The sequence below is a fragment of the Phodopus roborovskii genome, unplaced genomic scaffold (genome assembly GCF_943737965.1).
Source record: "Phodopus roborovskii unplaced genomic scaffold, PHOROB, whole genome shotgun sequence".
Classification (NCBI taxonomy): domain Eukaryota; kingdom Metazoa; phylum Chordata; class Mammalia; order Rodentia; family Cricetidae; genus Phodopus; species Phodopus roborovskii.
The window spans coordinates 26,631,878-26,703,966 of NW_026126447.1; positions in this window are offsets into that span (position 1 = coordinate 26,631,878).

Consider the following 72,089-nt stretch of genomic DNA (forward strand, 5'->3'; position numbering starts at 1 on the left):
AAAGGAATGTAGGTCATTTGGAGAACAACCCGGGGGCTTATGGCTTTGCTACAATTCTCTTGCCCCTCTGGGTTCATTTCTCTATTTATGATCCACCAAGAAGTCTCATCCTGTTTCCATATTTGGAGCCAGAAAACCATAAGCTAGAACAAGCCTTTCTTTCTTATTCTTAAGTCAACTTCTGTCAGATATTTTGTCATGATAATAAGAAAAAGACTCATAGAAGCCCAAATATGACCTGCATCTTATGGATATAGACTATATATCCATTTCTGTGGATCACTAGTTCTCGACAGCCCGGAGAGCCCCAAGATCCAGGACAGTGAACTCAAATATAATGCCCATTACTTCCATCTCCAGGTCACAATCCAAGCTCTAGGTATCTAGGCATTGGGCTGGCTCATCTGAATAGCGCATATGAGAAGGTTTCAAGGAATCATAGACCCAGGTTACATGACTTTCTCAGCACCAAACAGTTCCTAGGTTCCAAACTAATCCTTATACCACTGCCTACAGTGTACAGGGCCAAGCCTGTTGCAAGAGACTCAAGAACTCACATATGGGTCCACTCTTACTATGTAAGTTAAGGACATATCCAGTGCCTTGACATATCTATGAATCCAGGAGCCTGCAGGATTATTTATCCTAGTGGACACATATGCCAAGCCTATGACATGACTAGAATAATTGCAGGTAGCATGAGCACAGTGGCATTCACTCTCATGAATTTTAAAGAAAACAATCCAGTGAGACTATATTATTTTTATCTAGCCCCAGTCAACTTTAAAGGATACCATTCAGTATAATTAGAGAAATGAATTTCTTTGAGACTGGCCTTAAATTTCTAGTGATGCATCTACCTCTGTATTCAGTGTGTTTGAAGAACCAGGGTATGCCACCCTGCCTGGAGGAGAAAGAGAATTAAAAATATAATGTTAGTTTTACTAAGAGTATTCAAAGGAAACAAAGTAAGAGAGATAACTTCAGAGTTGATAGAACATTCATGGAAATAATAATTATGGATCTTAAGCTGGAAGGGGTTAAGATAGTTGTATTATACAGATAAACTGGTAAATCTGAGGAAACTTGGGTAGCAGAGAACTGGTTCAGAAGGAAAGAATCTGGACAGATGAGAAGCTTCAAATCTATCCTTTGTAAATAATGGTAAATATCTGTAACATTTACTACCAAAACCACATCCCACATGGTAAAAGTAGAATGGGTTTCTCATGTAGGAATTGTGTCAAGATCACTGAGGACAAGAATTCAATGATTGACAGGGAAGAGCGTTAGAGAAGAAAATTGTAATGTATTCAGGGAATACCTGTACTAAAGAGCCACAGAAGTAATATTCTTTGGAAATTGAAAATGTTTGAATTATTGGTCAAAAACACTACAATTTCCAAGGCTATTAGTTATCCTCCACAACTTGACAATGAGACCTTATTGTTGAAGGTATTAGAAACGTATATCACATAACATGGAAAAATCTAGACTTTCAACTGGAAACCTGTACTAGCTAGTGTTCATAGTACAAAATGGTACTATGAATGCTACTAGAGGAGGAACAGCAATCATCAATCTATGAATCATTCAAGTTACAATAGAAACTTGCCTGCAAGGCATGCCTACTAGTGCAATGATGGCTCAGATTGTATGAGAATAACTAACCAATTTTGGTTAATTTAGGGCCTGCTCCACAAGATGGAACTTACGCCTGACACTGTCAAGGAGACCAAGAACTGCTCCAAAAGGAAAAACAATGACTATTATTTGCTAAATGGACATAGAAAGAAGCAAACTAATAATGACATGTTACTATGCCCACAGATCAGTACAACACTCAGTCCTCATCAGAGACTCCTGTTCTTGCAGTAAATAATAATTAACTGTAGAAACTTGCAACCAGTCAGCATGCAGAGAATAAAAGACTTTGGAATTCTCATCCCTAAATGGGATGAATTTATCACAACCTTCTTCTCAAGGCTCAGGGATCTACCCTGAAAAAGAGGCAGAAAGATCATAAGAGCTAAAGTTGGTGGGTGGCTTCACGAAAGGAGTATTTTAAAGGAACAACAGAGAGAATGCACGTATGAACTCGCAAAGACTGGCAACATACATAAGATCTGCAAAGTGTTAAGCCAGAAAAAAGTCCCAGCATGGAAATGGGGAAGTAGCCACAAATTCCTCTCAAAGGCCAAGGAGTTATTTGCAATTACTAGCTGGGAAAGGGAAAAATTAGTTTTCTTCAATGGAGTGACACTGCTAAAATTGTCAGCTAACACAAAGTACATCCCCTTTTTGTGTTTTGTTTTGTTTTGTTTTTTGTTTTGTGTGTGTGTGTGTGTGTGTGTGTGTGTGTTTCTCTCTCTGTTGTTTGAAAGAGAACAAGAAAAAGCATGATGTTAGTTAGGTAAGGAAGTGGGAAAGGATCTGTGAGAAATTGTGGGAGCAGAAAGACTAAAATCAAAATATGTAGTATGGAATTCTCAAATAATAAATAAAAATGCATGTAAAAGAATAAGAGGAAATGTAGGCTCATCAAGAAATTTAAATTCTTAAGTTGTTTGTTAGAACTTGGAGAATGTGTCTATCTATGTAAATATTGATTAGTTGTGTACAGAGTAATATTTTATTAATATAAAATAGTTTAAAATAAATCCTTAAGCTTACTCAAGCAAAAACAATATAAATAAATTTTATGAGCTGAATGACTATGTCTCCCCAAATTCCTATGTTGCTGTCCTAATCCATAATGTGAAAGTATTTGATTGGTAACTAGTCCATGAGGGCAGTATTTTTATCCATACTATTTGTGACTATGAAACAAGAGCTAATCTGTTGACTTTAATGTATATTCGGCATGAAATTTCTTTTAATACAGAAATATGTGAAGACCAATGACCAAGGATTTCCTTTCAAACTTACTGATAAGAAGCTACATGTCTTCTTCCAAAGAATGGAAACTCCTTGGGAATTCACCACTTTATTACATGTACAGATGGTTCCAATTTTTCAAAGTTCTTACACTAAACTAAAATCTGCCTCCCTATAACTTTGATCAGTTGGTTCACATTCTTGCTTGGGGCTCTTTAATTGGTAGTAGAGATTTTAGCTGCTTCCCTAAAGGCAGAAGACTTAATGTTTTGTAACTATTATTGATCTTTGGCCTGCTTTGGCCTGTAGCTGGGCAGCTAGATAATTTATTTCTCTTTGAGGTACTCTGATACTATTTCAGGGCAACAAATTCTATTTTGCTTCTAGAAGCTTTCATTTCTTTATGCAAAAAAATTTGAACACATGATGGTTTTTGGTATTTGAGATAAACTTTCTTTTTTGTGTAGATACCAATTAACTTAATTATTAAGAGTGTAAATGAGAGGGCACTGATATTAATAGTCAAATGAAAGCTTGAGGTAATTTATATTAAATATTATGAAACTGTCTATAACAGAAATAGTAGAAAATTAAGTAAAGGAAGAAGCAGCCAAGAAGGGTTGCATGATGACTGTCCCTAAAGGTATTCAATGCAGATATAGCCACCTGTTGAGAAATGATGTTTTTTGAGATAATTCCATCTTTTTATTATCTTGTGTAGATGTATATATGTATAGACTATCCTCTTCAAGTTATTTAAAGTTTAGTTATATTAGAAATCTCAATTTGAACATATTTATATAAACACATGCCTAAACTATTCTATAAATAAGACTTTAAAATTGCTGTATAGTATATATTCATCACTCTTCTGAATCCTCAGAAAATAAACAAAAATGCAAATGGTAACTAATATATATGGTTTTTGCTATACCATATATATGTATATGTATATGTATATGTATATGTATATATATATATATATACATATATATGGGTGCATACCTTCTAAAAACCTTAAGTGTCAAGATAATAAAATAGTTACATAATGTATGAATCAATCAAACAAGGAAATATTAGTCACTAAGGTTGTAGCTAGTTTGTAATAAAATAAAACTGACTTTTTTACCTTGCTTATAAAATATGAATTAATTATATATATATGCATATATATATATATTTATAAGTAAAATATTATTTAATATAGATTTGGCATTATGTCTGAATTGTATGCTTCCAAGAAGCATAATGCCAAATCTAGAATTTAAGTGTTTGAAAAATGATAAATAAGGAATGATGCAAATGGCATTGCCAGGTGATACAGGGAGATATAGCATTATTATTTAAAGAATATAAAAGCATAGACTGCTGAATTTGTTATATGTTATTATAATCTTATTTATATTTTATTATAAATCATCTTATTTTACATATCAATCCCAGTTCCCTCTCCTTCCTATCCTCCCATGTCCCCTTCCAACTCCCCTGCCATCCTCCATCCAATCCCAGGGAGGGTGAGGCTTTCCATGAGGGATCATTACAATATGTCAAGTTATATGGGGTAGAGGCTAGGCCCTCCCCAGTGTATCTAGGCTGAAAGAGTATCCCTGTATAATGAAAAGACTCCTGAAGTTCATTCTTGCACTAGGGATATATCCTAGTTCCACTGCCAGAGGTCCCATAGACTTCCTAGTCCTTCTTGTTGACACCCACATTCATGAGGTCTGGTTTGGTCCTATGTTGGTTCCCCAACTATCAGACTGGGACCCATGAATTCCCACTTGCTCAGGTCAGTTGAACGTGTGGGTTTTCCCAGTGTGGTCTTGAACCTTTGTTCACCACTCCTCCCTCTCTGAAACTGGCTTCCAGGAGTTTGACTCCATGCTTAGCTGTGGATCTCTGTTTCTGTTTTCATCAGCTACTGGATGAAGGCTCTAGGATGGCTGTGAATCTCTGTTTCTGTTTTATCAGCTACTGGATGAAGGCTCTAGAATGGCATTTAAGGTAGTCATCATTCTCATTGTAGGGGAAGAGCATTTAAGATAGACTCTCCACTATTGCTTAGATTCCTAGTAGGGGGTCATCCTTGTGGATCTTTGTATAATTTTATAATGGCAGATTTCCCTTTAACCTATAATGACTCCCTCTATTGGTGTGTCTCTTTTCTTGCTCTCCTCTATTAATCTCCTCCACTCAATCTGCCTGATCCCTCATGTTCTCCTCCCCTTCCTCTGCCTCCCTCCTCTTTCTCCTACCTACCTCCCTAAATGGGAGTTTCTCCAGAAAATGGGAACCAGTCTACCTCAAGATCCAGCAACTCCACTCTTAGGCATATACCCAAAGGATATACATTCGTACAACAAGGACATCTGTTCAACTATGTTCATAGCAGCATTATTTGTAATAGCCAGGACCTGGAAGCAACTTAGATGTCTCGCAATGGAAGAGTGGATACAGAAAATACAGTACATTTACACAATGGAGTACTACTCATTGAAAAGAAAAGGAATCTTGAAATTTGAAGGCAAATGGATGGAATTAGAAGAAACCATTCGAGGTGAGGTAACCCAGACACAGAAAGACAAACATGGTATGTTCACTCATAAGTTACTACTCTCATACTTAATCAGAGAATCTTCTCTTTGCATGAACTGTGGTGAATTCAGAGATTCAAGACTGTTCAAGGTGCTTAGAATAAAATCCCCATTGCATTATTAACCCTAAACATAAAATTTATAAAATCCAGGAACAAATGAGAACAGGAAGCAGCAGAAAGAAAGTAAGAGCCTGAGGACAGGTAGAAGGGCTGTGAAGTATTCTCTTCAGGTCTGACACAGCCATTGCAAATGATCTCACAGCAGCTATGTGTGCTTGTGTGGGGCCTGAACAAGCCTCAATCATGATCATCATGGATCTCAAAAGGACTTCTGGATCAAAATATTCCTTAGTGAACTATTGACAACTTTTGACCCAAGAAAACTGGTAAATAACCAGAGACACATCTACCCACCTGAAAAACAACCCAGTGGAACTGTCTTGGAGCTCTGGAACTTTTTAAAGGTGACAACTCCAAGAAGGAAGGCTTAAATGTTAAACTGATTGATTCAGCTCAATTACTTTTCCTAGTCCTCTGTGTAGCTTCACTTACCCATGTTATGTCATATTTCCCCATGACAGGAAGATCGATCTATTACCTGTCTGTCTGTCTATATCTATCTATATACCTGTGGTCCTCCCAGGAGTGTGCCAAGACAGTCATGTGAGGTGCACATATGAAGTCAATACCCCTTGTTTATTCTGTGCTTTAAGTGTTCTAACTGTAATATGTTGGGAATTTCTTTTCTGGTCCTAATTTATTTGGCATTCTGTAATCCTCTTGTACCTAAAAAGAGATCTTTCCATTTTCTCTCTTTCTTTATTTATTTAAATTTGAAACAAGATTGTTTTACATGTTAATCCCAGTTCCCTCACCCTCCCATACCCCCATATTAACCCACCAATTCCAGTTCATCCCCTTTCTGCTCCCCGGGGAGGGTGAGGCCTTCCATGGGGAGTCTTCAAAATCTGTCATATCATTTGTGGCAGGGCCTAGGCCCTCCCCCGTGTGTTTAGGCTGAGAAAGTATCCCTCTATGTGGGATGGGCTTCCAAAGTCCATTTGAATACTAAGGATAAATATTGATCCATTACTAGAGGCCCCATAGACTACCCAGTCCTCCTAACTAACACCTACTTTCAGGGGATCTGGGTCAGTCCTATGCTGGTTTCCCAGCTATCAGACTGGGGTGCATGTACTCCCCCTTGTTCAGGTCAGGTGATTCTGTGGGTTTCTCCAGCCTGGTCTTCTGCCTTTATTTACATTCTTTTTTAGGATCCAATTGTTAAAAACAACAACATTGAAAACTGTTCAAAAGCCAATGCACACAAAGGGCAAACTGGAACATCACCAAGCATACCCACGGGAAAGTTAGGCTCTCAAAAGATTTGGAAGACATTAGGTTTATACTGAATAAGACATGTTTTCAAAACAAAAACAGAAAAAGCCCCATGGCACATAAAGAAAGAAAAAACTGGAATCTAGTCAAGGGAAAAATAACAACAATAAAAATAAAACAAATAGGAGCCAACCTGAAAAGAGCTGATGGTGAATCCACTACAAAGAGATTTTCAATGAGCTATTTTATAATAGTCAAGTAAGTAAAGGAATTTTTAAAAAGGACAGGAAATCCAGCTACAAATGCAATTTATATATCCATGAGATAAAAAGAAGAAAATAGAAGGGATCTAAAAAAGAAAAGAAAAAATGACAAAAATAAACAACACCTTATACTGAAAAGATTTAAAAGCAGATTTGAGGAGAAAGATGAATCAGAAAATTAAATATATAAGCTAGGACAATGAAACCTATCATATGTGAAGGAAAAGGTTTGAAAGACTTGGAATAAGCAGACAGACCCTCCAAAGACTGTGGAACATCATTCACCAGATGCAATGGGTCATTGATAAAGAAGAGAGTTCAGAGAAGCAACTGAAACAGTAATGTCTGAAATCTTCCAAATACCATGAAAAACATGAATATAAATGCCCAAAAACTCAAGAACTACAAGAAAATAAAACTCTAAAATATACCAGGACACATTAAAATCAAACTGTTTATTAAGACAAGAAAAATGTTAAAGCTAAGAGAAGAATGACCTGATGCACAAAAAACATCATCAATAGCATTATCAGGTCAAGTCGATCAACAGTAAATTTGGAGGAAAGGAAGAAGTAAGATGCTGTATTCAAAGTAAAGATTGCAGAGTATCTATCAAGCCAAACTTTACATCAGGCAAAACTGTCAACAGTGATGGGAAAACCTCAACATTCCAAGGTAAACAAAAATTGAGGATACTTGTAATTATTAGTCCAATCCTGAAAGAAATATTAAAGTTTTCAGGTAGATAAGAAATGATAATACAAAGCAATTTAAAAGCATGTAAAGAAATAAAATCTCTCCAACTGAAAAGACATGGGAGATTAATAAAGGCAGTGTTTTTGTAACAGAAGTGTGTAGCTGTATTTTCTGTTTTCTATATCACCTTAGAAGCTAACATTTATTAGTGAAAGACAGAAATGTGTGAAGTGTTTAGAGGTTCTAATCCATTATCTGAATTCTAAAATTTTTTGGTTGTCTCTATAGATGGAAGAATGTTGGAGATGCATTGATGTTCCATTAAGGAAAAGCTGTTGTCTCACAGCCAGAATGGACTCAGCTTCTGGGTGGGAGCATGCTGTTGTCTCTTCCAAACACAGGAAGGAAGCTTGGCCACTGCAAGCCACACTGAGTGAAAAAAGTTAGTCATAAAAGGACAAGTATGATGGGAAATGTCATTCTATAAATATGTTTCTCATACTGGTTAATGAATGAAGCACTGTTGGCCAACAGGTAAACAAGATAGGTGGGGCTAGGAGACAAGGAGGATTCGAGGAAGTAGTAGGGAGGAGTCAGCATGTAGAGCCTGGAGAGAAACAGATGCCGGCCCCACTCTCCAGTAAGATGAGACCACGTGGAAATACTTAGATTAAAAGAAATGGGTTACTATTTAAGACAGAGCTAGCCGATAAGAAACAAGTAACTGGCCAACAGCATTATATGAAATACAGAATCTCTGTATGTTAATTGGGGCTGGTGCTGCAGTGGTTCTAGGCTGGCAGGAAAAACCTACTTGTAACACAAGTATAACATAAACAAAACATAAATAAGCTCTACTCTACTTACATAAATTCTCTAAAGTACTTAAAACAGCCAAGGTTGCTATGACAAGAGTAAAATGGTAACTGTCATAGCTAGGAGTATAGAGGAATGGGATTTATTGCTTAATGGATGGAGACTTCAACTTTTACAAGATGAACAAAGTTTTCAAAAAAAAAAAAAGAAACATGGTTGTGAAGATTGGGTAACATTCTGAATGTATTTACCATCATTAGGCTGTAAACCAAAGACAGTTAAGATAATAAAGTATGGATTCCTTTTATCACAATAGAAAAAAGTAAAAAACTAATCAATAAAATGTTGTTGTAGGAGTAATCATATTAGTCCTTTTAATTGTGCCAGGTGCTCCCACTTCATTCTGGAACTAGTTCATATTTGATCTTAGGTATTTAGAAGCTTGCTATGTACAGTACTAAACATGAGAGTGAATTTGTAGAAGGAATAGTTATTATTTATGCTGGTATGCTTTATTAAATACACACACAATGGGATTGCTATATGACGACTGAAAATGGGAGGTCTTTACTCTGAACTAAGTAAAGATATACAAACAGGATTGGTCCTTAATTGGCAGCTCCTAAGCTTCAGAAGACTGACTCTAGATGACAGAATTGTGTATCGGAGTTTTGGATGACTTTCCCAGCATCTGCCACCTGCAGCTCTCCTCAGCTGGCTTGTGATTACTCCACACAATCTAAGACCAGTGAAATCTCCTGTCTTCACTCTACTACTCCAATGATCTGGCCTGTTTTTGTGATAAGGGTTATATTTAGTGATATTTATATTATTTTAGTTACCTTGAGTATACATCTCCTTCCAATTTCTCAATGTGTTAGACAAGCCTTCTGAGAGGAAGTAGTGGTACTTCTTCTTATTGCGAGGGCATAATATTGGGTCAGTGTTACTATTCTCCAGTGTACTTCTAAAAGGAGTGGAATGTGTTCTTTTGTGTATACGTAACATTTTCATTTGGTCATTGTATATGGATGTATTTTGTGACTGCTGTGTGTATTTTGACAACAATGCATCTATTATTATATCCTTATTCAGCTTTATCATACTAATATGCAAAGGTCTAAACTTTCACAATTGTTATCTGCTACTTCTTTTAGCCATTAGGAAGTAGTTATCAAAATGAACATAGAGTGGGTTGATAGAGTCAAATTTTTATAGACTATGAAGCTGGAAGTATAGGTATATATGGAAACAACTCATTAGGAGTGTTTTATTGTTTCAAAGTATAAAGATCCAAGTCACATTCCTTCAAAATGAGCATGAAACATGGCATATGGTATTCACAAAACAGAAGAATAACTGGCTACAGGTTTATTTCTTTATGGTAGTGTCATAAGTTAACAACCAAAACCCAAGAAGAAGAAAAAGCCCTTCAGAAACAAAGTTAAAAAAAAAAAGAAAAGAAAAAAAAAAGAAACAAAATCAAAACATAATAGTGGTCTTGTCCAGAGGAAGTAATTTTGAGCATATTTAATTATTCTTTTCTCTAAATTCAAACATTTCTAATTTTCTAGTCCTGTTATGAGAAAAAAGAAAAAAAGTCACTTAAACATTTTATTTAACAACTGTCTGTGGAGATTACCTCTGGGCATTTCTTCTGAATTTGAGCTGCTACTATACTGAAGGGGATAAAACTTGAGAAGCTTTCCATTCTTTAATCATTGTCATTGTGAGGTTTGCCTTAACCATACTAGTTATACACAGTGATGCACAAGCTGTTATCATAAGCATCAGAGGGGCAGAAGGAGTTCTGGGTTCTGAAGTTACCACCTTAGGGCAAAACACTGGAAGATACAAATGTTCAAATTAAGCACATGTTTTCCTTTCCAAAGACTACTTCAAATGTATAATTTTGACAGTTTAGCAGGCTCCATATCAAGTCAATTTGTCCTGCCTGGTTTGACTGATGCTAGCTGAGAGAGCATTTAGCCTTTTATAAGTGTTGCTTATAAATTCAGGCCCATGGATTGATAGGTTCTGATTTTTATAAGGATGCAAAAACATTTATATTAAGGAAAATAGCTCAACATGGCACAGGAGAAAATGAATTTCAGATTTACAGAAAGCATAGCTGTCCCTCCCTATCTGCTCTAGTACCCAGTCATGCTTATTTGACACAATTTATACCTAAATCAGTTATATTTCAGGAATTTTTTTTGCAATAGTTATACAAAAAATTGCATTTGCTCCATAAGCATTCCATACACCACTGAATAGTTACTGATTGTTTTCAAAGTCTCTCTTGACAATTTTAGGAGTGATTGTCACCCTCAGCATCTCATTCCTTAGACTGGAAAATACGATTTTATCATGTGCAAAGGATTTAGGCCACAGGCAAACCCTTTCAGCTGCTTGTACATTCTCAAGGTACTTTGGGATAGTTAAAAATGGGCAACATAAGAGAGGGTGGGAGGGAGGGAGGGAGGGAGGGAGGGAGAGGGAATTGGGATCGACATGTAAAATAATAAATTAAATTAAAAAAAAATGCTTTGACTCCAAAATTTAAGTTCAAGGACAAGTTACTGGGGAAAAGGATTTCTATTTTTGTTTCCACAGAAAATGAAAAGATGTGGATTCCTTCCAGACTAATGTGGTTTGATCAAGCCAGACAGCCTGAAACAGAGTACCAGGTGATTCTACATTCAAAACAGCTGGACAAAGCAGTCTTACAGACTACAGCCAGGATTTTTGCGTCTTCTTAGAATCCCCCATGACAGTGCCCCTTACCAGCAGGAAGTAGTTTGGAAAGAACAACGCCCAAATTCCCAAATATTGTCTATAAATGTTTGTTTTCATTTAAATGGACTTGGTTATATATAATATATATATATATATATATATATATATATATATTATATAAGAGTTTTGTGTTCCAAGGATAGAAGGGAAAGAAACAATAAATTTCCCAGGTTTTTTGTTCTTTTCATAAGTGTCTTTTGGCTGTTCTTTGAAGGTTGTGTGACCTTTTGTTCCCTGAAGTCTACAATCTTAACAGGATTCTTGATTTTCTTTAAAAAGAAAAATGAACAAACAAACAAAAGGATTGTTCTGCTTCTGTACCACTTTTCTAGCGAGTGACTATGTGTGTGTGTGTATGTGTGTGTGTGTGTGTGTGTGTGTGTGTGTGTGTGTACACATGCATACTCATGTGTGTGACTCAGCATGGGAGCAGGCACAGAGGATCTGAATGATACTCTACTGACATGTTTTGGAAGGATGAGAAAATAAGCTATGCATTTTGAGATTCAAAGCCAACTGATGGGAGATGTCATTCTGTATATGTTTCTCATACTGGTTAATGAATAAAGCACTGTTGGCCAATAGGAAAGGGAGATAGGAGGGACTAGGAGACAAGGAGGAAATAGGAAGTAGTAAGGGAGCCAAGATGGAGAGTCTGGAGAGAGCAGTACGCGGCAGCCGGCTCCCGGTAAGAAGACCACGTGGAAATACATAGATTAACACAAATGGGTTAATACTTAAGACAGAGCTAGCCGATAAGAAAGTAGTAACTGGCCAACAGTATAATATCAAATACAGAGTCTCTGTGTGTTATTTGGGGCTGGCACGGTGGCGGGACAAGACTGGCGGCAAGAGGAAAAACTATACATCTTACAGTCAACTGTTTTGAGGTTTCTGGTCGTTGCAAACCTGATGCTCTAAATCATGAACCATCCCTTCTGGCTCACCATACAAATACATTTCCATATATTACTGTGTGATATATCAGAAGAGATAAGAATTAAAATTCACTTTTCATTCATTTATTTCTCTCCAAATTCCCTAAAAGGGTCACCTAATACCCACATTCCATGTATTTTTAAACTGTTCTTAATCTGCCAGAAATGTCTGTGCCAAAGTAATTTATTTGACTAAACTTATGGTTTTTATTATCATAGTTATATATATATTTGAATAAAATCAGAGTTCCATTTGATTCTGATTAAGTAGGGGAAAACAGACTTGATGACGACACTGAAAACCCAGCTTAACATGAAGAAAGACTCTGTGTTTATCATTTCACTAAACAGACCAGAAAATATTGTTGTTGTCTCTCATTCTAACTTATTCCCAAAGCTTATTCCATGTCATTGAGAAATATGTAAATAAACATAGATTTTCTTACGTGAAGATTTAAGTTCTCTCCATGAGTTTTTTCCTGTGTCTCATAGATAGATAGATTGATAGATTGATTGATAGATGAAAGCTAAAATTAAAAATATATATCTACTCAAGTCTTGAATAACATTTAAAACAAAGCAGACATTATTTTCCCAACAATGGGTCAAGTGTGTTAAATGAACATCATAGGAACCAGGTTACATGGATCTTAGCAGAATTAGTAAGAAATGCTATGTTATATATTGTTGATATAACCAAAACTTAACGTATGCCTGCCATAGAACAGATTTTCCATAATTCTTTGTTGAAAATAACTGGAATAAATAAATTAACAGAAAATTAAAGCAGCAAACTATAATCAATTTCAAAATTTCACTAAATCCTGAAGCCATTTTATCACATATTCCAGCAGCTATCCTTTTATCAGGGGCTTCAGGAACCAAGATCTAGTGCAGTGAGAATGCTAATGCCCAGAGCTGCCACATAACGATTTCAGTGATCTGGTAATGGGACATAACCATCTACATCTTAAAAGTAATTATTACAAGTTATTTAGATCATTTAGTGGATCTTCAATACAGGTTGGATGAATACAACTTAGCAAATATTAGCCCTGGCTGGACCTCACTTCTTCAGCCATTTGCTGTATGCTTCCATTGCTCTTAGTACACTAATCAAAGAACTTACTGTTTATCAGTGTTATTCAAAACCTTTTGTCCTAGAAAATGAACCACACAAGTCACTAATGGTCATCAGTTCTATAGTGCACTATCCTTGAAACTTGAATTTTCTTTAACCTCCACAGCTTTGCTAAATATCTGTTTATTAAGCCCTTGAAGGAAGAGCTGAGTCATTGAGAGAAGACACTATACCATTCCTGAGATGCTAGCTAAGCCATGTTTCCTCCTTAGCTTTCCACTGAAAAGCAAACAAATTGAAACCAGACAGTAAAATTAGCTCATTACCTACCTTATGTAAGGAGTAAGGTTTTTCCACCCGCTACTGGTCTTGTCCCGCCGCCATGCCAGCCCCAATTAACACCGAGATTTTGTATTTGATATAATTCTGTTGGCCAGTTACTATTTTTTTTTATCGGCTAGCTCTTTCTTAATTATTAACCCATTCTTATTAATCTAAGTATTTCCATATTCACTTTGTCTCCTTCTGTGGCGCTGACCATGCCCATTGGGGGGTGGAGACAGGGGCAGAAGTGACCTGTGGAAGCAGGTCTGAGGAGGAGCCAGGGAATGCTCTCTTGCTGGCAGGTTGTGGACAGGAGAGCATCCAGTGGAACTTGCTGGTGTTCATCTGTCTAGATTGTAAGTTATTTCCCCCTGAATAAACATCTATTCGGCTTGTTTGTTCATCCTGATCCTTATTTAACCGCAATAACCTGACCCCAAAATGATTGTTTTAACAACAATAAAATAATTTAAGACGTGAAATTTTTTTCTGTACCCCTAGTTTAACTCTTCAGGCCACCCAAAATAATGAAGATTGCTACCTGGGACTCAAAGTTCCTTTCACCACCCACAAAAGCCTGTAATTCTTATCTTTAAGAAAACTTCTCAAATACAAATCACTTATAGCATATTTTTTTCTTCAAATCAACTGTACGCTGAAACAGAATCGAGTCTGGATTCTCATCATGCTGTTATTACCAGCCAATTTGTGTCAGCATCCCCCAGGTATGTATTGCATGGCCATTTCCAAGGGTAAAAGAGGCATGTGCCACTTCACAATGTGCAGGCAATTGCACATGAAATACATCTGTAGGGTGTTGCAGAAAAGGCACACCTCTAATCTTCAGATAGGCTTCATTTAACCACTCTTCACCATGTTAATTCATTCCTCTGTTTTAAATTCCTGCTTAGTGAAAAGTTTCCCCATTGAGTATCTGATTTAATTTTGTCTGCTTGGATGCCCTTTAGGTAAAGGACACCATTCAATATGAGAATTAGAAGCATTCTATTCATTTCTCCCCCTGCAGCCAGGCAAAGAGAAAGGAGAGAGCAGAGAGGCAGAGGCTCACACAACACTAGATACAGCAATTCTCTAGCCGCTGAGCAATGAGGCTTCATAGGCTACTGGAGGAGCCATTCATCTTAATCCATCTGGAACGAGGGCTACATGCAATATTTCACAATCTAAGTACTTTCTGACAAATCTATTAATTATGCACTCAAACAAATTATTTGCTGCCTGTGGAGAATTGCTACTGGATTTTCTCTTGTGCCAGAATTCGTGTTCCTTTAAAAAAAAAAAAAAAAAAAGGAACCTTTAAGCCATGGCCATCTCTGACAATGTCATATTTGACCCCATTTTTAATTATCCTCTAAATTTTACACATGGTTACTATTACCGAGAAGGTATTAACAGGATTAAAGTGGTATGACACTTAATAGGCAAGGGACTTTTCCCAATCACTTTCTTCAACCATGATGTTCTCTCTCCTTCACCAAAGCACAGAGATGTTGTCTTTCTACCAAGGATGATATAAAACATTAGCATAACCACTCTCTATGTTTCCTCCAGCTTCTCATTTCTTTCCTTGGTTCTGAAGACAAGGCTTCCTCAGTTTTCATATCCAAACAGGTAAAAGACACAGGAAATGTAGAAGACTAAAAATGTTAGAGAGTATCACTGGAAAGGTTTATACTTTTTTCTTTTAAAATGTTTTCTCATCTTTGAAGTACTATGTGCAGTTATATAAAAACAAAAACAATTTTAAATGAGATAATAAATATTTCTAATAAATAACTTCAGAGGTTCTGGGCATAGATCCTTGAAGTATTTTTATATATCATAAAAAATGTGAGTGCTATACATTACAATGAATGCTTATTTAATTTGACAGGTATTTTCCCTGATTTTTCATACCCATTTTCCAGTTACTAAGATTTTACTTTTGCTGTGTGAAGGTTAATGTGAGCTATCAACTTTATAGGACTCAGAATTATCTAACAGACAAGGCACTGGGAAATTCTATAACAGATTTGCTTGTTTATGTCAACTGGGGTAGGGGACCTTCACTGAACATGGACAACACTATTCACTGGGCTAAGACCACATAAGAAGGATAGAGTGGGCAGAACTCCAGCACCCCTCTCTATCTCTTTCCTTGATGTTGGTTCCACAGGACTGCCTGCTTCAAGCTCCTGCCACTCCACTGACATCTCCTCCGTGACCAACTGCACCCTGGAACAGTGAGACAAACATTTTCTTCCTTCCTTATGTGCTTCTGCCAGGGAATTTTGTCACAGCTAAAAGGAAATGCATTTATTTATTTATTAAAATTTACTTATTTTCTTAACTACATGAAGAAAATAAAAATTCTTCTCACCAAGAAAATTCCTTTACAAAAAGTAGAAGGGAAAGATAACTAACTTATTTTTGAGTAATATCATATTGGGGTATCACAATGTAGCCAAGGCTGCCCCTGAGCTCTTTGGATCTCCTGACATCCCCAGTCAAGCCTCTGGGAGTAACTTGAACTACAAACAGGCACTAGTGTGCTCAGTTCTACTCATATTTTTTAAACTCTGACATTGCCTGTCTTAAAAAAAATTGTGTAGCTATCCCCCATTTTCAGACATTAATATTTTAAATGATTCTATATTTATTCTTGTATAACACACATTCCTACAAATAAAGCTACCAACAACTTCATTTTTACCAAATGAAATCTGAAAATAGTCTCTTTGTAACAATGTTAGGAGGAAAATATATATTGCCTTCAAGAATCTATATATACACCCTTGCCTTATATTCACAAACACACATAGTTAATTTCTGGTAGTTTAAGTGAATATTAACCTTCCCTTCTCTCTCTCTCTCTCTATCTCTATCTCTATCTCTATCTATCTGTCTATCTCACACCCTCTCTGTATAAAAAGATAGCCATCTGCATGCAACCACAAATCAAATGCTTGGGCAAAAGTGATTCTCAGATCCAAATCTGATTCCAACTGTTCGTCTTACAGAAATATGAAATATTTATGCTCCATCTTCTTACTATCCAGGCATCTTTTCTATGAAAGAGCCAAGTGATGCAGATATGAATGGCCAATAGATATTTTTTCTGTTATTAGGAAAGAAATATCTCCAAATGGCAGTAGGGTGGCTTGGAAAAGTTAGTGTGCATCCAAGATGAAAATGGATTTTCTTGCCTTACAGGAAAGGCATGCCCAGACTTCTTTTTAATTTCCCTAAAAACCTTTGGAGTTAGCGAGACAGTTTGCCATTTTACATCCAAGGAAACGGAAGTACACACAAGGGGTCATAAAACAAGCAATTGGCAAATTCAGGATTTGAATTCATCACTGTCAGACTTCAACATTCCTGTCATTTTCATCCCAGTAGGGTGACAAAGACAGTCAGTAACTATCAGCTATTGTCTATCACTTGCTCTGTAAAGCATCTATATCAAATGAATATGATTTCATAATTATTCCTAGAAAAGGATGCAGCAGAAATTCAAGAACTTGTAAATGAATGAAGAGATCGCAGCAGGCTTCAAAAAACAATTCAGCATTTTCAGAATGGAGACAGAATGAATACAGAAAGGAAGCCATATGAAAGCACATGGGATGGGGGTGATCAGCTTAATTTGCCAAAACTTCCTTTTCTAATATTAGAATAAAAAGCAAGCTGCTTCCCATCCAGGACCATTGATTTTATTGAAAAACTTTAATGGATTTACAACATCACACAGATTATTTCATTATGCTTGCCTGAAATTTATCAATGATCAAATGTTGTCTCAAATTCACCAAATTACAAGAAAGGAAATGCCAAAGTGTATCATAATTTTTTTAATAATTGTAGGGAGTTAGAAGCTTTTTATTTATTGACTTATTCATTCATTTATTTTTATTTAATGTGTCTGTATGTTTGTGGTTTATGTATGTGTGTATATGTGTGTGTATGTGTGTAGTGTGTGTATCTGTGTCTGAGTGTGTTTTTATGTGTATATTTGCATATATATTATGTTGTGTTTTTATTGTATGTGTGTATATGGTGTGTATGAGTATGTATGGTGTGCTTGTATATGTATGTGGTGTATGTATCTGTGTCTGAGTGTGTCTTTCTGTGTTGTGCGTTTGTATATGTATGTGGTGTGTATTTGTATGATGTGTATGTGTATGAGTGCGTATATGTGTGAGGTGTGTATATATGATACATGTGTGGTATTTTTATGTGTGGTGTGTATGTGGTGTGTGTGTGAGATCATGTTATGTGTTTGTTTATCTGTGTGTGGTGTGTTGATATGTAACTGGTATGTCTGTATGAGTGTGTTGTGTGCAGTGTGTGTATGTGTGTGCGTGTGTGTGTGTGTAGTATGTATGTGTGGTCTGTGTGTGTGGTGTGTGTATGTGTGTGTGGTGTGTGTATGTGTGTATGATACATATGGTATGTGTGTATGTATGTGGTATGTATGTGTGTGTGTGATATATGCTTGGCGTGGTGTGTATGTGTGTGTGTGTGTGTTTGTGTGTGTGTGCATGTGTGTGTGTGTGTGTGTGTGTGTGTGTGTGTGTGTGTGTGTGCCTGGGTATGAGAACCAGAGGATAACTTTTGAAGGTTGGCTCTGTTTTTTCTGTTGAGGCAGGGTCTCTCTTGTTTCTGCCACTGTGCAGCTTACTTCCAGGCCAGCAGGCAGGGGGACATCGGGACAACTCACCTGTCTTCCTTTCTGTCTTGAGTAGGAGAGCTGCCACATCAGATTTTAGGTGAGTTCTGGTAATTAATCTCAGGTTACCAGGCTAGCAGGGCTTTACCAGTTGAGCCATCTCCCTGGTATTTAGCCCTTATTTTATATACAGAAATTACACTGTGATGAGTTAATCATAGCAGCTACATTTCTGTCATATTTCTCTGTTCTAAGGGTGTGTTTCTTTAGGGGAATATACTGTAAATCTTACTTTTGAGTTCTCCTCTCAGCCCCTATAGAGTATGGTATATTAATATCAGCCTGGCTTGCTTGACGCCTTAAAGGATTATAGTTGTAACCGCACTCTTTGATTATAGTATAGAATTTTAATCAAATCAAGGCTGAAAGAAAGCTAGATCAGTCAATGAGACACTGATTTAACGTTTCCTAAAAGATAAGTCATGTATAATAAAGGATCCAGGTTTTTTGAGACTTACAAGATAACTCTGGAAAGAAAAACCAGGTACAGGATGGTTACTCCTGTATGATAGATAAGGAAGCAGGGTCAGAAGAGCTTCCAGGCAATTGCACAGTGTGTGTGTGTGTGTGTGTGTGTGTGTGTGTGGTGTGCATGTATATGAGACAGCATATATATTTAATAACAAGAATGGAGTTGTATAAAGGAACCAAAAATATAAAAGTGTAAGGACATTACAAGTCACAGCATGATCTCTATTTATCCATACTATAATTCTTAGTGTAGACTGACTAGTCTTCAGTATCAAGAAAAAAGGTTCATAAATAAAAAGAGAGATGTAAGTGACTCTAGCAATCAAGATGGCTTTGATGCATAAAGATTAAGTGGTGAAACTTGAGTTTAGCGTGAGTAGAAAGGAAGGAGAAACAGACACTCTTCCTGTTAAACCAATAGTGGCAAAGTCCACCGGTGACCCTGAAGTATCAGGGCAACAGTGCAGTACCCACTGATGGAAGATGTGGGAGTGACCATGGCTGAGCTCTCATTGGGCCCTGGAAAACAACATGAGTAGGGGATTAATTGTTCATTAGCAACTGGGGTTTTAGAGTTAATGAAATGGAGCAGTGTTAATGAGATATAATTTGTACCCACTCTCCAGTCAGGCCTGGCCCATGAACTTCATCAACATATTGTGTTGTCATCATCTTTAAGCTAGTGAGCCTTTGAAGGCTTTTCCTTTGCAAACAAAATATTTCACACAAAGGAAAATTCCCAAAAGAAGAAACACATATCTACCTTGAGACACTTCCATTACCATCTTTCTGGAAAGTTACTTTGCAGAAAAACCCTGAAACAAATGTATCTCCTTTCAAGGTACTGTTAATATGCTAGCCTCATTAGAACCACACAAGGGAGACAGAGATCTTGAGAGGGGAAAAGAGGATCCACAGTTAATTAGGCACCTCCAGTGTACCAAGTCCCATGCCACTGTTATTTGACCCAACTCCCACATCTAGAACTAAATAATGACCACCCCTGTTTGACATATGAGGATGCTGAGTCAGAAGAGAATCCAAGTCCTTCCTGCCTTAATAACTTCTGAAAGGCCCTATGACATTCGCAGTTGGTCATGTGTTCTTCCCTTTATTCATAAAGTCCTTAGAACAACACCCTAATTCTAAGCTAATGCTATCTCTCCTTTTTCTATTATGTGCTCCCCCCCCATCTCTCACACACACACCTCTTCCCATCTGACTGCATTGGAATTATACTATAACCTGGAAGCAAACTGACTGCTTGCCCACTACAACAGTATGCTCAGCCCAGGGACTGAAAATTTCAATAACTGAAATATTTTCTTGAAAGAAAAAAAAAGTTGATACTGACCAACTAAAGAAGAAAATTTTAAAAAAAGAAACAAAATCTCTCTTTTAAATGAACATGATAATCTTTATACTAAAGAACCAGAACAGCAAGGCCAACAAAAGGAGCCAGGTGGACAGTAGACACAAACGGAACATTTTGTCAAGACTGCCAGGATAAGGCAGGTGGACAAGACTTCCAAGGCAGCACCACTCTACTCAGTTTAGATTCAGGAAAAGAGGAAGACTTGTCCACCCTGGATCATGTATGCTGTCCACCTCTCAGCAGGGACAAAGAGGTTCCTTAACTGAGTATATCCATGGCTGCCTGCAGCAGGGGAGATATTCCCCACAGGAAAATCAAGAGTGCTGGGCTGGCAAAATAACAGATCCCCACTACAATAACGAAAGGTCTCCTGTGCCCTCACAAATGTCCTCCCTTGTCACATTACAGTGAGTGGTTTCTGCTTACTCACACATTCCTCATGCAGAACCCTCTGAAGCCGAAGCTGAGCCCGGGAACTCTGTCTCCCTCACTATCACCACGCGCCAGAGCTGCTCCCAGCTTTGATTCATTACACACATCACTTCTATCTTACCCACCAGAACATGATATATATGGTAATTTATTTCACTGTTTTGTACTGGCTGCCGCCCCCTCACGTCCTATATCATTTAGGCTGAGTTCTGCATCAGCAGCAGTGAACATTAGGACCCACCCCTCCATCAGAGGGAGAAAGGAATTCTACCCTTCCTCTTTTCCTCCTTACACACAGGTTCAGCCCCAGCCCAGCAAAGATATTACAGGCTAGCCTGGAATCCTCTGCCAACATCTGTATTTTTAGAACACTGGATTTTAATGTAGAGACAGTGAGGGAGAGAGGGAGGGAGAGAGGATGAGAGAGAGAGATTATATAAATGAGATGGAAAAAACACACAAAAGCACTTGTACAGATGCTGTGTCCCTGAAATGATGTATTCTAGACTGACTGCCCAGGGATAATGACTTAGAAATTTCCTGAACAATGAGGCAGAATTTGTGATTCTGAAATAGAGATAATTTGTTTGAATCATCCACTTCATTAAGATAGCCAAGCAGAGTTTCAATGTATTAATATGACATTCAAAATAAAAACATAGGCAAGTGTTGTCCTTATAATTTAACACAAGTTTGTATAGTAAGGAAGAGGAAAAGAGGAGGGTTTGCCAGCAAAAGCAATGAAATACAGAATCTGCTTTTATCTGGTGTCTTCTGAAGTCAAGTATAACATGCTATTAATGGCAAGAAGCCTGGCTTCAGACAGAGACTTCCAGCGAATTAGGGAGGTGGGGTAAAGACGCCTTCCTTGGCAAATGTATTAGAAAAGCCTGAAGGACCTGCAGACTAGTAAGGGAGTGGGTCACCAGCCAACCAACTCACTTCCCATTGCTTTTCCAATGTGCCTTTCCCCCTAATTTTGGAATGTTCAAAGAGACTATCAGTGGAATAGAAACACACATAGTACCACTGTAAAATGAATGACCTCTTGGGGATCTAGAAAACAGGACCCTTCCAAGCAGGCAGTAAGAAGGGCCACTAGCAGGGGCCCTGAAGCCAAAAGGCTGGCTGCCTTCTCGATTTGTTTATTTCCTGGTTTGCTTTGTCTTTTCTGTAATATATGATGCTATTTTGGGCAAGGCAGAGGAAGGTAGAGAATGTCTCTATCCCTATTTTTGGTTAAAATCATGAATAAATTCATTTTTTTCAATTCTCAGTATACTTTGTCATTTTTCTCTTAAAGCAGGAAAACATTCAACCCCAGATCCAGGGCTTATGACAAGGTGAGGTCTAGTAACTTTGATGAGTTTTTTTTTTTTTTTTTTTTTTTTATTTCTGTCCTTGTTTGTTTTGGAGGGAAAAAAGTATTCCAGAAGCATAAGGGAAAGAAAACAAAAGTGATCTTTGAACAGGACGTTTCAGAACATGCTTGTGACCTTAAAGCTTTCCATTTCCTTCAAGTTGAAGATAGGCTGCAATAAAGAAAGCCATGTTTTAGCTGAATTCTATGAGAGTAGAGGGAAGACAAGAATTTCTTATTCCAGGTGTGAAATAGGCAATTAAGTCTACTTTACCATGGCTTTCCAGTTTTGCAGCAACTACTTAGAAACTGATTTTGCTAAAGAGCACTGATTCCTCCCTGGAGCCTAGAAGGCCACTAAAAGTGGAAAGGAATCCTGGTATTCCTGCCTTAATCTTCTATCTGTCTCCTTTGCCTTAAAACTGTGAGTCAGGCTCCTGATTACTCTAATATAGGTGTGTTAGTCACCCAAGATCCACCTACCTAAAACTCCATGATGCATAAACTCCCTCTGCTCTTACTGGCTCTCATCTCGTACTTGGCACATTGGGATGGATGCCTGAGCCTACTCTGTTAGATCCACAGGAGCAGAAGCTTTTATCACAAGAGTCACTATCAAAGATCATAGTGGTTGCATGGGTCATGGATACATGGTTTTCTGTTAGAATGACCTACGCATGATCAACAAGTCATGATGAATGTTTTCTGAAATGTTTTCATGTTATCATTTTTCTTATTGAATTTCCAGTTCAGATGTAGGCAACTGCTCCTGTTAACTGTTGAGTAAGTCTAGATCCTGTTCACTGGGTCCTAAGACTGCTTATACAAAACAGTCCCATTGATGTCTCACCTTGTCTCTTCCAATCCACAGGACTTCTGACTTAGCCAAACTGGCATTTACCCTATGCCCCACGTCTGTTTAGAAGTCATGCCTTCACTGATGACACTTGTCATATTAAGAATAGCCTCCTTAATTCAAGTGCTTCATTTTCATTAAGTTTTAGTTCAAGATTCACAAATTAACTTCTGCCTTAATTTCCTCATGTGTACTGAATTTTAAATTCTTACCACAGTTATCATTCTATCCATACAACCAACTTGTATGTGAAAATGCTATCTGGGGATGTATTGCTCTTATCTCCATAAATGTTGTGAAGCACTTTAAGAGAGACAATCCATTTATCCACTTGTGGTAGCTTTAAAAGCACTGAACTCTGGGCCAACTATGGTACATATTCAGCACTAAACATTTTTGAACATATAGGTGGTCTTCTTTAATTAAAAACACAAAAGTCACAGATATGGTTTAAAAACCTAGTGTATTCAAACCATAAGTCAGATGGAAGAGAGAATGGTATACGGCAAACAAAACTGGGGTAGCCTGTTCCAACCTCTTGGCCCTCTTAGCCCTCATGCAAATAACAACACATATGTCCAAGGTGAACTCTCATATTCACTGGGAGGCAATATGAGTTATCTAAGTGTCTTTCTTTGACTCTATGTTCATAAAAGGTCTTGTCTTTTTCTGGGAAAAATGGAGAATTTCAGAGACCCATTTAACAAGATGGACCAGGCATGTCCTAGAGAGTTGGAGCAGCAGCAACAGCAATATGCTCAGACAGAAATCAGGGCAACATGGCTTTCATAGAAGCCTCCATAGTTGGAAAATCCTGAGACTGGGTCAATGACTAACATGTGAGCTGCTACCTAAGAGTTCTGTCAACACATTTCCAGCATCTCTAAAAAGAACTCAGACAAGGTTCATTTGGAGAGCAGAATCTGCCACACCACTGTGGCTTGCCCTAGATAAGGGCAGAAAGTAGTCATATTACCCAGGGTACAAATGTCAGAGGAAAGCCAATAATACTTTGAATCAGCTCCAAAATGTGAAAACATTTGTATGAAAATTCACTCCACTTTGCTGTTGGTGGTGTTTGCTGCTGTTTTTCTAACTCTTCAAAAGTTCCATGTCCTGTTTTCCTTTTTTTTTTTTTTTTTTTTTTTTTCTTTTTTCTTTTCATCAGCATGCTATCACCACTTGGTGCACTATCTGCTTGCCATTATTTCATTTCTTTTACTTCAATATGTGAATGGCTATTTGGTGTGTTTCGATTGGCAGTTTGAGAAGGTACCTGAGCATTTGGTAAATGCTCGTGAGTTTTTGTTGAATAAATATTGTTTTTAAGTAATTGAAATGGGTTGTGATACTTTAAAGCACAGTTCCAGTGAACTACTTCCATCTTTGTAGAATAACTCCACCACCACAACTTTATGAGATATGGTGTCAACTTCATTTGACATTTGAAAAACTCAAAGCTCCTTCTCAAGACAATGATTAAATAGCACATTAGAGATCTTGCAACTAAAAAGCAAGTTGGAGCATTTCTTCTGACTTTACTACCAGATAGTTCACTTCTCCTATGCACTCCCCCACACACATCTGCTTAATGAGAAAGTATTTTTCTATTTGTCTTCAGTGATGAACAAATACTGTGCTTCGGGTGTCTGTTTCTTTATGGACTAAACACACAGTTCTCTATACATGCTCAAAAAAAATTGTGTTCTTCATACATTAAATAATGAATCCTGTAATAGACTTTCTGTAATGGAAACAATGATACATTTGATGTTATGAAATAGCAATGTTTATAAACTGGATAGTACTAATATGAATTGCAGATGTACTAGATACATTAATATTGTCAATACCTGGTCCTGAACTTTTGTTAATACTAATAATGTTTCTGTTGTTTTAGAGGTGGTTTGCAAATGCCTTTCTGCTTTTGTTCTTAAATCTCTTACTACCATGATTATGCATACAGGATGGAGTCCAATAATGACCAGCAAGAGAGCTCAGAGTTCAGGAAGACCTCAGTAACTTGATAGAAATTCATGTGCCCTTCTTCACCCCCCCCCCCTCTGGTTTTACCAGGCAGAGTTTCTCTGTGTATCCATGGATGTCCTGGAACTCTCTCTGTAAACCAGACAGGTCTCCTGAGTGTTGGAATTAAAGGAGTCTATCACCACTGCCCAGCTAACATTTTTTAAAGTATTTCAATTGCATTGATAACTGGCTTCCTTTTGCTCTTTTCTTCCCTTCCTCCTTCTTAACTTTATTTATTTATTTATTTATTTATTTATTTATTTATTGTGACAGAAACTCATGTATCTCAACATCAGACTCATTATATAGCCAAAATGACCTTGAACTTCTGCTCCTACTGTCTCCACTTCTTGAGTGCTATGATAACTGACACACATCACTATCATGTTCACATGGTATTGGTGACAGAACCCAGAATTTGTGCTTTCTAGGAAAGCACTCTACCAGCAGAGCTACAGCCCCAGCTTCTTCTTTTTGAAATGCTGGCAAAAAAAAAATAAATAAATAAATAAATAAAATAAAAAATAAAAAAACTAAAAAATCTAAAAACCCCACAAGCTACAAGCTTTTCTGGATTGTTGTAAAAGAATGTGCTGAGGGAGATATATGTCATTCTCAATTTTTTCTTTGTATTTTAAAATTGTGTTTGATCATTTGACTTGACACAAAGTTTTATAACTTGAGTTCAATTCCAAGAAACCAACTGACTGAAGGAGAAAAACCAACCCCCAAGTTGCAAGTTGTCCTCTAACTTCCACACATCTGCTCTTATGTGTATCCATGCACACACACACTCACACACATACATACAAATAAATAAAAGTAAAATAAAATCTATACCAAATCTGTTAACAACTACAAAATTTCCATTCATGGAATCCAAGCCTAGAGTTGGCAGGGGTGCGGGGGGGGGGGAGGGGGAGGGGGGAAGGGGAAGGGGAGGGGGAGAAGAAGGTGTTGAATTCCCTGGGACTGGAGTTTGAGGCAGTGTGGGTGCTGGGACTGATAAAGCAAGCTCTTAACTGAATTATCTTTCCACCCCTTTGCTTGTTTCTTATGAGTACAGAATTATGTAGATATTTCTTTAGCTTGTTGAGTGAAATAAGTAACATTCTTCCAAGATCTGGCTGGAATGTGTCTACCAAGAAATATACATCCCTGTAACTGACAGAGGAAGAGAGCATGTAGGAGCCTCAGCCTTCAGAACATTATGGTGTAGGAATAGGAGTATGTTCTTCACTGTTCCTCAGTTTTAAAGAGCAGGTACCTCCTGCAATCTTTGCTATAGAATAGTTCTCTTCTTATTCTACCCAGAAGGAGAGGAGTTATCCCCTGGCTGGGGGGACACAGAGGGGGGAATTTTAATGTTATTGCTGCTTCTTAAACTGCTTTCCAACCAATGCTTAGGATACTTAGGATTTTTACTTCTCAGGGTCCCTTTATAAAAAAAATAGATTCTTGGAACTCTTTTTTGTCAATATGTGACTTAACTCTCGAAATCAGAGGTTAGCCCTGGCTCTTTCCTATTTGGTCTAGCTTATATGAGGTTAACAAGAGGTGACTGTGTGTTCAATCTGCCAGAAATATGCCAGTCAGTTTCTAGGTAAACATTAGTTTTGCTAGATTCAGCAATCTACATCGAAGCACCTATTTCTTGTGTTTTCAATTTATGATGCATAGATCACTGCAGAAATCAAAATACTGAATGAGTAGGCAGAGCAAAGACAGCAAGGACACACAAAGCAGGACAGATTCTAGCTGCATACAGTTGGCCCATCCCCCCATGGCATGCTGAGCTGTCCTTTGAAATGACAGGTCTGAGTTGTCCTTCTGCTGCAACCTATCTTATCTGCTCTCCAGTTTACCAAGTGTTTCACTGATTTGAATCAGCATTTCTGTTAATCTGGTCCTGAGTGACTTGTCCCTTTTCAATACTTTCCCTCTTGTCAGGGCTTCCTAGTCTCTTTGACCCTTATAGCAGCCAGCTGGATGCTTCAGGCATCATGTTCTGAGTGGCATCACAGAAAGTGGAAATCATTGCTTCCTCTCCTGGCATTCCTGCTACTCTGAGAGATGGTGCTTTGCCATGCAGACCTCCAGACTTTTCTGAGCAGCATTACAAGGGAAAAGTAAACTTTTCCATGACTTCTGTTATGCATACAAGTTTTACATTGCATCTAGCTTATAGGACCACAGTGGCAGACCTCATGAATATTTTACTTACCCAGGGAAAGGAAAAGCTAGTTGGCCAGCCTAAGTAGATTTCATTTTGTAAGATTTCAGATTTCCTTCTCTTCTCTCCTACCCAACACCCTATGAGTTCAAAAAAAAAAAAAAAAAAAAAAAAAAAAAAAAAAAAACATGAGATTAAAAAACTACATTAAACAGCTGCTTTGAAAGTTTCTCTTTCCCTTTAAGGGTTTTCAGATTTACAGGCTGAGCTCTTATGATCTAATAAAATTAAGCTATCAGGAGGAAATCGACACATCAGAGAGGGCTGGGAAAGAGTTGTGGAATGCCAGACATCTCTCTAGAAGTGCATCTCCAGGGACTTTGCTCTGGGAAAGAAGCAGTGGGTGGAATTGCTGAGCTCCTTGGTCTGTTAAAGCTGATGCCTGCCTGCCTGCCTGCCTTCCCACATGTCTCTTCTTTACATAAGCATTTTCCTTTTAAGGCAGCCCACAGTGGTGCTAGGAGAAGGCAGCCAGCACAGCGGTCAAATCTAAATATTCCTGGGAGGAGATAAAAATAAAGTGTCTGGCTGAGTGAGTGACCTCCCAGCACTCAAGATCTTGTGGAGTTTTACTAAACTATTTTCAACACCCGCTAGAACCCCCACCCTCCACTTTGAGATAGAGTACATTTCAGACTGGCAGCTCGAACAGCAAAAAGACCAAAAAAAAAAAAAAAAAAAAAAAAAAAAGAAAGAAATGAAAAGAAAAAAAGGTTTCATTCTAAATAGTGTGAATGTCATTGGCAGTTTATACCCCTGGATTACTCATCCAGACACACACACACAAACACAAACACACACACAAACACACTTCCTCCCTCTCCTGCCCTCCTTCCTTCCTACCCACCCCTTCTCATTCTCTCTTCCTCCCTCAAGTTAAACTCTTATATTTTTAATATGTGGCTGTTTTCCTAAAGGAAAATGCACAATGAATAATCAAGTCTGAGTGTGAAGCAGATTTACTTAAGAAACTTGGTTCAGATCCCAGAATCAACAAGAGATACACAGGAAATGCAAAATATTTAGTTTGGTGATTCAAAAATCTAGGGCTGAAACAGTAGCTAGGTAAGAGGTAAGATGTGGGTGGTTTTGTTGTTTTTATTTTATTTATTTATTTTATTTATTTATTTATTTATTTTGTACACCCTCAGGTCTGCTTACTTCCCTCTTCCTAGCTATGTTTATTTTGCTCTTTCTGACTATCCAAGGCTTTTGAAAATGCTATCCATTGGTTCCCCTCCACTTCTCCACTTTGAACAAGGTGAGCAGCCCCTCCACTGTTAATTGAGTGTTCTCCCTCCATTCAGTTGCCAGAAGAATGGAGCCAACATCACAAAGCCTCATGGATCTTGGGCCAAGGCTGCAGTAGGGGGAAGTATTGGCTATCACAGGGGCTCTGAAATTATTTGTGGGTCCCAATAGGCTCATTGTTTGTTGGACATTTTTTTGTTAACATGGATTTCTCTGAGGATTCACTTGACTGCATCATTATTTAAGAGGAAAGCTCTGGTTTCTGTTTTCTCTGTGTCTTTCATCACTTATGAAGTATGTTCTTCTGATAAGTACAGAGTGACAGAAGGATGGCCATCATCAGAACAGCACAACTGGATATATCAAAAGCCACAATTCCTGGCAAGAATGTATATGAAAAATCACTGTATCATAACCTGAAAGAACTGAGGAGACATTCTTTTCCCTTTCTTCCCCTTCTACCATCTTTTTCATTGTTGTCTCTTGCATAAATGTTTCTGTTATATAAAAATAATGACTCAGAGTTATTTATAATCTGTGTCATTTTGCCTCCTGTGTCTCATGGCTACAACAATGTCTGTCTCAGAGAAATCTTAGGGAGGAGTAATGAGGCCATATATGAAAGGAACATGGCATAAAACCTATTGTCGTGGTTCCTTTTTGCTATGACCAAATAACTTCTCTCAATCAGTATTTGAAAAGAAATATTAAATTAGCCCATGTTTTAGTAGGATATAGTCCATCACAATGAGGAAGGTGACAGTTGGGACTAACTGTCTTGGACAGCAGGAACATGCAGTCAATTTCTCATACCTACTCCTAACACAAAGTAGAAATCTGAGGCAAAACATATGGCCTGATCATAACCCTCACGGTCAAGCAAACTATTTCCTCTAGCTCAGCCGCACCCACTACAGTTCCATATTCTTACCACATAAGAACGAAGTATTCAAACACATGGCCCCTTTGGGAGATTTCATATGCATACCACAATGTCTAATATGTAGTAGAATTTAGCCAAAGTCACTGAATTGATGTTGCTTTCAAAGTATGACAAAGAAGGTTGTGTGTTTCCCATAACAGGTTTAGGTCAACCCCTTCAAATCTCAATTTCAAATGGAAATTACTGTGATATGATGCACTATCATTTTAGAAATAAATGAATACCTTCAAGCTAGTGATTTATTGGCATATAAATAATATGCACTAGGCATTTCTTGTGTGGGATATCACTAGTTTTCCAATGCTACCAAAAGCCCATTGAGAAACATTTAGATATTTCATCCAGAAGAAATCAAGGAGGTAGGAAGACAGACCTACTGAAAAAGAACAGGTCATATTGACCATTTGGAAACTGAGAGTGAATCACCTTCAATTTAAAACATGTATCACATCAAAATACTTAACTCTCTCCTTTTGAGCAACTACTTTGATCAAAAAAAAAATGTTCCCGATCAAGTCAAAGGCACCATGTTTCTCATTTCACAAGATGCCAGCTGTTAGTTATCTACAATAAATGAAATTTCACATTTTGTGGCAAGTTTATGAGGGGGAGGGTATAAATGCTAGAGTGAAACAGAGAATGATAAGTTATTAAAGGGTCTTCCTCTCAAATACATATCATTTGTTTATTACTCTGATTCTCTTTCTAGTAGTTTTCTGTTCTAAGGAGAACATGGCGTGAACAAAAGGGTCTATCAGGAACATTCTTTAGAGGAAAATTTAACTAAGCATTACACTTACTGCCAGTACCCCTAACTTAGCTTATTTACAGCTGTACCATCCAATACTATGCAAAAGACACTAAAGAGTTATCTCTAGACATGCCAGGTTTTCTGTGTATTATGTATTTAGTCAATCTAATCCATCTCATTCCGTCACTATACATATCATCCTAGTACACATCCTAGTACATCCTCTTACTTGGTTCAGCACAATGCCATGCCACCCTTCCAAGTTCACCTGTGCTCCTTGGCTCCACATGTATTTTTTAAAAAAGATTTTAGATTTATTTATTATGCATATAGTGTTCTGCCTGCATGTATCCCTGCAAGCCTGAAGACGGCACCAGATTTGATTATGGGTGGTTGTAAGCCACCATGTGGTTTCTGGAAATTGAACTCATGATGTCTGGAAGAGCAGCCACTGCTCTTAACCGCTGAGCTATCATCTCTCCAGCCCTGCATCTATTCTTCTTACTACAGCTTATAAGAGGTTTTGTGTTTCAACCTCGATCACTCAACTCCTATGCCCTTCTCATTTTCCCTAAACAAAAGGTAAAATCCTCTGGTTTGGAGGGTTTAAACTCAACAATTGCCCATCCACTACAATAGAAATTCATGTTTAAGTTGCTAAGTAGAATAATGCTTCTTCATGGTATTTTAAAGAGGACTAATATTAGGAAATATGCAATATACAAGATAATGCTATATGATAATCCATAGGATAACACAAAGCCCAGGACTGGGCGAGGGATTCTTCACCTTTGAGATGTTGATAAAGGGAATCACAGGGATCTCCCGCTGTATCCCCACAAAAATACAGGCTATTAAATTTTCTCTTGGTCATCAGCCAGAACAAGATAGTGAGATCCAGTTGCTGAAGACGGACCACATTCTAGTCACAGGATATGGAGTAATCAAACTTGTGTTGACCTTCCTGCTAGCTAACTTTCACAATGGTGGAAAGCATTATATGAGTTGCTAAGAAAGAAGCTTGTGAGCTACAATAATGACCACCTCAGCAAGATATGCCTAAAAATGCAATAGTGATATAAATGTCTACATATTTCTAATTGGACTCATAGCCTGTTCTACAGAAAAGAACTCAAGAACTCATGAGTTGTATTGTAAACCTGACCAAGAACAAGTGGATGAGAAGGTTACATACCTTAGAGGAGAACTTACTACTAGTACTTTATAAATGGATATAGCCTCAAAAAGTCTTTTTAAAACCTATCTTTGTAACCACACATTAGGGTATCTCTCATACCCTCCCCTCCATAAAAGAAGATTTTAATTGTGATACATAGTAGTGAACACAAAGACTCTTAACTAATCAGGGCACATAGAGAAAGATTATGTAGAGTGCTGTACCATCCTCTTCCTCAGACTCAAGGGACATCTTGAAAGAAAGAGCACAAAGATTTTAAGAGCCAAAGATAAGAGAAGATTTCTGGACACACTGGAGTTGTTGCACTCGTGAACACACTGAAGTTATGACTGCCTGTATATGACCTGCATAAGGACAACCAGTCAACATTCTAACATGTATATGAGAGGGGCTTATGAGCCCCCCATTCCTACCTGGCAGTAGATGGCTTTTGGAGAATGGAGAGTTAGTTTTCTTCAGGAGTATAGCCTCATTTGTCACATATACTAACCATGCTTTGGTAGATGGTCCTACATCCATGATCATATAGAAAGCACTAACTGTACTATTAAAAAGAGAGAAGAAATAAAGTTTAACAGGAATGTGGACAAGACCTAAAAGTTGAATAAAATTGGGGACAAATGATAAAAATGCAGTGTGTGTGTATGTGTGTGTGTGTGTGTGTGTGTGTGTGTTCATGCATTCATGAATAAACTTTATTTATGTGGATTCTACATAACAGATGTTTTGTGTGTGTTATTGTCCACATTTATCTAACTTTGTGATTGAATGGGTCTAGTACAAATAACTAGAAACATTTGAAGCAATGTATTTTTATACTAATCAGTATAATTTAATCAAATTATGATGCAGGGGTGGGGACATTTGGTCATGCCTCTGCTGAAAGTTCCAGGATTTTTTGACTTCACATGGGAGGGGAGGCCTTACCCTTTCTGAGGAGTGGATGGGACTGAGTTGAGGAAGTAGGGGAATGGGAGGAAGCGAGGGAGAGAGATCTATGATTGGTATGTAAAATAAATAATAAAATAAAATATAAAAACATTTCCCTGCAGATGAACTCTCTAGATATTGTCTCTTCTCTCCCTTATTTCTGCTGTGTTTTGCTTTGAAAATCCAGCAATGTACTTCAACTACCTCCCATTTAGAAGCATCACGTAGTTTTGTTCTGGAAGGGTGTAAAAGATCATTCAGTTCAACATCAGCATTTTACACATGAGTATCTGAAGCCCTAATTAGTACACTAGGTGATAGTAATATTAGTGAGACAATGGAAACCATAAGGAAAAACTATCCTTAATTTTAGTCTAACCCATTATGTATTATGTTGTGTGTGTTTTTCATCTTACACCATAACTTCCAATTTTTGACTTAAATTAAGCTGGTTAATTTATGGTTTTGAGAAGGGCAATTCTGACTGTGATTTATGCCAGAGTTAAAGCTGTGCAAAGAAAAGATTGGAGCATGATACCCCAAATCTTCTATTTATTAGCTTAATAACCTTGGGTCAGTCACTTTCTTTGAGCTTCAGTAACTTCATTTGATAAATAGGAAACGCAACACCTCCTGCAAACGGTTACCATGAGGACTGTATCTGAGATAAACTGTGATGCAAAGAGCCAATTAGAATAGTGCTGAACACCTAGTAAGTGTACTGAATGTTAACTTCCTTCCCTTCCCGGAATCTGCAGAGTTGAGCCTCAAATAACCATAGCATCGCACTTTGGAATGTTTCCTATTAGATCCAAGTCAAGGTGTAAGGAGTGATAATGGGGGCTTGTGCAGTCATGATCGCTAATAGAATTCAGAATATCAGTTTAAGTTTGTTTTCAAAGTTAAATAGAAATCCAGGCACTTTAAAGTGTCTTTGAAATGAACTGTCTTTCTTCTACTCCCATTTCTGTTGAAAAATCACATATAAATTCCTCTTTTCTGATAACGAGAGAAAAGAAAGCGATCAGCAGGAGAATTTTTACCTATGATTGATGCTTCCCGTCAGCTTAAAGAGCAAGTATCTCAGATGTAAAAATTCTGACACATCACTTTCTGACAAAACTACATGAAACAGCCACAAGTTTAATCCATTAACTCAACTCTGCAATATGACCAAATTAAGTCTTTGATATTAATATCCTTCAAATAGTTCTTCCTCTCCCCTTCACTTTCCCCTCACACATACACTTACTGAGGCAGGACTATATGTTACACTGCTTTTAAGTCTATCAGGATAAATAGATACGCTGCAATTTTACTTCTTGGATGTCAGGTTGTGATACAAAATTGTGCAGTCAAAGGGAAGCAGGCCTGGTATACAGAGATGGGAAGGCCCCAGAGAGTGTAGCATATGTTAATTTGTATCTAACCTTAGTGTTTGTCTCTTGGTTTCTCAGGCTATTTCTTTATGTTGTGAGACCTAACACAATGTAAAGCAAAAAGACAAGTATATCTACTTTTGCTATTTTTATAATTTATTCGTTTGTACCTGTGACTGTAGTATGACACATGTGTATAATATGACAAACATCGGTAGGTGCCCTCAGAGGCTGGAGGAAGGTTCTGGCTGCCTGGTAACTGGAGTTGCAGATGATGAGCTGTTGTGAGTTTTATAACCTAGATGTTGGGAACCAAACTGTAGTTCTCTAAAATAGCTTCAAGTGCTGAACCACAACTTCAACCACAAGATATGTATATTTAAAACCAAATTATGGCTGATAGATGGAGTAAAATAAATGTTGATAGAAACAAGAGCTCAGAAGTCAATGGAGCCATGGAAATTACCCCTTGATTTTTTTCTAGAAATATAAAAGAAAGCTTTCTGAGACATGGAACGGGGGTGGGCGGGAAAGTTCACCTCTATTTCATCCAGAGAGTAAGTGGTAACTTGAAAACCTTGCCACCAAAAGTCTATTATCCCATAACAACTAACACTAATGAAGAAATCATACCATGCAATCTGAAAGTCTCCAGAAAGTGAGTATACCATGTGTTACATTGAGAAATTTGAGAAACAGAAAAATAGCAAGGGTGTTCAACTACTCCACTGAACTGTGTGTCATAGCTTATTCAGCAGGAGGCTGTATGTAATAGCTTATCCAAGTCCTACTGATGGGGAATGTGTGGATATAAGGAAACTAAGACAGGAAACATCAAATAACCCATGCACTCTTGCCCATGTTTTCAGAATCCATATGCTATAATTCTCACTGAACCAAAATACTTTTCCATGTAAAAGTTCACTGCACCTTTTCCTTATTCTTATTTTCTGTCTCATTTTTCTCCTTTAGTGTCCAGACATTTCCTGAGATGAGAACTAAAGAAGGTAACTCAAACACATCCTATTATAGCATTAAAAATATATATTTGTCTCATATGAGTGGGAAAACAAATATAAATTCTGCAGAAATAATTTACAGTTTATCTGCATATGATCAGAAGGAATCCAGTATTTCTTTATGTATATATATATATATACCCCCTCTTCCACAGGCAATGCCCTCCAGGAGTGATCATCAAAGTCTGTCAAGTCATTTGAAGTAGGAACTAGGCCCTCCCTCCTGCCTCTAGGCTAAGGCAGCATTCCTCCAAGGGGAATGTGCCCCCAAAGTCTTTTTGTGCACCAGGGATACATACATTCTGGTTCTGCTGTCAGAGGTCCCTAGACTGCCCAGACCTTCTAACTGAGAGCCATATTTAGGGGGTCAGAGTCGGTACAATGCTGGATTCCCAGCTATCAGTCTGGAGCTCCATGAGCCCACCTTGTTCAAGTCAGCTATCTCTGTGGGTTGCTGTAGTTTGGTCTTGACCCCAATTTCTTATCACTCCTCCTTCTCTGCAACTGGATTCCAGGAGCTCAGCTCAGTGTTTAGCATTGGGTGTCTGCTTCTGCTTCCATCAGCTACTAGATGAGGGCTCTATGATGGCATATAAGTTAGTTATCAATCTCATTATCAGGAAAAGACATTTAAGGTAGCCTTTCCACTGTTGCTCAGATTGTTAGTTGGGGTCATCCTTGTAGGTCTCTGGACATTTCTCTAGAGTCAGTTTTCTCTTCAAACCTATAATGGCTCACTCTATTATCTATTATGGTATTTCTTTTCTCTGTCTATTTTTCCCCCGACTCAGTCTTCCTAGTCCCACATGTTCTCCTCTCCTCCCCTTCTCTTTCTCCTAACCTCTTCTCTGTTTACCCCCCCCCCCAAGGAACCCAGTGTTTCAAGCTTCAAGAAAGTTATTGTAAAACAAAAGTGAGACAATATCATAGTCACTAAGCTTCCCCAAGGGACACAGTTCCCACTTGAAGTTTCCCTTTTATTTGCCTTTGTTGTGCTCAGAATCAAACTCAGGGCCTTGCAAATCCAAGGATATTGCTGGCTCAGAACTGAATATACCCACTGTACAGTAAGATTTACAAAGAGAAGTTGGAGGGGAAAATGGTAATGGGGTATAGCGGGACTTGTAGCTGGATAAAAAGACAGCATGTGATCACAACCCACTGAATTCGTGTATAAAATACTTAAACAATACTCTTTAAAGTTATTGAGACTCCAATTTCTCTACTACCACAATTTTGTTCTCTTGGGAGACCTGAAGTTGGGAAACAGAAATAATAGGTTTCACTAAAAAGGTTTGTATGTCATTTGAAATTTTAGAAGAATGAAAATTTAGAAGAAGAAAGACAAATAAGTGTTGCTTTTGTGACTTAAGGAGACTAAAATTGTATTATAGTTTGTGTGTTTGCTTCTATCTCCCTCAGTAAAAATGTTGACCTCTCCTTCCATCTTAGAACATTCTTTCATAATAGATCATTACCATAAGACATTAGAAAATAAACAAAGTCAAACATTAAAAGAAGTATACTCAATAGCATTTGAAAACTTTGAACAGTGAAAAGCCTTCAGATTCCTCAGATACTCACAGGCAAGGATGGGTATGATTATGGAAACTAATAAAGGTATTTAGAGCAAGCAAGAAAACACAGCAGAAAAGACACAAAACAGTGTGAAGAAGAGGGGACAAGGAAGAGAAGGAGGTGAGGACAAAGGACACTAGATCTGAAAGAAAATGTATTTGACACTTAAGAGTGATGTAAGCCTAGACACCACATATGCGAATGTGAATACCATATATTGTTTGCAAAACACATCATCGTTTATGGTGCACACATTCATTATGCCTTTATTTTCTGTTGGTCCAGTAAGTTTCAGATAGGTGAGGGCAAAGATATACTTTTGAGCCATTCAGTAGCTAATAGAGGCAATAAAGAGGTGATATTTTGTCACTTTTGTGATAATTCTATATACAACATGCATAGGCAAAAATATAGTTCAACATATTTGTGTACATTGCCAAATCCTTGCACTAAAGAAGTTGATACACAATGATCAGAAGTTCAAGGCCATCTTGAGCTACATAACAAGACCCTGTCTCAAAAATACACATACATATATTCATGAAAAACTTAATTTATTGTTTTTTATAAATAAAGGATTACAAATAGTTAAAATCCAACTCATTATTATTCTAAGACAGTCTACACTATCAACGAGGTGACTTGCTCTAGAAGATTATATTAATTATCCTATACATTTTACTATCCTGTTGAGCTTTTACACATGCCAAATGGGAGCTTTCTTCATACATGTTTAAGCATATCTATCCTACATAGTAGAAGTAGATCTGTGTCCTACTGCTGTCTCCTCTATCCTGCACTTTTCTCCAGGTTAAGGATACATTTTATAAGTTCTTTCTTCATTACAACCCCTCAGGGTGCCTTCTTAACACTTTTAGTAAGCCAAGATTCAACAAACTGTAAGCAACATAATTATATAACGTCCTATCTTATGCCCTTCTTTGTCCTCTATACTTCATTATAAACATTTTGGAGTACTGGGGGGGGGGGGACTCTGTTGCCTCTGTAAATATTTTTACTCTTTTGTTTCTCAAAGACCAGTTTTGTCTTTTATACTGGCATTACATTCCAGTACAGTACACTATAGGGACTCAGTAGAAAAGCATTTAGTGAGGTACTTCATGTGAGTGAATGAATGAATGAACGAATGAACGAACAAGCCTATACAACTATCATTTGTAGAGCCAAAACTCAAACTCAGGTGTTCTCAACCTAACTTCATCACACTTCCCACTCTGTTAAAAATAACTATTCAAAGAGAGTACAGAAGTTGAAAATATATTGTCAACATTGTTGCTGGGATTTAAAGTAGTAAATGGTTTTCAAGATTATGATATTTTATTTTTAATAACACCCTAGTCTATATTTTAACCAATATATGGTCATAGAGTAAATACTGTAGCTGTAATTTTCCACAAACGAATGGCAAAATAATTCTTGCATATTTTTATGGTTTTGAATTTAGAGGTGAAACAAATGGATTATGGAGAATGACTGCAGTAGATCATTATACAATCGATCAGTCAGCATCTTTGTCTAAGCATTAAGGTTACTGAGAGAATAGCTCAGATTTATAACAGCTGAATTTCATGCCAGTATAAAAACCAGAACCTAACCTGAGTTATTATGAGTCACTGGGGAAAAAATATGGCAATAGTATATCCATCCAAATGCTACATAAGAGAAACACTATGAGAATATTGGCTGAGCACCTTGATCACCTAATTCATAATGTCTTCACAAAGCCATACAAGAATTTAGAAGATGCACTGAATCCTAGATTAAGACATATATAGGCTACATACATATCACACATATTTCACTTTTTTGCTCGAGTTATGTATTAGACTTATCTGAATCTGTTCACTAGGAGATACAAATGTTCTGATTTTTTCTGCTGCTGTCAAGATATCTTTCTACAGTTTCATTAATGTTACTCACTTTAAAAATATACCTTTACCACAGTTTTCTCAAGAAGATTCTAGTATAGTAAAATCATCCAGGCTTTCTGGATAGTGGAGATAGCCCTGTTACACACCAGCTGTGTGAGTCTTGGCAGGTTCTAGAACTTCTGAACAGTTCAGTTCCTCTTAATAATTACACTGGAGCAGAAACTGGCACCAAAGCCAGTGACATTTTCTTTCAGATGAGACTGCATTTTCAACTATGTCTTAACATGGCCATATCTTGACATTCCTACTAATATTCCCTTCACTTGATAAGCAGGCACTCAATAAATGACTTTGAGATATTACAGTGAGACAGAGTTGTACTATGAAAGAAGTGGTGTGCATGATTTCTTTTATTCTTTAGGAATTTTCCACATACATACAATGTATTTTGATCATCTTCATTCTCCACTTTCCTATACAACTCCTCCCAATTTCATGTCCCCTTTTATTCTTTTTTATAACCCACTTAGTCCAATAGGTGCTACCCATATATACATGTATGTGGGGCCATATACTGGCATAATAAACTTTCCCTATGGGTAGAAGTTGAAACTCATGTGCTCTTCCACCATCCACACTGTAATGTTGACAGTCTTGGTCTTGTGCAAGCAACAGCAGTTTTCATGAATGTATGAATAAATGAGGCTTGCCATGTCCTCAATATACTATTTTGCCCAAGTCTTTCTGATATTAGGCTCTTAAAATCACTCTACTCCCTCTTCTAAAATATTCCTTAAGCCTTGAGGGAAGAGCTATGATATAGATGTCCCACTGGGGCTGAGTACTCCCCCTCGAACTTACTCTCTGTGTTTTGACCAGTTATGAGTCCCTATATTAATCATGGTCTGTTGCTTCAACAGTTCTCCGATGATCAACATGGTTAACCACCCAGTCCTTCCAGAAGGAAATGCCACTTGCTTTGATGGGTACAGTGCTTGTTTCTACTTCAGTAATGATGCAGAATGACTGAACTGTTCAGAAGATTGAAAACCTGCCTAGACTCACACAGCTTATATGTAATAGTGCTCACTTCTCTATCTATAAAGCCAACATTACTTCACTATATGAAAACCTACTTGAGAAAAAAATGTGGGAAAAGTGCTTCTCTGATCTTTGATTATAAAGATATGTAGCTAAAGGAGCTTGTTACTCTGTCCATTTCACAAAATAATGAACTACTTATTCTGGCTTCTACTCCCTATCTATTAATGCTGTGATTTGGATTACAATATGAGTGAGTATTTTGACTATTGAGCAACTAACATGTTGTGATTATTTGTATGGTATTAAACCTACCCAGACTAATACAAATACAAGTGCCTACTTTAAAGGGTAACTAAAGTATAAGTGACTGTAAAAAATTCTTAGTAGACCTTAGTATACTCTCTGACACTTTGATCCATGCTAGTTCTTTTCCTCCATTCACCAGAGAGAGCCAAACTCACTCAGCCTCTACATTCCATTTTTTTTTTACATCCTTCTGTCTTTGACTTCTTGATACTTTCACAGTCATGTGTAAAATAATTATTACATAGGGACAGTACCTCGCTGAAAATGACAAAGTAAAGCCTTTTCCTAAGGCCTATATCTTTTTGTTACTGCTGCCATCATTTTATTTTACCTGTCACCCAACTCCTTTTGAAGCATTCAGATAAATAATTTGGTCACCTTGAAATGTATGGCAGATTGATTAGGTGCAAATATAACAAAAGATACAAGTAAGAAACAGGTAGTCAGAGCCCTCCTGCACCTACAGAAAATGAGTAGCATTGAAAAGCACCTGTTGATGACCCAGTATGAATTAATTCCAAATAAGTCAGGATGCTTTGGAAAATACTCTCTTCAGTCAAACCCAACATCATCAGAAAATAAACAGTAATGAGAAGTAAGCATTGCTTAGAATAAGAGAATTCTTCACAGAAATGCCCCAAATTTTTTGTTGCATTACTCCAGTGGCATGTCATAGTTGGGAATGATTATTTTATTTAAGATGTTCTTATAAGTACACATATTTTTGTGCCATATTATTACTAAGTCAATTCTTCTTTTATAGGCTTAATTTCAAAGCCCTAACAGCCACTACTTCTAGTTTCAAAGTCCTAACAGCCTAACTGATAGGTTCTGCAAATTGAAAATTCAAGTAACTGTCATTTTGTACTTGGGGCCTGTTGTCTGTGTCTCCTTTTATGGAAAGTCTACTATGAAGCACCCTCAAATAACTGCATGTCTGTTTCATTGGTGGCAGCCCTGGGAAGCAGTATCTATCACATTGCTGCACATGTGAAACTAAGACTAAAAGAAGTATATAGAATAGCCTTTTAGTAAAATAAATACCTATAGCAGTCACAGAGCTTTAATGTTGAACTCACAGAAAACTGCGACACTGCTGACAGCTCTAGAGTGTGTCCTAGTCTTTTGCTAATAACTCAGAAGCCTCTTTTCCTAGACACTTCAATTGTCTGTTTCTGTAGAAGGGACCATCTGATCATTAAACATGTCTGTGTCTATGCTTTTCTCCCTTTCCCAAAACAATAGTGGAAGTAATGTGGTTAATTCTAAACATAAACTATAAAAAAAAAAACTACATAGAAAATCCTAATTATCTAACTTAATAACACATATTGAATTGTGTTACAAAGTGAGTCGTGATTTAATACATAAAACTATAAAGACAGTTATGTCATTTTTAACCCTTACAGAGCCCCAAAAGTCTATGAGTTCTACTCTCCCTGGATACTCCTCTCTCTATAGGAAAAGCTCCTGCATGGCTACTTGACCTCAAGTAGATCAGGTTTACACCACTATCTCATCAACCAATGAGTATCACATCCTCCTGGAAGGGGCCATACCAGCATCCAATTAGAGGTTATTCCTATATTAGTCCTATCATAGGACTCCTATAAGAGAGTCCTAGCTAATTTCCTTCACAACTGTTCATGGATACTACTTAACACAAGTACACATTGGAAAACTATGTACCCATTAAAAGAACTAAGTAGATTTATATGTTTTAATGAAGATATATACTTTATATGAATTATATATTGGGGAATAGAGTATGGTGTATGTTCTATGTATGAGGCAAGTATGATTGTAAATTAACATATATAAATGTTTTGTTTTCCTTCCCTGTAATTGGAGATTTGAACCCAGGGCTATCAACAAACTTTCTCCCCAGATCTTGGGCTGTTTTAAAATAGACAAAAATTCCTAAATAATAAAAAAGGATTGGTTAAGTGAGATTTCTTGGACCATGGAGAAATGAGGGTCAATAAAAGACTTACTGCAATGTAGTATGTGCTAATTAAATAATTTTTGTATAGTTTTGACTTGATTTATGGGAAAAAGTCGGTCTTTCCCTATAAAAATATGAAACTTAAAATCAATTTTTACCATTAGGAGAAAGTTACTCAACTTCTCATAGTGGTCTTAAGAAGGCCACTATGTTGCTATTTTCAAATAGGTTTTGCTCTATTATTTTTTAACTTAAAATGTTAACTATAAGTAAATTTTTTAAAGTAAAAATGTTTACCATTTAATATTTTGATCCTGTCCCTCCCCCCCAATTCCTCCCAGGCTCTCCAAACATCTTTACCCACCCATCTTCATGTTCTTGCCTCTTTTACTCCTCCAAATCTCTATCTCTTCCTTTCTCTCTCCCTTTCCATAAAAAAACAATGATAACAAAAGAAAACTAAACATAAAGTCCACCAAATATACAAACAAACAAGCAAACAAATATACCATGGAGTCCAATTTGTGTTGGACAATTATTCCTGGTCATAAAGCATACCTTGATATATGGTTGATATATCCAGGCACACTCCCTTGAAGAAAACTGATATTTTTGTCTTTCTGGCAGGTCTTAATCACAAGCAAATTCAGTGAATCAAAAGGACATACTTTCAAAACCTATATCCCATCAACATAGAAAATCTAATAGAAATGGAATCTTTTAGTAATAGGTACCACTTACTAAGATTAAATCAAGATTAGATAAACAACTTAAATAGACAAACAACCCATAGTAAAATAAAAGCAATCATTAAAATCTCCAAACCAACAAAATCCCAGGGTCACATGGTTTTAGCAAAGATTCCTACCAGACTTTCAAAATAAAGCTAACACCAATACTCCTCAAACCATTCCACAAAATGCAAGCAGAAGAAACATTTCCAAATTCATTTGGGTACCCTGATACCAAAACAACATAAAGACCCAACAAAGAAAGAGATTTGCAGACTATTTTCCCTCAGGAACAAAGATGTAAAAATGTCCAATAAAATTTTAGAAATTTTGTCTAAGTACGCATAAAAATGGCCATACACTATGGTCAAGTAGGCTTCAACCTAGTGATTCAGGGATGGTTCAATATAGAGAAACCAATAAATGTAATCCACCACATATACAAGCTGAATGAAAAAAAAATGACCTGATATTTCACTAGATGCTGAAAAAGCCATTAACAAAATCCAACACCCCCTCATGATAAAAGTCCTAGAGAGTTTAGGGATACAAGGAATATACCTCAACATAATAAAGGCAATTTACAGCAAGTCTAGAGCCAACATCAAATTAAACAGAGAGAAACTCAAAAGCAATTCCACTAAAATCAGAGTACTCAACTTTATTTTGTCATGGCAGAGTAGAGATCACATTACCTAAAGTTATACGAGATAGGATATATTGTTATGGCCATCTTTGATCTGCTACAACCCTTCTATGACTTACAGGATTATATATACATTAAGATGTTAATATATCAGAACTTAAAGGCAATCTATGACATTTAGAATAAGATTCTCATATATCCACGTTTTTCTAGTTAACTTTTTCCTTCCTTCCTTCTTTCCCTCATTCCCTCCCTCCCTCCTTCTATCACTCTTCCCCCTTCCTTCCTCCCTTCCTTTCTTCTGTCTTCAATGCATATGTGTGCTTGGTCTGCAAGTACAACATTATGCCAAAAGAGGGCATCTCGTTAAGGATGGTTGTGAGCCACCATGTAGTTGCTGGGAATTAAACTCAGGATATCTGGAAGAGTAGCCAGTGCTCTTAACTGCTGAGTCATCTCTCCAGCCCCTAGTTAACTATTTTCAAAACACCATCTTTTTATTGTTGCATATTAATCATAAACACCCTCACAAGAGGAACATTTTGTGAATAAAAATATAAGCCTGACAAGTTATGTCTTCCAGCAGAAATAGGCAGCCCTCCTTAATGTCTACTTTTCACTGCCATCTCATCTCCACAGGTGATGAAATTGGTTAACCTCTTCATGTCATACAAATTCTGTTTTCAACTTGACATACTTTATGCTATGTGTACCCACACATAAACCTCAATTTTATAGTGGGAAGAGAGGGGCCACTTAGCTTTTATAGAAACATATTTTAAAATTTGAAACAAAAAATTAAATTAAATATTTATGCCAGAGATGCCAGAATAAAGATAAAGAGCTACAGCAAACAATCCACTTAATGAAATTCAATCATGATAATGCAAACTGTTGTCAAAAGGGTAAATGCTAGTTGAGTTTCAAAAAGTTTTGTTTCATGGTCCAGGGAATTAATAACACATGTCATGAGCACTGAAAACAGAGTGCATCTTAATATTCTTAATACTCTCTGTTATTCCTTTGTGTTCTTGTTTATTTATATATTGTTCATCTTTCTTGTAAGGGTTCTTTCAGAGTTAAATATATAATTATATTTTCTCATCTAAGTAAAATGTAAATCATTTATTTTGGTATGTTAAATATAATGGTCATTGCGCAAGTTTCCTTTCTATTTAGATTCTGATTATTTTACCATGTCTCTCAAAAACAATTCTAGGCTTTGCAACTTGTCCAAGACTTTCCCTTCATTAGCATAAAACATCTTAGAGTCCTGCTGCTAGCTAGCACTTCATCTAGTGCAGGAAATGATTGGGATAATAAACAGCTGGAAACTAAAATGTGAGGTACTGGCAGGGAAAAAAAAACAGATTAACAATTATACAAAATGAATCTAGACTTTTTCCCCCACCAGCCCTCATCATTTTTAATATTGAACTAAAACGAAAAATAAAGCTTCAGTAATGTTTACCAGGAGATAATATGGTATTATCTTATTTTCTCTTCCTCTGTTTGTATTTATTTTATTTCCTGTTTATGTATGTCTAAGGCATGTTCACACATGTATGATATATATGCACAAGTGTGTAGAGGCCAGAGGTTAGCATTGAGTGCCTTCATTACTGGTTTTAAAAAATACCTTTTTTATTAATTGAATTTAGTCTTGGAAAGTTTCACTTTAATTTACTATAATCAGAGTCTGTTGATCAATAATCTAACTAGCCAATCTGCTGTCAGCACCCCATCTCCACTCCTGAGGGGTTAAGGAATCTATTACATCTACCCAGCTCTTGTGTGTATTTTGGGATCTAAACTGTGACCACATGTGGGCACTGAAATTTCATCAGCCCCTGAACATCTCCCCACTCTCATCATTCCCTCTATTAAACCACCCTTTCCATGTTTTTACTTTATTTACTCTCTCCTGGTTGTTTGTCTTTTTTATAGCATACAATGAATGGACCTATAGCCACACCCAGCTTTAATCGTTCTCGTTTGTCTGAACATTTTTGATGTATTTCTGAAGCTCCAAGGTAGCAAATGCATTTAGAAAAATGAGAATGGAGTTCATGTCTCCATTTTCACCCCAAACTCTCCAGTCTTGATGATCCTTCCATCCCTTAAATTTTTATTTTTTCATCTTTTTGTCATTTCAAATTCTTATTTAGCTGCAAAGACTTCCCCTTTTACAAATATTAGCTTGCTTTAAAGAAAACTAAAATGTTACGTCCCCAACACACACACACACACACACACACACACACACACACACACACACACACACCATATCACTGGAATTTCTGTTTTTCTTCAGACAATCATCCATCAAGTGAAGGATTTTTTTAAAGCACATGAAGAAAATATTTGTATATTTAAGGTCATATGCCCTAGAATGCCTATGTTTAGCACTTCTGAAAATGACAGGTTTCATTTAGGGAAGACTACAGCTGAAGGAGAAGTGTGAGGGGACCTGCTGTGTAATTGCTGGCCTAGCACTGGTGCTGAAAATAAGCAAGAAAGTGGACACATCCTCATCTGCTACCCAGAGCTAAAATCTTGACATTCAGATAGAGAAGCATTAAGCAAATGCTGAAGAGTGGTAAATCCAGGGCCTCTCTTATCCATGGGATGCTCCTAATTGCTCATGGGCAATTGAATCCCAAGAGTTATGACCCTCTAATTCACAGAAAATAAGACTGAATGGGGTTTAAACAAAAACAAGAAAACCCTTGAGTACTGTATTCATATTAGAAAATTTACTCATTTCAAGAGCAATGTAAAATAGCCAACAAAGTCATTACACTTAGTCATCAACACTGTTACACTTAGTCATCAACACTGTGTATGGTAAAACATGCTAGTTTTCACACTAGGTGGATTGTGGTCTAGAAAAAAGGTGAGATCATCCATACCTCAGAGAAAACCAGGAGTGCTCAGTTCCCCCTCTGAATTCTGAATGGGAGAACAGTGGTTATTGAAGAATAATGTCAGTGTGCTGGCACTTTTAGTCTCAAAATATTTTGAGAGATGCTGCTGGTCTCTTGAATTCTACCTCAGCATTGGCATACATGCATAGAGGAGAAACAGTAAACCTCTGCCTTTGTATGCTGTATTCTGATTCATAAATGTTTTGTGTAATCTCACTGACCTCAAGATGGATCTCCTTGTATTCCAGTGAAAATTTTTAAAAATTATGGCATTCAAAGTTTAGCCCAATTTGGTCAAGAAATTTCATTCAACTCGGTTGCAATTTCCAAAATGGAAGTCATTTAGTGTTAAAGAAGTCAGAGGCAGGGTCTTAACAGCCCTGAGTCTGGAGGTCAATTCTAAGAGAATCTGACAAGAGCTCTTTGGTCTGAGTATTTTCCAAGACAAATCCTGCAGTCACAGTCTATGTAAGCTACAGCTGTATGCCTTCCTTAATAAGAAACTTTCAATATCTGACATGGATCCAGTAACTGACAAGAATGAAATTAATTATTCTATTAAACTGCCCTTTTATAATAAAAATGAGTGAGTCTCAGTTTATTTCCCATCCTTTATTCATTCAATTTCTGCCTGAAAGTTTCGTGTCCAAAAATCCTCTTATCTACTGGATCTTCTTGCTCAAAGAGAATGAATACCTAGATTAAGTATTTATTGCAACACCTTTGAAATATAAAAGAAGTAGGAAACATAAACATGGCCTAGGTTTTTAACTCAAATAAGTATTTTATGCTAGTTAGTATTAAAATGTCAATCTTAAAGTCCTAACATCACTGGGTACAGAAACAGAGTGTTGTAAGAGCTATCATAAAGTAAGTACTTAAAAAGGTACCCTGAATTTTTTAACTCAAAAATTGTATTATGTACCTGGCACTTCTAAATTAAGCCTCCTTGAGATTTTATAGGAGAAAATTAAGATAATTTTAATTGAAAAATAAATCCCCCAAGACAGCGCCCCTTACCAGCAGGAAGTAGTTTGGAAAGAACGAAGCCCAAATTCACAAATATTGTGTATAAATGTTTGTTTTCATTTAATTGGACTTTATTATATAAAATTAAAAAAAAAAAAAAGAAAAATACCCTTTTTGTCTGAACTTGAAACCCTCCAATTCTCTGTTATGAACCTTCAGATACTGTACTGTCAGTTGCTTGTACTATAGTGTTATTTGGGTTGAGTCTGTGTTAGAGAAAAATGTGACATGTTCTTGTCGATAATAACTGATTAATGAGTTGCTTGAATAAATTAGTCCTTTGCTTCTACTGTATTGACCCTTTAATTTAATGAAATAATCAAAAATGACATAGCTCCAAAAATGAGCATAACAGCTGCTGAACCATCCATCAATGCCAAGAAGAAGCAATACAGTTAAGAAATATATTTCTTGATCACAGAAATACATAATGCATTTGTATTATTTGTTTGTTCTGTGCCATGAAGAATTTTTAGAGCAGTGGAAATGGTTCCAATTCATGGAAAACTAGGTAGTTAGTCAACGCTGAGTAAAATTATTGAAGGATAAATTAACAAATGTAGAAATGCATTTTTGTGCAAATGTCTTCAGAGTTCCAGGGTGCTATGGTAAATGATAACCTTGGTGATTCCTAGATCTCCAATACTGCAGTTGTTTCTAAAATAACAAACAAAAAATAAGTTTCTAATGTTTTCCTTGATTTGTAGCTTTGAAATGAGAAAATCCATTGATGGGGTGGTGGTGGCATTGGAGAAATGATCCAGTGGATAAGAGCATTTGCTATGCAATCAAGAGGAGCTCATTTTTGACCCTTGTAAAATACCAAGTGTTAGCCTATAGCCCCAACACTGTAGGGGGTAAAGAATGAATCATGGGCGCTTGCTGGCTGCCCACCTAGTTCTAAGTTCTGGATTCAGAGGGAGATCTTTCCTCCATGAACAATGGATTATTTTTATTGTTTTTATTTTTGTATTAGGTAGACTCCCCAGTACCTAGACTGGCCCTGAATTCACCAGTGATGATAACCCTGCACTTCTGATAACATTGTCTCTACTTTCTGATTGCTAGGAGTATAAACCTGTGCCTGGATAATATGATCCTTTATGCATGGAGCCATATCCACAGCAAGAGTGAAAGATCAGAATACTCATATCTTATTCTGGCCACTGTAAGTATACATGGGCATGTGCTCCTCATGCATACACACACAGAGGAAGATCAGCAGAAGGAAGAGGAGAAAGAAATTTTCTGAGTAATTGGCCTTTTTGATAATTTGATGGATTTAGCTTCATTTTGCTGGCTTTGTTAAGTATTTAATGTGTAAATTTAAGGACACTCCTTAATATTCTTAAAGTTGTTCCATCACTTGACAAATCAAGATAAACATCTATTTTATAAGATTACTTTTATCATTAAGAGAAAATAATAAAGAAGAAATCAATATAGTGCCTGAAAAAAAAGACCCACTCTACAAATAACTTTACAAATGAAAGAACAAACGATCAAAAATATATATAACTGAAGAAAACACAAACCTACAGGGCAAGAAGATGTGGGGTCCTCATTAAATGTACAGAAGTAACTTGGAGATAAATATTTTCATCAAAGTTTAAAATTTTTGATTTCCATAAGTACTAATTCTTAGCCATTTCACTGAAAGGAATAAATGTGCAGAGCTTGTATGTAGTTATAGTGCATTTTTTCCAGACAAAATATATAAATTCTATAAATCTGAAAGAATTTGGTACTTCATTTCATTGAATGAGTCAAAATAAAAAAGAAACCTATATTTATGGATTATTAGAAACGTGTACCAATAATATCACTAAAGTCAACACAATATTCCTCTGTATAGGACAAAACATACCCAAAACATGGTAACCAGCTTTGACTAAAGAACTACATCCAGAGGCATGGCAATCGATCTTTTCAGGCAATGACATGCAGAGGAATTCCTAACTTCAACATCAACTTTAATGTTCACTGTACTTTGCTGTTGGGTTTCTCCTACGATAATTTTTATGTCATCTGGATTAACGCTACCTCAAAGTTCAAGTTACTAGATAAAGAGGCCGAAAGATAAACAACTCTTACATTCTGTTCTCTCATTTACTATCTCTACTGGGACTTCTGTTACCTTGAGTTTTCAATACTATTAGAATCCATATTTTTCTGGATATCCTAAACAGGATATCCAGGGAATCACTTTTGTTCCACAGTGTATTTGTTCATTTGCGTTAATTGTGTATATGGTCATTTTATCTCCACTCACCTAGATTTCATCTGATTTAAATAGTCACTAATGGATCTTTTGCTCTGAGTAGAGATAATGGCTGTTCATCAAATAGAACAAAGCAAGAATGGGATACTAGATAGTGCAAAGGCTAGGGGACCAGGAAGAGTATTTGTGGAAATATTAGCATTTCCTTACAAATCTGTTTATGATCTAATAATGCCATTGATGTTCAGAATGCAAAGCTAGCCATAGCCATTGAAGATGGGCAGTGGTGACACACACCTTTAATCCCAGTACTCAGTAGACAGAGGCAGATGGATCTCTGTGAGTTCGAGGCCTCCCAGGGCTACATGAGAATCAGTCTAAAAGAGAGACGGAGCTCACACCTTTAATTCCATCACTATAGAGTGTATAAGGAGTTCAGTGCAGTCTCCGAGAGCAGTCTAGGATTCTGAGGTTTGGTGGAGTGCAGTGCAGTCTGGAGATGCAATCTGAGGTTCGGTGGATTGCTCCCTCTGTCTGAGCAATGGGAGACGTGAGAGCTCTTTAGCAGATGGCTGTTTTGCTTCTTTGATCTTGAGTGGCTTTATTAGAGCATACACAAAATATCACCACATCTCTGCCATATACACATAACTGAAAAATCCAAAGAGTGAAGTAGCTGCAGCAAGCCATGTCAGGTTTCTGTTGCTTTGAGAAAGAGGTAGCTTGAGAGATCTTAGAAGAACTGAGACTGATGCTGAAGACAGTCCTATATTTATGGGATGCTTGGTGTATACTTTCAGTCACACAATTGTATCTCCCAAATGAATCCACATTTCACATGACCTGATGCCAAATAGATGCATTTAATTCTCAGGCAAAAGAGTTATTCCCACATTTTTAGTAGACATGTGTCATTTTTAATAATGGGAATGTATAATTCCCAAAGAAATAAAGATTTTTGACCACCACCATCAACACCAAAACTGCTTCAAAGAGCAAGATCACAGTCATGCAGTGACTGTGTGATTTTTTAATAAAAGTAAAAGAAGGTATTTGTCCTGAGTCCTCCTGGCAAGGGAATCATGATGATTCAGTAAATTCCAAGGTGCATCTCATTTGCTGCCAGGGGTCAATAACGGGAGCTATAATTCAACCCTGCTGTCAAAAGGTTCCCCTCTAGTGCCCATGAGGCATGACGATGTAGAAGAGAAAAGTCATTCCAGGACTCAGTATAAAAAATAAAATATGTATTTTTCTAGAATATTGATTTTTTCATTGAATAATACAAAATTGGATTATCAAATAAGAATTCTCACTGAAGCAAAAGCAATGTCTGTTCATCACTGAATGCTGTGACCACTTTTGAACTTAAACTTTGTCTTAATAAAATTTATATACAGGGATCACATTTGTCGAGTAAGGATCTATAGATGGAAATGAATTGAGTTGCCATAAATCTGATTATTGAGCTTAATATTGGCCAAAATTTTGATGATCTAAATTTCATATTTATTTTCTACTCAGAAACAAACTTTTAAACAATTGTAAACCTGCTATAGCATTTAGAGAAAAAGATTAATTGTTCTGCCAAGGCTCCAAATTGATGTACCCTTTCAGCTAGTTTTATTTTCTATGATTTCAAACTTTAATTAAGAAGATAAAAGAAGAAGAGCAATAGCTTCATATTTTTTTTTCTGTTAGAGGTTTTCATCAGGGACAAGCTTCACAGACTTTTGGAGCTAAAAGTCCAACTGTTCGGAAACAGCAACAAGTGAAACACCCAGTTTCATGCATTAGTACTTGATTTAATGAACAAGGCTAGAAAGGAACAAGCAGAGTGGTCAAGTGACAAATTGAGAGTCCAAAAAACTAAAGACATGTAAGCAAAGTACAGCAGATTCCTCCCATATCTATATATTAAACTGAAAGGGTAACAAGACTCCAGTGAAGGGTGTGTGAAAAATCGCTAGGTGCAAGCCAAAGAGCTGAGTGGAAAAATGCTGACATATGGGAAATGGCAAGAAAAGATGGATGAGACAGGATGACAAGTCGCACTTGCATGGTGAGCTTTTTTAGCGTGCAACTTATTTATTTTATGGCCATATTAGTAATACAATTGAAATGCTATGATCTGATTACATCCTTGAGTATTCAAATTACATTTCTTTTATTAGAAGCAATAAACCAAGTCCTCTTTTATCCCCTCTTTTTTTATTCAATAAAGAATAAAGTTAAATGCACACAGGGAGAAAATGAGAGCATTTCACTCAAGGGAACTCAAGGCTGCTATTTGGAGTATTTCCAGAAGATTAAGTTATAACATTGGGAATTTATGGCTTCTAGGACTTGAGAAGCTTATTTTGTAACTGCATTTCATCCTTGGGGTGGATGTGAATTTAAAGAAAAAAAAAAGTATTCTGCTAACTATATTAGCTTTCTACATAATGAAGAATCCATGCATAGAAGCCCATAACAACTAACTGGCAGCACTCTGCAATTCACTGAGCTTGTAAAGTTATTCCTTTTCTGCTTTGTTGAAGAAAAAATACCCCCTCTCTTTTCAGTGGCCTACATATTCAGCCCATGACTCAAAAATATGAATTTTGTTTCCACTTTTAAACTACTGCCATGTTATTGTCATAATATATATGAATGTGAGTGAAATTAAAATAGGGAGATACATTAGGCCCAGGAAATAACTAGTTCAACTCAACATTACTTCTAACGCACCAGAATCAGAGTGTGAGATCACAGCGTGGCACTACTGCACATGCAGAACTCTGGTTTGCAAACTCTTTTACTGCGGCAACTTCTGGAAGGTGAGATTCTATTACAGCCAGTCTTTCTGGTCTCTGTCTGAACATGTGTGTAGTGGAGGGATAATCATCACAATAAACTGACATCTAAATACTTCATTTTTCAATTAGGAGACATAGAAGTACATAGTAGTATCCTAGGAGAAAAGAAAACACAGGATAACAATAGCATTATGCCATGTTACAACAGTTTCACTTGATGGCATGAAACTTTGACATTCTCTTTGATTTTAAAACATATGTGAATATATTCTAGGGTAAAATGAAACATGCATATGAATTTTATAGACATTAAATACCTTCCAAATAGCGTTTGAGATGATGTTTCATCTGTCAGGCCACCAATACATGCGTTCATTCTCCTTTCCATTCAGAGGAGCCTTAAGAGGACAGGTGCAGGATCACTGGGCAAAATGTCCTATTTGCTTTATTAGCTCTGTGGATTTTGCCTACACTTTCCCCTCTTTGTCAACAGAAAAGCAAGACGATCCCAGAAATCCTCCCATGGCAACATTAAGTTCCATCTATATCCTCCATATCTTTATGGGCAGAAGTGTGGCCAGTGAGTAACTGGGAAAAGGAAAACATGGATGTGTTTCTGATGTTTGAAGTAAAGAAGGAAGAACTCTACTCCAAAATATTAACAGTTGGGAGAAACCAGTATCATCATGGAGAAGTGTTGTGGGTTGAAAGCTAACACTGATTCTTTTTTATGCTTCATTTTAACTAATTTTTATTATCAAATTGCTTTTATTGTACTGAAAACACTAAGAATTAGCTACAAATTGACTCTCAGATTTTCAGTTTAAACACTGTACATCATTGAATGATTGAAACACCCACAGAGAGGGAAATGAATTGATGCTGCCTTGGCAGCAAGGGCTCAGAGGTTTGCAAGTTTGAAGGTACCTATAGAGCCATGAGGTCAGGCTCCCTATTAATGCTGTCAGTTAAAAGGAGAAACAAGGAACAGATGGGGAGGAGTCAAAATATGGTGAAACAAACATTTCTCCCATATTTCCTTCATTTTCTGAGTATCACTTTTCAAAACAAATCCTGAATTCCTTTAAAATGAAAATTCTTGCATAAAGTCACCAGAGTTAAGCCTGTGAAGGTTCCCTCTTTCCTGGGTCCAACCAGGTCTCCCAGGTTCTGTGCAAAGATCCACTGCCTCTGACTCTCACCATCACAGGATCGCTCTTTTATCACCATGTTTCCCACAATGAGCTGAAATCCCTCTGAAACTAACAGCCAAAACAAACCCTTTTTCCCTTAAGGTTTTCTGTCAGGGTGTTTTCTGTTTTGCTTTGTTTTGTTTTGTTTTGTTTTTAGGGGAGGTTGTTGTTGTTGTCAGTAACATAGCAATATAGTTCCTGACCAGAAACTGAATTCTCTGTAACATTTTCACCAGTTTCACCAGTGTTAACACTGACACAGAGGAACTTCATTTACATCAGTAGAAACCCTTAAATAATTTCTCTCAAACCTCCAAAATGTCTAAGGGCTTTGATGCCTTTGGTTACAACATTAGGGAATGTAGGGTGAGTATGTATCGTTGTACTCACCTTGCCCATGTGTACCACAAAAGTATTCAGACAACAAACACTCACATTCCATAGACCTCTCCATGTTCCCCCTTTATATATTGAGAATTTTCCTTATGAAAATTGTTTCTCAATCAGGTTATGAATCACTAAATCCTCAAGAGTTTCACTCTCATGAATCTCAAATATTTTTATACTACTTAAGAATTTCTTAGTCTTAGTCTCGTTAGGGCATCCCAAAGTGCTATGTCTCCTTGTGCCTCTAAAGCTCAGTTTAACTCGTCCCATGATCACCAAATTCTTTTGTATTTATCCCAATCAGTCCTTAGGTCCAACTCTATTATCATGTATTACATTAAATAAGCATACATATTAAATAAATGATTAACTAATTTTTACCTATTTATTATCAAAGATAGTTTACTGATTTCTTTAACAGCTTTTTGTCAAATGGGCCTTTTAATCTTCATAATTAATATGAGTATCATTTCACTGTCAAATTAATATTCTTCCACTTAAAGGGGAAGAGACTTGACATCTTCCCATTCATCATAAAGAACGGAAAAATATTGTTGGAACTTTTCAAATGTAAATTACCATTCAGACCCCTTTCATTTTTGCTAAAGCAATGAATTACAGGCTGGCTAAAAGATCTCTGTGAGATTTTCTGACAATAGTGACATGCAAGATTTCCACTCTTCTCAAAGAGCAACAATCTCCCAGCCTTTTTTTTACACATTTCTTGCTATGACAAAAATCAATAAAAATTCAGGATAAAACTATTTCAACATCAATATTTAGTGATCTTATTTCTATAATAAAGGATGTAAACTTGTTTTCTCTAGACTTCATATATATATATTCTTATATTTCATATATATATATATGTATATATATTCTTATTTTACATATCCCAGTTCCCTCTCCCTCTCTCCCTCCCATGCCACCAGACAACCCCACCTATCCCATTCTCCACCCACTCCACAGGAAGGATGATACCTTCCAGGAGGAATCATTAAAATCTATCAAGTCATTTGGAGTAGGGTCTAGACCCTCCCTCCTGCCTCCAGGCTAAAGGGGTATCGCTCCATGGGGAATGTGCACCAAAAGTCCGTTCGTGCACCAGGGATACATCCTGGTTCCACTGTCAGAGGTCCCTTAGACTGCCCAGGCCTTCTAACTGAGACCCATGTTCAAGGGGTCTGAGTCGGTATAATGATAGTTTCTCAGTTATCAGTCTGGGGGTGGGGGCGTCCATGAGCTCCCCCTTGTTCAGTTCAGCCGTCTCTGTGGGTTTCTGTAGCTTGGTCTTGCCCCATTTTCTTATCATCCCTCCCTCTCTGCAACTGGATTGCAGGAGTTCAGCTTAGTGTTTAGCTGTGGGTGTCTGCTTCTTTTTCCATCAGCTACTAGATGAGGGTTCTATAATGGCATATACGTTAATTATCAATTTCATTATCAGGGAAGGGCATATAAGGTAGCCTCTCCACTGTTGCTGTGTTGGTGGTCTCTTGATGAGGAGAACAAGTGGGAACAGGAATCTTGAGTTGGGGGACGATTAGACGAGAGCAAAAAAAGAGATACCATAATAGAGGGAGCCATTATAGATTTGAAGAGAAAACTGACTTTAGACTTCTTTTTAAGAAAAAAAAAACAAACAAACAAAAACCAAAAACAAAAAAAAAAACCAACAAAAAAAAGTTTATTCAGTTCCTGCAACACCTTGACCTACTATATGTAGTTAATGTTCAAATTACACAACTTTGCCTTTGTGTTGGAGTATTTTTCTAACCTTAGATTTCCCCTTTCTTCTACTTAGCTCTTTTATTTTCAACATCTTCATTACCTACTCTCTAAGAATCTAGGCTGAAAAATATAAAGTTCCAGTAGTATCATGTTCCTAAGATTTAAAAAACTGCCATCATCCAAAAAAACATTTACCCAGTGGGGAACCAAATGAGAACTATGTGAGACTCTCAAAAATATATTCAAGCACTTATCTCATCAGGAAAACCAAACTTAATAAGAAAATTAATTTTTAAAATGAACTTTGTGCTGAATGTATCTCTTGATTTTGATTTTTTTTTAAATTCTAGATAATTACCATGAAAATAATTCCTTGAACTCTGAAAGTATTAGTAACCATATAGGGACAAATATACCTTAACTTTGTCATTTTAAAATGTGAAATCATGGTTGTTATGAGCAGTTTTCTACCAGCCTCAACTCAGAGTCGTGTCAGTCGCAAAATAAGACACAGAAACGCTGTATCTATTTGCCAATTACTGTGTTTCTTATTGGTTAGCTCTGTCTTAAATATTAACCCATAATTACTAATATATGTATTTTTACATGGTCTTATCTTACTGAGAACGCCAAACTCACATCCGCTCTTCCCCAGATCACATGTTTCCCAGAATCTTCTACCTCTCCTATCCCACTTATCTTGCTTTCCTATAGGCCAACAATGCTTTACTTATTAACCAATAAGACAAACATATTTACAAAATGACATCTCCCATCACATGGTATAATTTGCAGAGGCATTGTTCATTTTAATACTCAAGCAAAAATCGCAGATGCTTTCCTTCCATTCATTGGAATGCATAAAATTCATTCTGATTCAGAAAATATTGATGACAGCACTAATGATCTAGCACTAAGGTGAGTTAGATAAATAAATAATAAAAAAAAAGTAGCAAAAAGAAAACAAAATAAAACTTTCACCAGGCAGAACTAGAGTTTTGGTTTCCTGCTGGGTAAGTCAGAAGAGCAAGAAATAAATGACAAAGATGAAATATCTATGAGATGCATCTAAGGGAAAAATGTAGACATTCTGAGAGCAACAAAGAACACTCACCTTGAGCATATTTACGAACAAGTTGTAGCCCTTCAGCATTCTCCAAATGACAAGGAGTAAAACTTATCTGACAAGAGACTAGGAAGATTATTTTAAAAATCTGGTGCTTATCCTATGTCACTGGAGTCATTTTGAAGAAAGGCATCTGCCATCGCTAATATCAGGATTCCTCGAACAAAATCTCAGAGTAAATTCTGTGACAAATGTTTTCTTTTAAAACATAAAACTATTAGAATGTATGTAGTTTGCGGTTAGTTTTTCTTAATTGTGCATGAATATATTTATATATTAAATCTCAACAGCAAAAAATTAAAAGCATTTATGTCTTATGAATGTGGAAAGTCAAGAAATGCGAATATTATATGTCAGCAAGTACTTCAGAAGGATTTTACCACCAGCATTTGATGTGAACTTCCTAATAGTTCAGTTCAGTGAGGTGGGATTTATCTATCTCATTTTACAACTCGAAACTGAATACCATTAGGTAGTTAAATAAATAGCCAGAAACCTCAGCTACACAGTAGAATGAAAACTGAATTTATCTTTTAAAGATGTGACCTATCCACTCTATTATATTGCCTTCCAGTTCTTTCAGATTTTTTTCCTGAGTTATTGCAAAAGTAAATAAAAATTTCATAATGACTACTATGACCTCAGAGTCTACAAATCTAAATTAATATTCTTGAAATGTAAATAATATTAAGATCAAATTGTAAACTGACTTTACAGATTTCATTTCAAGTTCAAGAACATGAATGGATCTTTATTTCTCAATGCTTATTTATACAGTATGATTTTGCGTGGCTTTCAGAACTCTTCCAATTTAGTTTAGTAGAGTATCTATAAATAAAACATTTTCTTACATACCTATTTGAAAACTTGAATGCAAAATGTTTCTGAAGGATATATAAATAATTTTGAAGTTATTATTTTGTTTTACAAAACAGCAATAAAATAGCCTTTTCTTCTTTCCCTATTTCCTTCCTTCTTTTCTTCTCTCTTTCCTTGTAAGCTAAAGTGATTTTTGTCACATCTGACTGATCATCCCAAGATTCCTGCTACTAAAATGATTTTTCCTTCCTAATCCATTAGAATAATCAAACAACCTAAAGTCAGAAACTATGACAAGGGCTTCTTCATTCCTCTTATATTGTTGATCATTGAACCAAAAATGAAAGGTCATTCTAGTTTAAATTTCTACCACATCTCTGCATTTACTTATAGGTGAAATAAATTCAAATCATGCAAAGGAATCTTCAGAATTCCAAAATAATAAGAAGTTTGGTTTTCCTTATATTTTCCCTCTATATAAAATGTTTCAATAACATTAAGATAACACCGAAAGTACAAAAGCATCAGTAGTAATTTTTCATAGTTCATTTAACCCATCATTAACCATAAATATACATTATGAACAACATTGGCTCAAAATGAGTGGGATTAAAAATACATATTACTTTGATCCAGCAATTATGAGTTATCTATTGATAACTAGAAGTGTTTCAATACCTGTTATAAAATTCAACTGATTGTTTTAAAACTTTAAATAAAACTATTGCTTAGGAAAGGAAAAAGTACACTTTACTTAAGGTTAGACAATTTCAAAAATCAAATTTACATTGTGTTAGCTATGAGCAGTAAGCATCTGTTCTAGAAAGGAACACTAATGAATTATTAGGCCCTAGATCCAACACTTACTAGCTTTGAACCTTGAACAAGCTCTCTGCTATCCATAAGCTCTGTCTCCTATACTCAACAGAGTATGTACTCAAATCACTCATAAGAATTTGATGCATTAAAGCTGTGGAACACTTGGCCCAGGATCTCATACAGAGTAGGATCCATTCTGTTTGGTCATATGTCACAATAATAGACATATGCCAAATCTTAACAGATACTCACCAAGGTCAAGCACTTTTAAAATCTTGATTTCCTCCCCCCCCCCCCCCCATTCAGCATTGTCTTCTACATACAAGCAGGGCTGGTTTGTCATTTCTTTTGTGACCAAACTTTATGAAAATATTTTAGCAGCTCTGATTAAATTTTATTGATTTTTCAAAATTCTTTTCAATTAGTTATTGCCCTTGTTACTGCCAATAGAGTCCAGTTCCTTGCTTAATGCATTTAACAAAAATGTTTGGGAAAGAAAGAATTAATATTCTTTTTGGGTATATGATCTTAATGTTTACTTCTTTATGTTCTGTCTACATAGACCAAGTAAATATTCAGTCAATTTTTACAGAGTAACATTTAGCTAAGATTAATAATTTAATTAAAATTATTTTTATGGTGTGGAGGATGTAGCTCAGTTGATAGTTTGTTTAACTTGCATCAAACCCCTAAACTCAACCTCCACCACAACATAAATCAGAGGTTGTGACACTTACCCATAATCCCAATACTTGGAAAATGTGGCAGGAGGATTAAAATTCAATGCCATCTTCTGTTAAATTGCAAGATTAATGCCAGTCTTATTCAAATAACCACGTCTCCAAAAGAGACTCTGATGAATTATAACTCTGTCTGTTTCATAGGTATATACTTCCCATAAAAACAATGCTTCTTTTGAAATTAAAACACACTAGCCAGAACTCTTGAAATGCTCATATATTGTTTTTAGCAATCTTGGATTTAGCTGCATTTTGCCTTGGGAAGCCAGATGTAAACAGTTATAGCAACAACATGTATTCACAGACAAACCTATTTCCCTTACATTATTTGATATGTCTGACAGTATATATAATTATCATAGTCTTTGGAAACATATTTGATATTCATTTCTGAAGAAAGAAAAGTTAGCTACTATAGTTTATTGAGTTAGTGGAGTCATAAAATAGTTTTCAGGTGATTTCTTTAGTTACACGAACAAGTCAGCTATTCGTGCAGCAAAATCCACAATCCAAGTACTCTTCTCTCAAATCTGTATGACTCAATGAATAATAACCAAGACCAGATTCCATTGTATTATCAAGATTTCCTAGCATTAACCATTAATCTAAACAGGAAAGAACTCTGTGTAACAAGAGCAGGCTGGATTAGACATACCCAATTCTTCAGAAAGTAGAAGTCACTTACTTAAATTGCAGTATGTGGTTATAGACATCTGTCATCTCCCTCAGTCTCAGACTAAGTTCTGTTCTTGAATGTCAAGAAACCAACAAAAAGAAGTGAAACCTTAACTTCCAGAAGTGATGAGAAAACATGGATAAAGCTACTTTGAGACAGATAACAATAAGCAGAAGGTTTCTTGTCAAACACCAAAGATGGCTTTATTCCAGAAAGCCACAGCATTAAAACCACAGGCAGTGCTTATATTTATTTTATTTACCACCACCAAGATTTGGGGTGGAGAATAAACTTTGGCTACGAGTTCTAAATCCTTATTAGTATGATAAAGTTTATATGGTAAATGCACAAATTAAAGGTGTTTTCATTTGATCGTCGTTTTAATACATGGAAATGTGTAGAAGTAGCCATGATAATTTGCAGACAATTTTTTCTCCAGTCATATTTTACTATTATCAGTTCAGATATTTCCCATTTGACAAAAGAAGGGAATTGTTTACAAGCTTACATCAACGTATTCCATTCATAAACCCAAGAAGCAAAACAAAATTTAAACTATTAACATATAGATCAATATATTCCAAATCTCCCTTTACTGGGCCAGGTAACTGTATCTTATATGTTGGTAAGGGTACAGTACATAAACTGAATTTTATTGATCAACAGTGAATCCCCCACAATTAAAAAGCTTCTCTCATTAGAATATTGAAGATGAATTAGATAGGAGTATACATCCACCTTCCCTGAAAAGCAAATTCTTAATAATAAATCCTTGATATTAAAGTCATGGGAATTTGGGGAGCCACTTTTACTACATGGGATGTGTTTACATCAGTAAGTTTCTACTAGAATATATTTACTTATATAGTAATACCTTTGATAAAGATTCCTTCTATTCATGCTAGCCTGAGGTCTTTCTGGCTCAAACCATCTTTAATTTCCTGCTTCACTAGCACCTATTAAATTCTTTCCCCACCAAAGAGGAGCTAGATGTTTTTAGCAGAGGGAGGGATTAGTCCAACCCAGTTTCAGACCAAAATCTAAGATTTCTAATCTCATCCGAGTAATCCCATTTACTCTACCATATTGTTTATGCAAATATCCCAGATCAAAGGGATGTATAAAACTCACAGAGCTGATTTGTGAAAGAAAAAAAAAACCTGCATATAAATCAGTGAGGAATGAAACCTGGCATGTCACTCATCTTTGCAAAGGAGGGTGTCTCACCCTTCTCAGAAAACTAGTAGCAATCTTCTTCACCTTCTAGAATGTAGAAGATAGGAACTGTGGTAATAAATTCTAAAAACACAGGAGGAGCTACTCTGATAATGAGGCTTATCTTGAGAGTAGAGTCTGTGCCCAAATGCAGAATCTGGTTTGAGATGACAGCATTGATTGTTGACTCAAACACACTCTAGAGATGAAATGTTGGAGACTAAGTCCTGTGTCTGTGAGTGAACTAGTGACTTTCTCCTAACAATCACAGTGTGACAAAAGTGAGACAATGTCAACCTTTCAAGACTAGTCCATTAAACAGTTTTCAGCCACTTCCTCCTTCTCTCTTTGCATCCACCTGCTCTTTCTTGTCTCCCCTTCCTGCCCTTCATTCCTCTTCTCCCCTAACCTCCATCATGTAGAAAGGACATTCAGGTCCATCCTAGAACCATATGAAACTCTGAAATAATAAATAAGTATACTACTGAGCTGCTAAATTTGGTTACTATTTATTTTGCAACAATAGATAACTAACATACAAACCAACCTCTGGCATGATTAGTCTAAAATGTCAGTAATGCCTCAGCATTGTTTTAATTAATTTTATTAGAAAACCTCATTTTTCCATTATTGTAGTCTATTAGAAGATAGTATTACAAATTTCTGAACTGATCCATTAAATCAAAATGTTTTAGAAGGAGGGTGGAAAGAAAGAATTTTGTTGTTAGTAAACTGAGCACTGCCAAAAGACAGGTGGAAACAGCAACTTTACAATAAATAATAGAGAAGATAACAGTAAGGAGAAGGAAAGCCTCAATTAATACCAAGTCACTGAAGAAAGACATCCCCACTCAAGCAGTCATTTCCAAACAGAAATTTTCAGATGTCCCAGCGTCCTCTCATGTTCAGAATTAGGCAAGAAAGCTAATGACAGGCTACTGTGAGACTTAACATCTAGACAAGGCCAAGTAAAAAGTTGGACTCATGAAAACAGAGAATAGAATTGTGAATATCCAAGATAAGAGGAAAGGAGACCTGGAGAGATGGAGATAAAGAATATAAAATACTATAGAGAATATATACAATAGTTCACTTACAATGTACATAAGAAATTTATAACACTTCACATTCTTAAAAGTTTCTAAGAAAGTCTCTCCCTCTTTCGCTTTCCTCTCTCTCTATATAGGTTTATATGTATGTATTACATATATTTATGTATTTATTACATATATACACATACAAATACACATAATCTTTTCAAGGATTTAAAATTTTAAAATTAAGTTTCAGTTTTTCTTCTACATTACCAATGTGAATCAACATGAGACTAGGACAATCAAAATTCAATTTTAAGCAATTTTTCTTTTTTGTAACATTATATTAATATACTAGACTTAAATATGAGTTTAATTGCCAGGAATAAACTTATTTCTTTAACATTTAAATATGACTACATTAACTCAAACTGAGATAATAGAAATATTTGCTCTTTATTGATGCTTATACAAAATGTATCAGGACTAAAGAGGAAATATTTTTGAATAAATATATTCACTTTCAACAGCTTGCAACATTCTACTTCCCTTTTGATTTTTAATTGCATTTTATGTCCACCATAAAAATGATGGGTTTCCTGTTGCTTTTTTAATATATCTATTAAAGGTTGGTTGTAGTCAAATACTTGAGTACACATTTCACATTTTGTTAATGTATGAATGAAGAAAATTTACAAGTATTGAAATCAACATAAATTTTACTGCTATTCATGCCTACTATCTAGCTATACATAAGGCAAGTAATGGGCTGTGTGTTTTGCAAGTGGAAATGACTCATACTATTCTACATCTCAACTGTGAATTCATCATTTTGATAGTTTTACATTTTTTCTCCTATGTATTTGCTACTTAGCAGCATATTTTAACAAGGCATATGCAGCAGAAAGTTAAATTTTTAGGGAAATTACTTTAAACCCCAGAGAAAGCCTGATACTGTGTTGATTTAGTATCAAATTGTCTTCCAAGTACTATAAACATATAGATTAGTAAGAGCCCTCAACTCTCATCAGCAAAGCTTCTATTGCAGCAGAAGATAGTTAATAAAGAGATCCACAGCTTGTCAGAGTCCAAAGTATGAAGAACTATGGTCTGTTCAGTCTTAAGAGGACATTTACGCCACATCCCCTCCCCATGTTGCTCAGGTAACAATTTCAAAGGGGATAGAAAAGTTCTAAAAGCTAGAGGTTAAGGAAGACTGCCATATCCAGAAGACTATTTCACAGCAGTCTTCCCTAACCTCTGGTTTTGTATAGATAATCCCAGTCACAAGGAGTTCACAGATACAAAACCTATACAAAACCAAGCCAGTCGATAACCCAGCATACACAGAGAAGAGGTTTGCAAAGCCTAATTCTTAGTCAAGCAGTTAGAAGCTGCTGCTTAAGGAAAGTTAGCCCTTGTTAGAATGCCTATGAACAAGTGTATGACTCTATACTCAAGCATGGAAGGACAGCACTAACTAGACTCAAGGGGCTATGAAAAGGAGGCATGAATTTTGGAACCAGAGTGTGGTCAAGACCTCTTGGAGAAGGTGGAGTGCAAGGAAAGTTGATATAATGAAATTACATTGTATACACATTTGAAATTCTAAGAAAATAAATAAACACATAAAATAAACTCTAGGAAAAGAGTCTCCACTGATCTAAAGGCTTTCTAGCTCTAATTTTATTCATAGGACCATTTAAACCCTTTGTTTCTACATCTATCTTAATGGGTTTTCAGGGCTGCCCCACACTGACCTGATTTCCATATCCATGGCATTCTGGTGTTTTGTATGTAAAGTGCTATGATGATGAAAATGGTGTATCAAGGAATCCTGGGCTTTATATAGACCTTATTAAGATGTAGTGCTAAAAGTAGAAAATTGAGGCCTTCGGTCAATATGATGCCAGAATGAAATGGGACTCCTCTCACTCCTGAGTCAAGGCCTGAAGCAAGTCAGAAACTCAACACAGCTATAAAACTTCCCCTGTCTGTTATATATGTGCCCTGGTTTCATCATATAAGTTTTGAAACAGCATTAAAATTATAGAGTAAAATATCCATTGAATTGACAGTATTCTCTAGAGCTCTTGAGGATGTAACTCAATGGTAGAATACTTGCATAAGACACTAGGTTAAATCTATAGTTCTGAAAAACAAAGTCCAAAAAATCCATTATATTCCTAGTCACACACTGATGGCTAAAAGTCAATTAAGCTTGATTAATTGCCTTAATCCTCATCCAAATGCAAAATAAATAATTATTAATAATACAGCTATTTATCAAATGCTCACTATGTGTCTTGCACAATACTAGGCATTTTATATGGATCATCTCAGTTGTTTTTTCATATAATTAACATAATCAGGTAGCATTGCTTTGCAGTAAGTGTAACGCAAAAAAAAATGTATTTGCAAATAATTTATCCACTGCATCAGGTACACTAAGAATTACATAATTTGCAATGACTTAGAGTAGACTTGACTATGTTGGTATTAATTATACTATAAACAATAAACTTCAAAACTGTTATAAAATGAGAATACTGGATATAAAAAATCTACATTTAGAAAGCAAATATGAAAAGAAGGTGAAAACTTGACATAGGCATAAAAATATCACTTGAAAAGTAGCATGGTTTTGACTATCCCAGCCTACTTTTCCACCTACCCCTTTTCAAATCTTGCTGTGGACTTCTCTTCCCTAGTCAGACAGAAAGAAAGCTAAAATTGTGGTTGTCCTTCAGCTTGTCTCATTGTTTCCCACAAAGTGTTGAGGAAGAGATGTCGACAGCTGTGTAGGTGGTGAAATTTTACAGTATGTCTTATTGTGAAGAAAAACTGAGAAAGTAGCACCACTTCAGATACTGTTCAAATCAAATCATGTGTCCTATAAAATACTGAGTGTTCTGGAAGATGCTTTCACCTTAGGAAACAAAACAACTGTCCTTTTGTGTTGACTCCAAAACACATGTGGAGCTGGCAAGGTTGCATATGATAAGAGCACATGCTACCTTGCCAATTAAGCAAACTATATTCATGAAGTGGATTTTTTAGTCTAGTTTTGGGCATTAGGATTAGGAGGGAAGAGTGATTAGGGCACATCACTGACAATAGAACTCAGAAGAACATAAGTCAATGGCTTTCTTTTGGCACCTTGAATGCAAACACATGCCAAGTTCCTATTAGGTGGTAGAACTGTGAGATAGAAATCTAGACTCAGATATATCAAAGCCAAAGTTGCAGCTGTCTGAGGACAATACCTTGCATAGTTTTTATGTGAACATATGGACACTTTCAAGAATCATGGTTCTTGAAACTATATGGTGATGGTCTAAATATCTTAATTAGAAATGATGGTCTACTTATTTCAAGCCCTTGACCAGGTTAAGGAATGAGCTCCTTGTCCACATTACAGTGTTTGCCCAATTTCATATTAATTTATGAATATTTTTATACTATTTTCCAGAGGAATATGTTTACAAAATTCACCATGACTTTGAAGTTAAACAATTACTTTCAAGTTGTAGTTGGAATGGCCTTTGATTAGGAGCTGGAAAATGTTCAATGGCAAGCCTAAATGCCACTCAGAGGCTTATTTATTGCCTTTTTAAAAGAAACAATAAGAATAGATGGCTACCAATGTGGGCTGAGAGAGGCAAGAAAAAATTAATCTTTATTTGAAGTCTAAATATACACACATATGAAATCTGTGTAAGAAAGACAATGCCTCAAGAAATACAAACAATTCATAATGCTCATTTCATTAATTTTGTTAACTAGCCTATCTCTACTACAGTAAGATGGTCTGGTAAAGCAAGAATCTCTGGACCTACCCATTTTGGAGACAAATTGAGGCTGCTGTGAAAAATGTGCCACCCACAAGAGCCCAGCTTTAGTGTGAAAGTTCAGCAATTAGAAAAGAAGCAAGCTAGCTTTACATTAAACATAACCTTCTCAATAATTTCTTCATACACTTTAATTCTCTACTTTCTATGTGTTGAAGCTGTGACTATAAAATCCACTTTACAAGGACATAGCACAATCTGACACCAAAGACATGAATTTTCCTTTCAATAATCAGCCTTCTCATCACTTAGGATAGCATGCAGCAGCATTGCAAGCTGATGGATTTGAATTGAATGCAAAGGTCTTCTTAATGGGCATGCATCTGCAAGATAAGAAATTAATGGCCCCAACGAAAAATAGCATTGTTACCATTGGAGACATGCCTATTGCTTTATATTTCACAGACACTTCATGATCTACACTGTCATTGAGGAGACAGTTGCTATGCATTTATCAGTTATGTGACTAGCAGGAAATGAAACTATCCAAATCACAATGAGAAGAAGCAACTTGAAACTGAGACTGGCCTTTCCTGCTAAGCTTTCTTCTAAACAGGAGGGTCTTCTTTGTGTTCTTGGCTCCAGATTTCATCTATTTTCCCTTTCTAAGCAGACTCTTCTTTCTCTTATTTGAATTCCACAAGAAATCATTTGGAATAACATTTTTAACATTGGAAAATGTTCACTAAAATAGAGAATAACCTATTTTAGAAAAGAGACTTTTGTCACTCTTATTTGGTGTGAACTTACTGTAAGTGTGTCATTAGGAAAAGGCCAATTTGGCCGACTCTTTCATGAAAATCCCCCCTCTGTATCTTGGGTGTTAACAGTCTTGCAAAGAATCAACCTCCCCATCCAATGTCTATGCTTGAATCTGTATTAAAAGCTTTCTGTTAAATAGCTCCACTTTAAAATAAGAACATGAAGCAACACATTAAGTATTAGTTGGAATTAACTAGTAATTAACTAATTAAAATACTTCAATAGTTCGTCTTAAGAGTATGATCTATATAAAGTATTTTCTGGAAGAGAGCTTTCAGAAAGGATTTGCTTATTTTGATTTTGGGGCAGGTTAGCAAACAAAAAGTTTCATGAAATAAAATCACCTCAAAGCAAGGGAGAGTTCAAACCAGCTCGGAGGACAGCCATCCCACATCAAAAGAGGGGTGACTGAGGTAAGAACACTGTGCTGTCAGCCTGAAGTGGCCTGAACTTACTGTCTAGAAACTTTATTACAAAGCAGAGAAGGAAAACAGGAAGAATAATCTGGCCCAGTAAATAAAGATCCAGAAATGTGGGTTCTATGATCGCCATAGTAGAAGAGGGCCACTAGGGGTTTAAGTTCTACCTCATGGGGCATGAAACCAAGACAGAGGGCAGAAGCCTTCCAGAAGAAGAGAGGATTGCTCACTTGACAGAGATCAGCAAGTGTCTGTATCTAGAGTGGAACCACAGCTGCATAAAACCTGGATTCCTGAGCACACAAGGCCTAGGGACTCAGAGAATACATCTCTGATTTTTATTATCAAATTATAATCCCCATAACAAAATAGGCCCAATTTCTACTGTAGCCATTTGTCCTGAAAATTACCTCCATGATTACAGGTCTTATGATCTAGCTAAACCCTTTTCTGCAATATTTATGGAGAAGCTACATTATTGCCTGAGTGTAGCTACCGTAGTCTACCATAAAAGTCAACTATATGAAAATTTTCACTCAGACCACAGCTTTATTCTCTTGCTTCAAGTCTCCATGAAGATCCACTGGAACAGCAAATAGCAGCTGCAACCACTGCTCCATTTATTCCTTAGGTAAAGTAGTTCTAGAAAGTACATAACCTTCAAGATTTTCTGGAGCTTCTAAATAATTACAATAACCTAGCTACCACACAATATTAAAACTGGACAAATGCCTGCAGTTAAGAATGGTCATCAGTTCGTTGTCTGATTTCTTAATATATCCACTTTTGTAAAAATGATTCATATTTATTAGTACCTCTGAGACCTTGTTTCTTTATTTCCAATAACTAAACACCTTCTTGTCTTACAATGCCATCCTATGCCAATGTCAATCACAAAACTAATGGATTAGACTTGCAGAGCATCAACCATGGTACACTTGTGCCTAAATACTATTTGCATTTGGTTGAAACTAGAGTACAGAGAGGTCAAACACCCTGACCAACTTCATGTAGCTTCTAAAATTCTAAACAAGTACTTAATTTACTAACACTCTCACTCAAATACTTTACTTTTCTTGCTGTGTTAGAAGGCTTCAGTTTCATTTGCCCTTCCATCAATAGAAATGCTTGCATTTTATCCCTGACTTCCTTATACCCCACACTCTGTTTTCTCTGTCCATGTCCAGCTTCCTCCATTATATGTTACTTCTTCAGTAACAGTTACCCAAATCTTTGCTACTCATTTGGTTGTAGCAACCCAAACCATAACATCTAGTTGTTTCTGTTACTCCTCTTTACATTCTTACTTGAAATTAAAGACTTGGTTGGAGGAGCCACAAGGAAAGTTGTTATAGCAGAACAAAGTTTTTCTGACCTGGTCAGGAACAGGTAGTTTTTTTGAACATAAAACAAAAGTCTTCGGTATGACCTTCAGTATGGTAAATCTAGTAGGCAAGAAACAATTAGAATATTTCCCCTGACATAGGTGTACAGTTTTAAATCCCTTCAGATAGTCATTTTATCATCTCACTGTTAAATGATTATGAGAGGAGAAAGATCACCTTGCAAAAGCAAGCTAAGACATTTTCTCATAAATATGAGTCTGCTCAACTGCAAGAACTCAAGCACAAATATTAAAAATAATTTTTGGTATTCAAGTTTTACTCATATATTCATCCAAATGATACACCAAATTTTGTTTTCATTTTCTTTCTTTTTTTCTCAGAAGAAAGGAATAAATGCACTGTGAGCTACAAAGTCCAGATATCCAGCTTATGGGACTTTCAATTCTTAGTGTCAAATTCCTAGAAATTCCACAGCCAATGAGTTCTTCAACTTTTTTTCACTTAAACTAATTCCAATTATTACTTGAGAAGCAAAGGATATTTAATATTTAAGAAGTACTCCCTATTGCTTAAAAAATCACGTTAGTGTTAAAATTCTTTAATTTTTTTATTTTGGGAGATTAAAATATTATTACTTCATTTCCATCTTCCTTTTCTTTCTTCCAAACCCTCCCATATGTCCTTCTGCTTTCTTCTAAACTCATGACCTCTCTCATTAAGAATTGTTACATATATATATATATATATATATATATATATATATATATATATAAAAGCATGTATATATTACTAAATACATAATTACAACCTGTTCAGTCCGTATAATGGTATTTCTGTGTCCATGTTTCAGGGACAATCATTTGGTAATGGATAGCCAGTTGGTGTGCTCTTCTCTGGGAAAGACTGTCTATTCACTCTCAGCAATCCTTCATGTTAAGTAGAGGGCTCATAAGCTTTCCCCTGCCCACATTAGTATGCATACTGGTATTTTTCTTCTTTAAGGAATATTTAGGCAGCCATGCTAGTGATACTAGTTTCTGACATGTCTAGGAGCCATAATCTCACAGCAAGCAAAAAAGTTCTGCCCCTTCTTCCACAATGATCCATGAGCCTTGGATAGAGAAGTTGTGTTGTAGGTATACCAGTTAGGACTGGGATCCACAACTCTGCATTTTTATAAAGTTTTATTTTATATAATGGTGTGTATCTGTTGCAAAGACAGATTTCCTTGATTAGGGGTGAAGACTATAATTATTTGTGGGTATAAGGACATATATTTAGAATGTATTCAGGGACTAAGCTGGTTTAGCAAAGTTTTAGTTATAGGTTCTCATCTATGATCTATGACTTCACTACCGCTGTGTAGTTGCCTAGGTTTCTAGTACCAGCCATGATTTTCTTCTTGTGAAGAAGGTCAAAAGTCCAATTAGATAATTGTTGGTTCCATCAAAGTATATATGTCAGTACAACACAATAGTTTTATTGTGCCATGCTAGTTGTTTCTCATAGGTATCAAAGCTGGGTAGGATTATTGGTTGCTTCCCTCCTGTGGAAGCTTGTGTGGTGCTTTTTGGCACCATGAAAGCTAATCTACAGGGAAAGGCTTTCAGGTCAAATATAACTCAGTAGCTTCTGGACCCTGTGTCTGAAATACATAAAGTCTTCTGCATCGGAGAGGGTGGGGGTGTCAACTAAGAGCAATGGCATTTGCCTATAACATTTTGGGATTCTCTTGAATAACCCTGACCAACAACTCAAATGAGGGCTTCTTAACCCTGCTTTTGAGGTTTAGTTAAGTGATCTTTGACTCTTTTTTTTATAATAATATTTTTTATTTAAATTTGAATCAAGCTTGTTTTACATATCAATCCCAATTCCCTCACCTTCCTCTCCTCCCATATCCCTCTTCCAATCCCCATCCCGGTACTGAGAGGAGAAATGAACATATGCCCCATCCCTAACCCAAAAGCTAAGTCCACATGATAACTACTCACAAATGAGATAATTAGTTTTCTCCAGCAGAGTCTTACTGGGATGCAAACCACTGGTAAGGGCAGGCCCCATGTCCAGCAGTAGATGGCCAACACAAAGCAAACTCAATGGCATCTTTGGAGGTCATTGTCTCATATTTCATTACAGGCACTTTTATGAGCCTTACATGTACTTTGAATTTCTAAATATATTTCTTAGTGCTGATTTAAGGCTTAGTTACATGTTCAGAGAGTTTCCCACACATCAATCAAATATGCTTGTCATCTAATAAGCACTGCAATATTTTACCCTCATACGAAAATTATGAAACAAATTTATAAAGGATAAAGTGATTTATAATGTAAAACATTATTTTAAAGATTCTAAAAATCATAGATCAAAATTTTTAATACTTTTAGCATACCTTATACTAACCCTCAGTATTATCTTTCATTACAGGAGTAAATGTGGACCATGGTTAATCAATATTTAATTTGATGGAATTTTCAAAGCATTACATTCCTCACAGCAGCACTTCCAAAACCCACAAATCCTCTATTTCAGACTTCCTGAGAACAGAAAACATCTTATTTTATGTGAGATTATTGTATTTCAAAAATACAACCAAAGCTATCTTCATTCCCAGAACTTCTTAATGCAAAGGAATGAAACTCCAGCAAAAGCATTGCCATGAATTTTCCAGAATAGGACCTTTTTCAATAGAGTTTTAGTTGTTCATATAATAATACTAATAATAACAAGACAGTGTTGCAAGAGAGTGACTCTTGGATAGTCTAATCCTAGCCTTCAGGTCTAGTTCTAATGCTTTAAATGACAGAGAAGTCCACTCATCTATCTCCAGCCCACTGGCTATTATTTCAGTCATCAACTCATAGCAGCTATCTTCACCATTTGCACCTCCTACTGTGCACATCTCAACAGGAGATAGGCAATAAAGTAAATAAATCAGGTGGAGTGGAAAGCCTCTGTGGAGCAACACTACAGATTTTCCCTTGTAATGCTGGATCCTAGAAGTTTCTTCTTTGCAGGGCTGATAATTCCAACTAGCTAAGTAGAGATACCTAGATGATCTATTGGACAAGAAAAAGGAGGCCTAGGGACCTCCCAGGGACACTCTTAAGTGACTGTAGCAGACTCCTTAAGCATTGGTGCTTAAGAGGGTACCCTTCCCTTATAACCAATATTGAGGGAGAATCTGCTACTCCAAGTGGTAAAGGCTTTATATTATTCATAAAAAATAAGAAAACAGTTTGTGAAGAGAACAGTAACTGCAATGATTTCAGCATGAAGAGTTTAATTTTAAAAAGATCCCACTTAATTGTTTTTGCTTTTTCATTTCTATGTTACAAAGTCAAGTTTAGCCTGTCAGGATAGTGTTGCATATGTTGATGATATTTTAAGGAATTTTATTAACAAGGAAAAACAGAAGAACAGCCTGGCTTACTCTCCCACTAGAAGTCTAGGGCAAATACATTTTCCTGGGAAGTACATTCCTTCCCAGAGAGATTCCTGGATTGCCTGGGTGCTGCTCTCTCGAGATCTGGGACGCTGAAAATCAAGGGAATTAATTAAGGAAAAAAATGGTTGACTAGCAGTAGAGACACATGGGACAGGGGTGGTGAATTTAATGTCTCAAGGGATGCCACACTACAAATAGGAGGGAGACCTTCAATAAGGAAATGCAAAATGACCAATCACATAGGAATATGGTTTGGAGCAAGCTTCCCACATGCTTGTTTAGAGGTCATGGTGCTCTGTTTTGCATCATACAAAGCACAGAAGAAAAGGCAGAGAAGTGAAGCAGACTGAATCTATGTGAGTCTGGAGCCTCCTATTTGTAGCATAGGTGGCAGCATTGTGCTTATCAGTGTAATATTTCATTCTCAGTTCTCTTGAATCGCAGAGATCATCTTTTCCTTGTTTGGCTTCCTGTACCGAAAAGAAAATTCCACAAGTACTTACTGGATTTAGTCTTAGGTTTTGAATTTTGAGACATTAGGTATTGCAAAATTAAATGAGAAAAAAAGGGGGAGGATATTTATCAGCCCATTTTATTACCTGTTATTTAGCTATGGACTGAATCTGGTGAAAACAATACATGCTCCTGGTACTCGGTCCTGTCTCTTTATACATAGGTGTTTATGATACTTTAGGAATTATTGTAATTGTCACAATCATCTGT